Source organism: Chenopodium quinoa, unplaced genomic scaffold (genome assembly GCF_001683475.1).
Source record: "Chenopodium quinoa cultivar QQ74 unplaced genomic scaffold, ASM168347v1, whole genome shotgun sequence".
In the NCBI taxonomy this organism is placed as follows: domain Eukaryota; kingdom Viridiplantae; phylum Streptophyta; class Magnoliopsida; order Caryophyllales; family Amaranthaceae; genus Chenopodium; species Chenopodium quinoa.
The window spans coordinates 5,436-77,524 of record NW_018742329.1 but is presented as its reverse complement, the minus strand read 5'-3'; the positions used below and the strand labels follow the sequence as shown (position 1 = coordinate 77,524).

Sequence of the window (72,089 nt, the reverse complement as noted above, 5' to 3'; positions counted from 1 at the left end):
TATAACCCTAAATAATATGATGGCGATTTCTCATATATATGTTTCTTACCATGTTTTTCTGCCGTGAGGCATAAATATTCCTTTTGACCCACTATCATTGTTTCTAAATGAAAACCATTTTTACGCACATCTTTAAAGCTTCTAAGATTTCTTCGAGATTTACTCGAATATAAAGCTTAATGACTAATTAATTTTGTTCCATTTGGGAGTATTATGAAAGCTTTTCTAGAACCTTCTATTAGGTTGGCTGACCCAGAAATGGTATTAACATTTGCTTGAAACATTTTTAATTTTGAAAAATATTTTTTATCCTTCAGAATAGTGTGTGTTGTTCCACTGTCCAAAAGGCATTGAAATTTGGAACCAACTTTCGGCAGATCCATATCTTCATAAAATAATAAGTATAAGATTAGTTTAAGATAATTAAACTGGACTTACTTTATTAATAATGAAAAATTAAAAGTACATAACTCGAACATGAAAAACATACAAGAAAAGTACATAAAGAAAACATAATGCATATTATAGTAATTGATGAATTATCTAAACATGATTATTCTCTCCAAATATAAATTCACCACCAGCTTCACCATTGTCTATGAGGAAATCAGACACATCAAGGCTAGTTCGAGGGACATTTTCTTCATTAACGTAATTTGCTTCGGCATGTTTTTCTTTCCCTTTAATAGAAGCCTGGTAAAGTTCTACCAACTGTTTGGTCGTACGACAAGTACATCCCCAATGTCTAGTCATGCCACATCTATAATATGTCTTTTCCTTTTGTGGTGGCTTGATTTTTGTTTCCTTGTTGATGCCCCTTTTGAGTGTTGTTTCTAGGGGAAAAATTGTCCTCTACCATGGCCACGGCCACGTCCACGTCCACAGAAATTTGCACTACCTCTGTCGCGGTTATTATATTTTCCGCGTCCACCTCTATGGGCAACATTTGTCTCGTGTGGATTTGAGCTTTCTAGAGCATTTATTTCATTAAATGCTTGAGACCCAGTTGGTCTTAGGTTGTGATTTTTCAACAAGAGATCATTATTCTTTTCAGCAACCAATAATGTAGAAATAAGCTCTGAGTATTTTGCAAAGCCTCTTTCACGGTATTGCTATTGCAATACAATGTTGTTAGCATGGAATGTAGAGAGTGTTTTCTCTATCATTTGAACTTCAGTGACTGGTTGATCATAATATCTCAATATTGATACAATTTTATATAGTGATGAATTATAATCACTGACAGATTTAAAGTCTTGAAATATCAGGTTTGTCCACTCAAACTATGCTGAAGGAAGGAGTACCCTTTTATGGTGTTCATATCTTCCTTTCAGGCTATCCCATAGTTCTTTGGGATTTTCCACCATTAAATACTCAGTTTTTAAACTGTTATGTAAATGATGCCTTAAGAGAACTATAGCTTTTGCTTTCTCTTGATTAGTAGGAACTTTAGCTTGAGTAGGAGCATCTTTTTCGTTTCCTGAAATGGTATTTTCTTTGATTGTATGTTCCAATCCTTGAGCCTTTAAATTCATTTGAGCATCAATTGTCCATTCAAGATAATTATGTCCGGACAAGTCTAATACGTCAAATTGTCTTTTCATCAAGTTTCCCATTTTTAACTACAATAAAATAGATAATTATTATTAAGCCAATTAAGCAAGGTATAATTAAATTTATCAATTTATAATCATAATAATAAGCCATTTGAAACATATTTTATTTCTCCCCCTTGGGTTATTATTATGATTTACATAAAATAAAGCTAAAATAAAGCATGATAATTACGTTAGATAAACAAAAACAACGATAATAACAACAATAAAGATAATATTAAAAAAATAAGTACTACTACTGTAACTACCTCACCGACAACAATAACGACAATAATAATAATAATAATAATAATAATAATAATAATAATAATAATGACAAACATTAATGATAAGACAAAAGGAATATTTATTATAACAAAATGTACTTATAATCTACCTAGAAGACAAAAAAAAAACTTTTTAAGTACTACGGAGATCACATGCATTAATTCCCTTTGTCGAAAAACCGAACTCTACTTATATAAAATGATGAAAATCATCATTGCTATTAATAAAACCATTAGGGCCATAATTAAAACTAAGTATAGCTTTAATTTTCTTAAATCTTCTTCATAGGTAAAGGGGTGTGGTGGTTGCCGGTTGTCAACGAGGAACATGGTGCGTGGCCAGAGTGAATGGAGGAGGAAGAAGAGGAAATAATTTGGGTAAAAGTAAGGAGGGGATCAAGATTTTATGGTAAAATAAGGGGGGTGTAATCCGCTTTTATAAAGGGTGAATTATCCATTTCAGTGTTTCACAACTATAAAAATATCACACAATATTCTAGTAGACTGGTAAAGTAATTGTAATCAAACTATTAATATTTATAAACATAAATAAGTATCACACTGGGATGCAAGTAATAGTGGTCCGGGAACCTTAATCTATTCATGAGGTCAAGGGTTCGAAAATTGAAAGGAACATAAAAACTGTGTAATCTAAAATTAAATAAACATAGGGGGTGCATCCTTTTTTTTATTTTAGTAATTATGCACAAGTAAGTATGAACATAATTTGTGTGACCATGAAATTTACTCTATTCATGCATGCAACAAATATTTCCACATGTAAAAGTAATTATATGTTACTTTCTATAACCATGCATGAGAGTAACCAAACTAAATATCATAAATGTAGTATGTATTGATATCCTCATTTTTATCAACATGGCTAATTATGTAGAGTAATTTTGTGAAGAAATATATTATGAGATTCTGGTATAGAGGATCCCGTAAGGGCAACTATAGAGCATTCTCCTCAAAATATATTTTTGTGAAATCTTTTTAAAATTGGATACTCGGTATAAGTATACCTGATTGAAGATGGTGCTTGATTAGGGGATTTTTCCCCACCAATCACCATCTGACAAGTGGACCAATCAGGTTCCGCCATGTGTCCGTCACATGGGCCAATAGGAGTCTGCCACGTGTCAAGCAATGATCCGTCCACTATGGACCAATTACGACACGACACGTGTCCTTCCCATGACACCTGGGATAACCGGTCACCTAGGCCCAACTTCCGAGGGAAGCCCAATCAGCCCAAGGTTAACCTAAACCTAGATTGGCACGTTTCCCGAGGTTATAAATACCTCCCTTAATCCTCATTAAGGGGGATTACGCAAAAAACGCAGATTACACACATTAAACTCTCTCACCTAGAGAGACCCAATCACTTTAATTTCCGCACTAATTACTCCTTAATCAAGTACTAACTTGACCGTCGGAGGCGGATCTCCAATCATCCGGAGCATCCGTTTGTTTTGCAGGTACAGGCGCCCAGTTCCAGTCTCGGAATTGTAACTCTCCCGCAGGACATCAGAAAACCCCGAAACATCTTGGCGCCGTCTGTGGGGAGAGTACTTCTGAGATGGCATCCACGTTTGTACCGGCTCCTGAAGAGAGGCGTCCCCTAGACGACCCTCAAGTTCAGTCGGACCACGATACCTAGAATGAATTTGAAGTTGAAGCTCACACAGCTTCAGACGGGACCCTAAGGGCCCGACGTACCCGTCATACCAAAAGGAGGGAACGGGAACATCTTCAAACTGGAAGCGAGCCAGCAGGCGCACCGCCTGTTCGGCAGCAGCCGACTGATGGGTCTGCTCCCATCACAAGGAACGAACTCATGACCTTCATGAGGGACTTCAAGGGAGAAATTCAAGAGTTGATCAACAAGAAGCCGCCTGCTCTGGACAAGGAGCAGTCGGCTAAGAAACCCTCCACTTCACGGAAGAGGAAGCCAGTTCAAGGGCGAGAGGCGACCCCTCATCCTAAATCTAGGAAGTGGGAGCCACCTGCCCTTGATTTCTCAAAATAACGTTTTCCTACTCCAGGAAATAGGAAACCTGTTCGTCATATTCAGGCGGACGGGTCGAGAAAAACATACACAGACGCTCGGCTACTGCTAGAGCAGAAGAAGAGTGACCGATTGTCAGAGTCGGCCTCTACTTCAAACTTCCAAGATAGTCTGCGAAATACCTCGATGAGGCATACTCACTCGTATCATGAGAGTCAGTCAGGCGGCACCTCCCGTCAATCCGGTTATCATAGCGACCAGGCGGTACCAAACTTACCGTTTGTACCACAACAACGGTATTTTTACAGCCACCTCCGTTTGGTGGACAAGCAGCAAAAAACGTCCAACCTATGGATTGGCAGTTACGGTTGCTTAGACTTGGCGAACAGCCGTCGGCCTTCTCCAAAGAAATTACTGAAGCCGCTCAGCCGGCCAAAGTGAAAAATGTATTAGTAGGCGCCTATGACGGCACTACTAACCCAGAAGACCATCTGATGACATTCACCAACCTGATGTACCTTCAAGGGTTGGATGATCCCACTTGGTGCAAGTGTTTCCCAGCGACTCTCAAAGGAATCGCACAACAATGGTTCGGCAACCTGCCGACTGGTTGTGTAAATAGCTTCAAGACGCTTGCTTACTTATTCACCTCCAACTTCGCCATGAACATCCCTGTGAAGAAGACGATCCTTGATTTAGGAACAATTCAGCAGGGCGAGAAGGAGGGGCTTCGTTCTTACATCAGGCGGTTTAACCTGATGAGAATACAGATTCAAGGGTTACCGGATGAAGTAGCCTATACTGACTTTTTCATAGGTCTCAAAGACGGGTCAACCTTCAAATTTGATTTGGTCCGAAAGAGGGTGGCGACTCTTCAAGAGGCCTTGATTGAAGCGGAAGCTTATATACAGGCGACTGATCTTTGTAGTACGGTAAAACAGTCAGACGGGAGAAGGTCCGACAAAAGAGACGGACGACAGAAACAGTCGTCAAAGAAAGACGAGAAGAGAAAAGAGGTCTGGGCGGCTGATTCCTCTAAACAGCCGGCCCAGAAAAATAAAAAAGAATTCAAACCATACTCCCCAAAGTATGCGTTTAACAAGGATAGCCAATTTATCCTAAAGGAAATCAAGGGACGGATCTCAATTGAGAAGCCGGTCCCCATGAAGGGTTCTGCAAACAACCGGAACTAAGAAAAATTCTGTGATTATCATGAAGATGTTGGTCATCACACCAATGAATGCATCAGTCTCATGCGGTATCTGGACCGCATGGCTGAGCAAGGTGATCTTGACACTTATGTCAAGAAATCTACGGGGAACACTTCCTCGAAAAAGCAGTCGGCCAAAAAGAATCAGCAGGCCGACAGTTCCGATACAGATGATGCAGTCGTCTACACCATTGCAGGCGGCTTCTCAGGAGGCGGCCCCACTATTAGGGGCAACAAAGACAATATCAGACGGTTAGATGTAAATTCCGTTCACCAAGAACGACCCTCCAAATATTCATTTCCTGAGATTGTCATCACTGAAGAAGATCTAGGAGGGGTAAGAGGGCCGCATGACGACCCTATCGTTATTGAATGTAAAGTGGCCAACCAGAGAGTAGGCCGAATCCTCATAGATACCGGCAGCTCCTCAGATCTCATCAGTAGCAAATGTCTGTCGAACTAAAATATCAGACTGATTGCATACATCCGGCATCCCAACCTTTAGTAGGGTTTGGAGGAGGAGTCGTCCACCCAGTGGGACGAGTGGATTTACCCATCCGCCTGGGCGAAAAAGGGGAAGAACGACACATGGTAGTCCGGTTCCTGGTAGTAGAAGAACTCTCGGCCTACAACATGATTCTGGGACGACCAACCCTGAATAATTCCAAGGCTGTTATAATCCCATCTCTTATGTTGCTCAAGTTTGAGAGGGATAATGGAACAGTCGGGTCCCTAAGGGGAGATCAGAGGATGGCCCGAGAGTGCTATCTCTCGGATATCAAGCCCACTGTTATGGCCACTATGTCGAGCGGTGGAAAAATAGACCTTGACAATATCAAGGAGAGTGCGCCTGTTCAAGAAGCAGGCGGCAAGAAGAGAAAGGCATCCCAGACAGGGGCCGCAAGAAAAGACAGAAAATAGAAATCATTGGCAGAGGAGCGGTCGGATGAATTCCGCCCTCAGCCAGCTGGTGAGCATACGAACCTGATGTTAGATGACTCGCGTCCTGACAGAACAATCAAGGTTGGGACGACTGCTCTAAGGGACCTGGGTGACGATTTTCACAAACTATTGAAAGAATACAAGGACATCTTTGCATTCGAAGTCCATGAAATGCCAGGCATTAGTCCTGATCTGGCGGTACATAAACTGGCCGTGGATACGAAAAAGAAGCCGGTACGGCAGAAGAAGCGGAACCATGGCGAAGAAAGAAGTCAGGCGGCAGCCGCCGAAGTTAAAAAATTACTTGATGCAGGGTTCATTCGGCAATGTTACTTCCCAGACTGGGTTGCAAATGTGGTGCTTGTTAAAAAGCCGAATGGCACCTGGCAAATGTGTGTAGACTACACAGACTTAAACAAGGCGTTCCCCAAAGACAGTTACCCTCTGCCTAAAATTGATAACCTGTTCGACTCAACAACCGGCCATGCTTTGATGAGCTTTATGGACGCCTACTCTGGTTTCCATCAAATTCCTTTATGGGAGAAAGATCAGGAGAAGACAACCTTCGTCACTGATCAGGGGTTATACTGTTACACGGTCATGCCGTTTGGTCTTAAGAATGCCCCGGCCACTTTCCAGCGAATGATAAACACTGTGTTCTTTGGTCAGATTGGGAGAAATGTCGAGGCATATATTGATGATATGATTGTCAAGTCTAAACTTCAGAAAGATCATTTGTTGGACCTCCGAGAAACTTTCGCCACACTCAGGCGGCACCATGTCATGCTCAATCCCAAGAAATGTGTCTTTGGAGTTGAGTCTGGGAAATTTCTTGGATTCCTTATCAATCAGAGAGGAATAGAGGCGAACCCTGAGAAGGTGCAGGCGGTCATCGACATGCAGTCGCCTCGTACCGTCCGAGAGGTTCAGAAGTTAACAGGTTGTCTGGCGGCTTAGGGAAGATTTCTAAGCCAATCAGGCAACAAATGCCTATACTTTTTCCAGGCAATTAAGAAAAAGGCAAGGTTTGAATGGGGGCCGGATGCTGAGGCGGCCTTCCAGAAATTGAAAGTTCACTTGCATTCCTTGCCGAGACTGGTCAGCCCTTTGCCCAGAGAAGTACTCTACATGTACCTGGCCGTCTTTGATCATGTGTTAAGCGCTGTTCTCCTTGCTGAAAGAGACGGCTGTCAGCTCCCGGTCTACTTTGTCAGTCATGTACTGAAAAATGCCGAGTTGAGGTATCCCTTAGTGGAGAAATTTGGTCTTGCACTCTTCATGGATGTTAAAAAATTAAAGCCCTACTTTTTGGCACATGCAGTCGCCGTGTATACAGACCAACCTATCAAGCGGCCACTGACCATCATGGAGTCGTCAGGCCGAATGATCAAATGGGCCATAGAAGTACAGAGCCACGAAGTTACCTTCGAGCCTAGAAAAGCAGTGAAGGGGGCAAGCCTTTGCTGACTTTATTGTTGAGATGACTCGTCCTCCTGACTCTCAAGTTACAGACCAAGTCTGGAGGGTATATGTGGACGGAAGCTCTACTTCAAATGGATGTGGAGCAGGCGTCATATGTCAGTCGCCAGAGGGCGACAGGTACGAGTATGCTCTACGCTTCAGTTTTCAGGCCTCAAACAATGAGGCAGAATATGAAGCTTTACTAGCCGGAATCCGCATGTGCAAGGCGGCAGGGGCAAGAAAAATAGACGCCTGTTCCGATTCACAATTGATAGTGAGTCAGTACAATGGCGAATACGAAGCAACCCATCCGGCCATGATCAAGTATTTACAGGCAGTCCGACAAGCAGTCGGCTCCCTTGAGGATTTCCATCTGACCCAAGTGCAGAGATCAGAAAACAATCAGGTGGATGCACTGTCAAAATTAGCATCATCCGCCTCCTGCGATACTCCTCGAACTGTTTTTCGGGAAGTAATGGAGAAGAGAAGCATCGAGGAAGACCCTATTGGAATCCTAGACAGAAGCTCAACCTGGATGGATCCAATCAGGGCATATCTGACAAACGGTACCCTGCCGGATGATCATCAACAGGCGGTAGCACTGAAAAAACGAGCAACCAGTTATGAAATAATAAAGGGAGAACTTCACAAAAGGGGGTACCTTCAACCCTTCTTAAAGTGTGTTACTCCAGAAAAGGGACGAGAGATACTAGACGATCTTCACTCTGGTTACTGTGCTTCCCATATAGGCGGTAGGACGCTTGCTCAACGGGCAAGGCGGCAGGGCTACTTTTGGCCTACTTTAGAAGCAGATGCAATGGAGATGGTGAAAAAATGTGACAAGTGCCAAATGTTTGGCAAGCTAATTCACCGTCCGGCTACTGACCTCACTACCATTCATAGCCCACTACCGTTTGCTAAGTGGGGAATGGATATTCTGGGTCCATATACGCCTGCTACAGGCGGAAGGAGGTACATACTTGTTGCCGTCGACTACTTCACTAAATGGGTAGAGGCAGAGGCTGTAAAGGGAATCAAGACGAAGGATGTAATTTCATTCATTTGGAAAAATGTCATCACTCGGTTCGAGGTTCCCATGTCTATGGTTTTTTATAATGGTCCCCAGTTTGAGACGCCTGTTCTCAAAAGCTGGTTGGGTGACCAAGGAATTGCACACTACTTTGCATCTGTCGGCCGTCCACAAGCAAACGGCCAGGTAGAAGCCTTTAATAAAATCATCTCAGACGGTCTCAAGAAAAAGGTTGAACGAGCAGGCGGCCTATGGGCGGATGAATTACCACATGTTCTCTGGGCCATTAGGACGACTGAAAAAGGGGCGACTGGAGAAACAACATTCCTCCTAACTTATGGTGCGGAAGCTGTTCTTCCAATAGAATACTACGAGCCGACTCTTCGAGTAATGCTATATGACGAAGAGGCAAACTGGGAAGCCATGCGCCTGGCATTGGACTCACTTCCTGAAAGGAGGGGCAATGCTGTCTTGCGCCATGAAATTTACCGTCTAAGAATGACTAGATCATACAACAAAAAAGTACACAGGCGTCCACTCAAAGTGGGGGACTTTGTACTTAGAAAAATGGAAGTAGTTGGAAGGGCTAATGAGTCTGGCAAACTAACTCCCAACTGGGAAGGACCCTACCGAATCTGTGAAGAGGTCAGGGACCTACCGTCTGGGAACACCAGACGGACAACCGTTGCCTCGAACTTGGAATGTAGATAATCTTAAGAAATATTTATTTTGAATGATGTAAATAGTCAAGGGCTACTTAATAAAGGTTTGCATACTTAATATTCAATTTTGTACTAAGAGGGGCACGCCTACTAACAAACGGTCGGCTACTCTCCATACTCAGTTTTTATTCTTACTTAAGAGGGGCATGCCGTCTATACCTTTACAGTCGGCTACTCTCCATTGAGTATTTTACTCTATCTTCAGAGGGGCATGTCGCCTGTACCTTTACAGTCGGCTACTCTCCATTGAATATTTTACTCTCACCATAGGGGCATGCCGCCTGGACATATAGTCGGCTACTCTCCATAGAAGAGGGCCGACTGGTTCCAAACACACAGCCACCCCCCTTATACTTAGCTAAAAATGATCAGGGTCTAGCCGACCTTGTGCCTAAACAGGCGGCTACCCTCCTTTTACTTAGCACCTACGTTCACTAAGAACTAACCAAGGCCACAGGCCGAATGATCAGACCAGGCGCCAAGCCAACTGATCCAATCTTCAAAACTAATACGACCTGTCCCAACATCATAGCAGGCGTCCTGCGGCATCCCTCCGGATGAAATTCGTCGTAGAGAGCAGCTCCCTTTTGGGTGGAACATTGCTCTATAAACTAATTACACGACACCTATACGACTGACCCCAAGGGCAACCACGTAGCCGTTTTTGAGACAAGGATAACTACTAACCAAACCAGTAGTAGCAGTAGGCATCTGAGTCAGATGACCGCCTGTATTACTTGGGATAAATGCAGGGGGTACCTCTTGAGTTAATAGCCAACAAACATTGGCGAATCAAAAGGTTCAGCCGGCCTCCGCCGCCTGGTACCTTTACTACTCAAGCAGGAGTGACGGCGACTGAGTAACACCAAAGTTAACTCATAGTCACTCTCTCAAACTTAGTATGGAGCCTAAAAGGTATGAGTCGTCCGCCTGTTTTTAGCAAACAGGGGCTCTCAACCACTACTCCTGCTAAGTTAACAACCTATGAGTTATAAGCCAACAAACATTGGCGAATAAAGGGGGACAACCGGTACCCACCGCTTGATACCTCTACTACTCAGTTACTTGGCGACTAGGTAACAATCATGTTTACTTGGTCACTCCCTTAGTTTGAAACTAAAAAGGTGTTCATATAGTCGGCCTAGACGGCCTAAAGTCTCTAGCCTAAAAGCATGAAAAGTAGGAAACAATTTCCCTACTTGGTTAATTTTACAAATGACAGGACCGCCTGCCTAAAGGGGATCCAGTCTTTAAAATGGTTCGAATACCGATTGGATAAATGGTCGACTGATTGTCTAGCCTGGAAACAGACAACCAGTCTTCCAGGGGCATAGGCGGCGTGACTAACTATCCGTACCTGTCTGCAACTATCGGCCATGTAAAACAGTCGGTATAGTGTACAATTGGATATCAGAATAATTCCATACTTGAACAAATTTGAAGCAGAACAAAAAAATTCATTAAAAAGAAGTCGGTCATTAAAGACCGGCAAAATATTCAGAGCCCCGGCCCCCTGGCCGGGTAAATACAAACAAACGACACGCAGGCCGTGGAAAGAAGACATAAAGCTTAAGAAGGGGGCAGATCTTCAATATTAGCAGCTGCCGCCTGGTCAGCACTCTTCCTGCTGGACTCGGCTTCAGCTGCATCCTTCTTTGATGCATTACCCCAAGCGGCACAAGCGCCACTACCGGCTGCTCCTCCTCCTCCAACGCCTCTTCCTCAGCAGCCGCCAGGATCTCTTGATTATATCTATCAAAACACTGGCGGTACGTTTTTTCCCATGAGGTAAAGTTGGCATTGGGGAAGAGGCGGCCCCAAGTCATGCGCTAGATTTGAGCAGAGTCTTCCATCATCTCCCGGACCAGCTCTTTCTTTTCTTGCTCGGCCTTTTCCGAGAGCTCCTGAGTAAGACTCTTCTCCTGGGTCACCAGGCGTACCTTTACGCTCGCCAAGGATTTCTCCAAGGTTTCGTATGAGGACATCTTTTGGCGAAGAGGTCTCACCTCGGCCTTGAGGTTGTTGATGGTCGCCTCCAGCTCGCTATTCCTCTTTTGGGCCGCCTCTAACTGAGCCCGGATAGCGGCGGTAGCCTACGCCTGATAATAAAAAATATCAATGGTCAGAACTTCATTTTGGGCAATTTGAAACATTGCCTTATCACAGTCAGAGGCGGCCATAGCTTTTGCAGCCTTTACCTCTTTGTTCTTCCGGTCAAGCGGCTTGCGAAGGCCGTTCACTCGGAGCAGGGCCTAAGTAAAAAGGGGAACAGGCATCAGTTTCCAAACAAAAAAGAAAACAGGCGTCCTGGAATTCAAATACTAAAAAATATGCTAAGTATACCTCAGCAAGGACCCCTGCAATCCCGTCTAGGTCAAGGGTGCCGACACCCCTGACCGCCTCCCTTTCAGCTGGAGGAACGACCTTGATCATAGACTTGGCCACCTCGACCAAGTCAGGCTCCTGAGGGCCGGCTGCATCAAGCATAAACAAACGGATTAGACCTAGTAAAGAAGGGAGCAAGTCTAAAATTTACAAGAATAATTTCATACTTCTAGGTGGCCCAGCTGGAGTTTTAGAAGAAGTGGTCGGCTGCTTCTCAGCCGCCACATGTTTCCTGGCAGAACCAGGAGAGCTCGCAACAGTCGTCCTCCGGGCCTTGGGGTCCGGCTGTTGGGAAGAAGAAGCTCTTGGAGTGCCCGTCTAAAAAAGAAGAAAAGAGTCAGTATATGCATAAACACAACTCCAAAAAGAGGGTGAAAGGTTCGAAGCCCACCAAGGGTACCCCCCTTGTTGGGGGAGTCGGTTGAAGACTGTTGCATGATGGAGGCCCGCAACATGGTCGCCGCAGTCTTGGAGGCGGTAATTTTGCTCATGGCGTCCGCTGCAAAAACAAAAAGCAAAGTTAATAAAAGTCATAACAAGAAATGCACGGAACAACAGAGTATTCTACAGGCCGGCTACCTCTTGAGCACCGGCTGCTGAGGCCACAGGCGGCCAAAAAGTACTCGCCGTAGAGCCATTTGAAGCTCGGGACGCAGTGCAGGGGTACTTGCTCTCGTACCCCTGAAGTAGAGTTCACCTTAGACTCTACTTTGAAGAGTCCTTTATCTAGGATCTCTTTCTTAGCCTTGGGGGGAACAGGCGGCATGCTGCGGCCGCCTGCAAGAAGGGGCGGATTCCTGTTCCACCTGTTGAAGCGCTTGTTCAGCTCTGTGTCTGAACTCTCAATGATAAGGAAGGTGCTCCGCTAGTCCTTCCATTTGTTTGCTTTACCTCTCGTCATGAGGTAGCCCCTGTGGCTCGTCAATTGATAACAGCCGGTACCGCCTGCCTTAGGGGTCCGGCTGAGGTAGTTCATGTGGGCGAAAGCCTCGAAGTTCGGCTCCACTCCGTGCAGTTTGCACCCGGCCACATAGCCGAGTACGTTGACCCAGGAGTTCGTGGCTAACTGCCATAACCCCAACTCATACCCATCCAAGATCCGCTGAACAGCCGGATGTAGTGGGAAGCGCAACCCAGCCTTGATGGCCGCCTCGTAGCAGCCAAAGCAGGCGCCATCATAACTGGTACCAGCCGGCCAGACGACTGTGTCTTCTAGATCCGGCACGAACACTAAAAAGTCGGGGCCCATTGTGTGGTTTCCGATAAAGCTCTCCACTTTCTCTTGCATGTTTGTGATCCGGCCCCGAGGTACCGTGCAGTAGTAGGGGGTATTTTGCTCTCGGTGAGAGGCGGATGGCTCCGCCGAATCGTCCCCCTTCTCAACTGCGTGAGAAAGCCACGCCTCTTGTAGGCGACTGTTTTTCTCTTCTGTGTCCAGAGAAGCATGGCCAGAAGAGCTAGACTCGGAATCGTCCTCTGACGAGTCCAAAGAGGACGACTCCTCCCCTCTCCCGGAGGGGGCCCGCCTCCTCTCCTTTAAAAGGAGCAGGAGAGAATGTAGAATTGTCAACTGTAAAATGGGAAGGGGTCACTTTGACTCCTCCCTCAGAACTGCCGGCTTTCAAGCCGCTTTGTTTCACTTCCACATCTGGCGCCTCGTCAGATGTTTCACTAATCGGCACCCTGTGGGAGGAGCCGTCTGAGTTTGAGATCCTGGCAGTCTTTTTTGTTCTGGCCATCATGCTCTGCATAGACACAGATACAGTCGGACTTTGTATAAAGGGAAAAGATGGGTCCAAAAAAGGGCAGGCGGCACTCCTAGTCCTAGATTCAGCCGTCCCCGGTGACCGGCTGATCACTAACCTAGGTCGTGTCGAGTGCTTCCGTGGTGCCATTTCAAAAAAGAATAAAATAAAGAGAAAATTAAGAGTAAGAGAACCGACGGTTACCTTAACGAGTGACGATTGATGAAGTTCTGAAAATCCTTTGCAGTCGGCTTGTCAGAGCAGGCGGTAGGCAGAAAGGGTCCAAAATGTCAGAGCAAGTTCAGGGGTCCGAATGTTCTCTCAAAGTTTTCAAGTGTGAAAATGACCGAAGTCAACACTCCTTTATATAGGCGAAGTGAGAAGGCGAAGGGTCACTTCCAGAATTCAAAATTTTGGCGGGAGAATCTCTCGGCCTCTCGCCAAGTGACACCTGTAGCAGGCTGTCGCCTGTCACAGGTAACACGTGACCAGTCACGTGCCACCTGTGAGGGGCAAATGATTAGGGGATTTTTCCCCACCAATCAACATCTGACAAGTGGACCAATCATGTTCCGCCATGTGTCCGTCACATGGGCCAATATGAGCCTGCCACGTGTCAAGCAATGTTCCGTCCACTATGGACCAATTACGACACGACACGTGTCCTTCCCATGACACCTGGGACAACCGGTCATCTAGGCCCAACTTCCGAGGGAAGCCCAATCAGCCCAAGGTTAACCTAAACCTAGATTGGCACGTTTCCCGAGGTTATAAATACCTCCCTTAATCCTCATTAAGGGGGATTACGCAAAAAACGCAGATTACACACATTAAACTCTCTCACCTAGAGAGACCCAATCACTTTAATTTCCGCACTAATTACTCCTTAATCAAGTACTAACTTGACCGTCGAAGGCGGATCTCCAATCATCCGGACCATCCGTTTGTTTTGCAGGTACAGACGCCCGGTTCCAGTCTCGGAATTATAACTCTCCCGCAGGACATCAGAAAACCCCGAAACAGTGCTGATAACGTGTTATGAAATATATAAAGATATTAGAGGATTAAGAGAAGAAGGTAATAAGAGAAGTATTACTACTTGTATGTATTACTCTTGGTAATATTTTTGTGTGTATCATCCAAGTGAATTTGCATGGCTATTTATAGTAGTAAAAATCACTATTACATTGTGGGCTATAAACTTAGAGGGTGGCAACTAGGGATGGCAACGGGTCGGATCTGGACCGGGTCCGGATGGACCCGGATCCAGATCCGTTTTTGTATAAAGGATTCAGATCCGACCCGGATCCGTTAGGTCTAAAAAATGAAGACCCGGATCCGGATCCGTCGGGTCCAACAGATCCGGATCCGTCGGGTCCAACGGATCCGGGTCCGGATCCGGGTCCAATATATTTTGCCTTATTTTTTGCAATAAATGTAATGTTCGGGTTAAAAAATTTATTTCAAACTTACGTTTTTGGTTATTAAGTTCAACCCCAAATTAACCAACTTATGCACTCATATTTTGAATTAAAATTATAAACAAAAAAAATAAATATGATGTTACATATGAGCTAGTGAAAAAACAACGATGATGTATATAATATGAGCATCCAAAATTCATCTCTTGAAAGGGTTAATCTTTATCAATACTAACATTATCAACATTTTTAATAAAGAAACAAACAATTTTAGTTTTTTTAATAGGAAAAATAAAAAAACGGGTCCACGGATCTGGATCCGGGTCTAGGGCCCAGACCCAGATCCAGATCCGTTTTTGTTAGCAGGACCCGGATCCGACCCGGATCCGTCGGGTCCAAAATTTGAAGACCCAGATCCGTGAAAAACGGATCTGGATCCACGGATCCGGGTCGGGTCCAGATCCATTGCCATCCCTAGTGGCAACAAGGTTTGGCTGCTACATTAAATGCAAGAGTGCGGACATTCACACCATAATTAATGACTAAATTAATTAACTTTTAGAATTTTTGTAAAAAAAATAAAGAATTTAAAAGAAAAATTAATCACCCCAACCCCACCACTAGCAGTTCTTTCTTATACCTTTAACCACATGCCCTTTAATTTTTAAAGGACCATTAAGATTTTATTTATTTTATTTATTTTTATTTTTTTGCAAGAATTGTGCACATGAATTTGTTGCACAAAACTTGAAACAAAGGGGGCATTCCTGGAGTGTGTGAAATGAGAGTAGTACCAAAGGAAACACCTTCTGATTTCATAATCTAAAATGAAAAATCGGCTATTACAGTCAGAAATTTATACAATCACACATAAACTCGATGGGAAAGTCATTTCATTCCAATCTATTCTTAACTTTTTTGGGGTCAAATAAAGACAAAGAATATGAGAATTTCTCATCCTCAACTAAGTTGAGTCCATTGGGTAAAATTGGAAATTCACAATCTTGAATAAAGTATGCAGAAGTTGAAGCCAGTTGGTCCACACAATTTGTCAGTTATTCAATTTAAAAAAAAAAAACTGTAAAGGGTTGAAGCTTTCAAAAAAAGAGAATGATGAGAGAGAAAAAATTCATCACATTTCACAAAGAACAAAGAGAGCAAATAAAATCCTAGAGAGAGGGGCAATTTTCAGAAGCATTGTGAAGGAAAATTCGCATCCTGTAGTTGTAATTTAAAGTGTAACAGTTGCACTGAAGTACGGGAGGTCTTTTCCGGATTATTGTTGCCGCCGATTTCGGAAGGAAGCACCGGAATATCGCACTTGACGAGGGATGTAAGTTTGAACCATTATTTTTTAATTTTTTCACAAAATTTGTGTGGTGTTCTATCAGTTGTGGGAATGTCGAAGGAATTTTTAATTTATTTGCTTAATGTCGAATTTACGTGTTTTAGGGTTTTAATCAGTTATGTATGTGTGAAATTAAGGGTTTTTACTTTGAATTTTGTTCTTAATATTTTTTGCACCTCTTCGTTTGAATTATGTGTATATTGTGTAATCCTGGGCACCGTGCCGTGCCGGGCCGCCGCGGGCCGTGCCTGGCGGGCCGCGGGCTGGTTCGTGCCGTGCCGGTCGTGCCGGCGGGCCCAGGATTTCGTGCCGTGCCGTGCCGGCCATTTTCACAGGCCAGCCCACGGCACGGCACGGCCCTCGTGCCTGGCGGGCTCGTGCCGTGCCGGCCACGTGCCGGGCTGCGGGCTGGCCCGCGCGGGCTGGTGCAGTTTCCAATTTTTTTTTTTTTTTTTTTTTTTTTTTTTTTTTTTTTTTTTAATGACAACATTATTAATTAATAAGTTTATAATGTATATAAGTTATAAAATTATAATTATAAGTTTTATAAGGTAACTTATAAGTTTATAACTTATAAGTTATAAGTTATTAAGTTATGAATTTTATAATTATAAGTTGAATATTTATGTTTTATAATTTGTATATTCAATATTTATATTTATATATTTACTTTATACTATTACTTTAAAATTTAATGTTTATGATTTATTAGTAATTGGTATAATTTTATTTTTTTTTAATATGAATTTACAAATTGTAACAAAACGGGGAAAAAAGGCAAATTGGACTTTGGATGTGAATAATGCGTACTTTATATTATTATTACTTGAGTTGAGAAAATTGTACAATGATAACAATGATAAAAATCATACAATGATGGTATTAAACAAAAATTGGAAAATGATAAAATTGATATTTTTAAAATCGTACAATATACAATAATTGTCTATTCTTCTTCTCCTTCTTCTTGCTCGTCTTCGTCTTCGTCTTCGTCTTCGCCTTCGCCTTCAAGGTCATCGGCTAGTTGCATAGATTGGGAACTAGCCGAACCCAAACCGGAAGCGGAGGTTCCTTCTTCGTTGTCGTTGTGGTCGTAAGAACGGTCTTGTGAGCGATTTTCCGCATCCAACCAGTCTTTGAAACACACGCACATTTCTAGTGTTTCGGGTTTTAGACTTGTTCTTCTATCGTCTAAAACCCTTCCGGATGCGCTGAAAGCTCGTTCGGAGGCGACGGAGGAAACTTGGATAGCAAGAATGTCTCGTGCCATTGCCGCCAAAGTTGGATGCTTCGAGCTTTGTTGTTTCCACCATGCAAGGAGGTCGAGGCTGTTTATCTCATCGTCGTCCATGCCTTTGGTGAAGTCGTAACTCAGGTACATCTGCAACTCCGAGACGTCGCTTTGCGTTCTCCTGATTGATGAATCACCTGAAAACCTTGAAATCAAGTTAGTAGCTTGTGAAAATAAATGTTTGGCCTTCTTACTTACGTTTTTAGATGGTTGGGAAGGCCCTGAGCGAGGAACGGTGCCATATTTGGCTTCATAGACTCTATATAAAGCAAAAAACTGATCCTTCACATTAGTCTTATAGTTTTCTACATCATCGTCAAGAAACATGCATTGAAAGTAAATGTCAACTAACATAAATGTGTTTTCATACTTTTGCCTAGGATCTAATATGGAAGCAAAAATATAAATCAAAGGAATCTGACTATAATATTTACGCCACTTTTTTTCCATTGCTGGAAGATACTGATCATAATCACTTTGATCGCGATGATCAGCGAAAAGTTGGGCGAGTAAGCATGCATTAGAAAGAAAGTTTTGAGCACAAGGATTGTAAACAGTAGAAAAACAATACGTCATGTTATATAATAACTGTAAAAATTGCATATATCTTTCACAGTTATTCCAATCATCATCATACAAAGCATTTTGTGGAAATTTTTGGTTGTAAAATAATGTTAACGGGCCCTTGTACTCAATTGCCTTTGTTAACATGTCATAGGTGGAATTCCACCTAGTTGGGCAATCGGTTCTAATTTTTATTACCCTTATCTTTTGTTGTTTTAGAAAACTCTTCCATTCTTGGTATCTCATGTTAGAGCTATTAATAGACATAATAGCATCTCTGATTTTGCTGTAGTATGGGCCAATTGCCCGAACTCCATCCTGTACACATAAGTTAAGTACATGGCAAACACATCTAGTATGAAGAGCTTCACCGTCTAATAGTACATCGGTTAAGTTTTGTTTGATAAGATTAGCTGTGTATGTCATAGAGGTTGCATTATCAAAAGTCATAGACATCATTTTATCTCGAAGGTTGTATTCGTCTATTGCTTGCATTAAATGGTGAGCAATGTTAATGCCGGTGTGTGGGTATTCCAGCATTTTGAAATGTATTATTCTTTTTTGTAACATCCATTGATCATCTACCCAATGGCAAGTCACACATAAATAGTGATATTTATAACCACTATCCCAAGAATCGGCTGTTAAAGATACTCTACAGTTAAGGTTACTCAATTCGGCTTGTAACCGGACTTTGTACTCTAGGAAATTTTTCATTGCTGCGGAACGAACGGTTTTCCTAGAGATTCTTTTATGTTGGGGTTGTAGTGCTTTGTTAATGTAGGTGTTGAATGCGTCACTTTCCGAGAAAAGAAAAGGTTGTTCAGCGTGTACTATCATTTTTCCTAGTTCATCCCTATCCCTCTCATAGTTGTATGTAAAGCCGTATGGATGGAATTGGGAAATTTTGGGCTGGGTTGGATCACTAGCTGGTTTTGCACAAGCTTTCATGTGTCTAGATAAGTGTCCCGTCCCGTTTTTGGTAACTGCCGTGAATACACTATTACATGTTTTACATTTTGCCCATTGTTCACCATCTTTACTTAGGACAAAATAACGCCATACCTCACTCCTTCGGTTTTTCAAAAGTAGCATCTCAGTTTCGGTTAACCATTCATGATGTGTGTATTGGTTAGTAGGGGGACTAGTGGGAGTGGCAGTAGAAGGGGTAGTAGAACCGGAGGGAATTCGGGTACTTTCTTGGCTACCTTGGCTAGAACAATAGTTTTGTTGATTACCGATATAATTAGGTGGAAATTGGTATGGTGGTTGTGGAAATTGGTTTAGTGGTGGTGCTGGAAATCCCGACGTATTATATGGCTCATAGCCCGGGGGGAAGTAAATGGGGTCATTGGTTTGACTCGTAATTTGGGGGCTCGTTGTATTTGGTGGTTCCCTAGAACTACTACTACGGATAAGTCGGCCTTTCCCCCTAGACCTAGATGATGGGTTGTTCGATGCCATAATTAACAATTAATTTTTTAATAAAAAGTGGTTAACTATAATAATAATAATTAATAACAACAATTTTAACAATAAAAATATCAATAATAATAATTAATAACAACAACTATAACAATAACAATAACAACAAAAATAAATAATAACAACAATTGTAACAATAATAATAATTAATAACAACAATTATAACAACAACAATAACAATTAACAACAATAATAATTAAACAAGATTATTCTAATAATAACAATAAAACAATAATAAATTTAAGATTAGTTTAGATCTTACAACCGTGCTTCAACGCTCCACTAATTACGATTACGAACTTTTTAATTTTTTCCGATATTAGGAAAATAATTAGAGAATTTAAGAGAATAATTAGAGAATTTAAGAAAATAAGGATTATTAGAGATTTAGAGAATATAAGAGATAAGAAGAAGAGATTGTGATTTTGTGATTTGGGAATGAAATGGAGGTGAGTATTTATAGAATTTTTGGCAAAAAACTAGCCGTTTAACTAGCCGTTGAACTAGCCGTTGGCCCGCGGGCCGTGCTTGCGGGCCGTGCCTGCGGGCCGTGCCTTCGGGCCGTGCCTGCGGGTCGTGCCTGCGGGCCAGCACGGCGGGCCTTGCTCGTGCTCGTGCCGGGCCGTGCCTGGGAATTCTCCACCGTGTCCGTGGCACGGCCCGTGGCACGGAAGTCGACGTTCGTGCCGTGCCGTGCTTGACTTCGGGCCGTGCCGGGCTGCTCCGAACGGCGGGCCGTGCCGGGCGGCACGCGGGCCAACCCGGCCCGTGCCAGGTTTAATATTGTGTGTGAATTGAATTTAGTTATTATGTGATAATATTTGATGGATGATGAAGAACACTATGTGGTTGTACTGTTGTAAATATGGGTAATTTATGTTAAATTCATTGTAATTTCTAGGTAACAGTCATATAATTTGTTTGGTGGTGCTTTTAATTTGAATGAAAATTTGCTTTGCTAAGTTGATGTCCTCATGTGGTATGATGATGGCCTATTATGAGCGTTAGTTGTTTTGAAATTTATTAATTAATGTTGTTGTGTTAATTCCTGTTGTTAATCTTTGCTTTAAATTGGGTAAATTGTATCTAAAATTAGTTTAATTAATTGATGGGAAATTTGAATGCAAGTTGAAGTGGTGTATTTGTGTATGATTGTGTTGAGTTAATGAGAATTAGGTGATCTGAGACTGTTGTTGGTGTGACCATAATGTTGCATGTTTTTGATACCATAATGTTCCAGTTGGTGATCTCATAATGTTGCATGTTTTTGATACCATAATGTTCCAGTTGGTGATCCCATAATGTTGCATTTGGTGACACCATAATCTTTCCTGTTGGTACTTTCTTCTTTGGTTGGTGGTATTGGTTGGTACCATTCAATTGGTTGGTGGTATTTGATTGGTGTCTCTAGTGGTATATAGGCCAATTGTTTGGGTAGTGGTGTAGGTGTGTGTCCAAATAAATAGTGATATGTTTTCCTTTTTTGCGTGTGTTGGTCTAATATTTTAGTCATGATGTCGGAGCAATTCAATGATTCTTCAATAGGCTGTAGAAGTCATTGGGGGGTATGTGAAGAATAATTTAAAAAAAAAAACACCTATTAAAGAGTTTGAGCACAGTTGTTTTCTAGTAATGATTTGTTATATGTTTATATTGATATTAAACATATAATGAGGACTAGAACCTCTCCAGCTAGTTCATCTAGCAAACAATAGGCCAACAAGAAAACGACAACAAGCAATTGTTGAGGATGGAGAAGATAATAACTATGACGGGCTAATCAGTGGAGCAGACGATTCTAACAATGCTGACTTTGTGGTGGAAGAAGAAGAAGAAGAAGAAGAAGAAGAAGAAGAAGAAGAAGAAGAAGAAGAAGAAGAAGAAGAAGACTATGGTGAAGGTGATATTAATCCTGGTGATTACGAGGTGGAGTCAGAGTACCTTGTCACTCACCACACTGACAAGAAGCGTAAAGTTATTCCCAGGAAGGAGAAGTTGATTCACATGACATGGAATTTGGCTGAGCATAGCTGCTTATTGAGGATCTCCGTTCAGGTTGCAATGAAAGACGGGACGATCTTGATGGCTTAGTTGTGTTGTAGGTAGCTTATGCTTGTATGGGGTGTTGAATTATTTGTTTGAGATATTCATATTTTGAATTACTTTGTGATAAACAGTTATTAGAGCACTCACACTAGTGAGAAAAAAAATGTTCATCCTCTCTCTAGCCACTCTCTCTCTACAAACCCATGAGCATTTTTGGTGAGCAAATTCTATCCCACTAGTGAGCAAAAAAAATGTTCATCATTCTCTCTCATACTTTTTTACATACCCCACCAACATTTTTCTCTCTTTCACATCACCATACTATTATTTAATATATTTTGTTTAATGAAGTTTTAGTGCTACTAATTACAACTATACTATTTTTTATTTTTTTTTCCTTCAAAAAAAAATTAATAATATTGAAAATTAACGATTACATTTAATACGATTACATTTAATACATACTACAAGATAATTAACGATTAGTACAAACCAAGACTACATTCAATCTTTAACATACGATTACATTAGACTAGATTAAATTGATATCATACGATAATTGAATTTTTTAATCATTAGTAGAACCATATTTTTGCCAAAGTGTACCAAAATATGTCAAAATGGATCTCTATTTATAGAGGAAAAAAATTATAGCCGTTTATGAATTGTTTTTTTTTTTAATTTAAAAATTGGCCAAAATAGCCGTTTAACTTAAGTACCATTTTAAAACGGTCAAAGTTTCTCATTGGGTAAGGAGGCTGACAGGGACACGTGTCAGTCTCTTAATGGCTCGACTGACGCGCCCTGTCAGTAAGTGGGAACTAGTTTGTTTTTGCTTCCCAGACTTCACAAAGATGCGTTTTGGGGTATGGTTCCTTTTGTGGGCTTCCCAAAACGAGGCGTATTGTGGGTTTTGAAGCAAAATAACTTTGCCAGTTTGGAGAGTTGTTTGGCCCCACATATTTACTGTTCATCCTCAAATTTGCTCATAGGATGAGCAAAATCAATTATGCTCATGAGCATTTTTCCATTTGCTCATTGATGGGGAAGCTATTATTACAATTTTGCTCACCATTTTTGCTCATGAGCAAAATTCTCCTCACTGATGGGAGTGCTCTTAGGGGCGGGGAAACAGTGGAAACAATAAGGTCGTTGTTTAGGAATTGATTTTTGCATGGACTTACTTGGTATCGGTGTCATACCAAGTTGACTATATGCTATTTTGCAATGTTTAACATGCTTAACATGATTAATATGCTATTTTGCAATGCAATGTACATTTATAGAGCATAATTTAACATGCTTCATATGCTTAGTTGTGTATATATTGACTCTTTAACATGTGAAATGAAACGGATGTTATACCATCCTCTACCATATTGGTATACCACCCTCTACCTTATTGGTATACCATCCTCTACCATATTAGTATACCATTGTGCCTGGTCAGGTGATAGGTATGAAAATTCAGTTGATGGTTTGATAACATATGAAAAATAATTTATGATTTGTTATTTAACTAGTTGGTGCCTCCATCGACTAAATCACAAGGGTTAAAAATGAAAATTCACGTATTTAATTAATTAGATATACTTAAAACCTAAAATGGTATAACAATACTAGTACAATGGTATACCAACAACAGTATAGGGTTTTAAATAAGATGTGTTTGTATAAAGTAAAATCTCATAAAGTAGTGTTTGGAAATTTATTCAACTCCGTCGTCTCAATCTCATGGGTTTATAATGAAAATTCACGTATGTAATTTATTCAACTCAACTGTAGTTGGCCTCCATTGAGTCAAGTGTTGGGAAATTTATTTAACTCAACTGTAGTTTTTTATTTCATGTGTCTTATCAGGGTAACATAAGAAGTACAACAAGTAAAAAAATTATGATTACGACATATATAATCCATATAGTTGTTATTTCATAACCAACCTAATGCCTTGTTATGAAGGAGGTATTGTAATATTCCCTCCGTTTTTAAAAACTTGCTCCATTTCTATTTTTTGCACTATTCATTTATCTTGTTTCGGGTAAAAATACCCCAAATACGTGGTCCAATCCAATTATGACACGTGGCCCAGTAAATGAGCAACACATGTCACCACAAGAAGATGACACATATAAAGAGCAAGGAGAGCACCTGAAATCTACTATGTCATAAAGGACCCTTACATAAGGAGGCCTAAAAGTAGCTAGAAAGCCGCAAAACGGCGCCTCAGGGGACACATGTCCTACGCGTATTGCGCAGCCAATCAATGGCCCTAAATTTTAGGTCACTTATCCTAAAGGACACAAATCCCCACCCCTATAAATACCCTAATCATTGCTGATGGGAGGGGTGGATTATGACATAACATTTAATAGAGCACCAATAGCTCCAACTTCTCTCTACTTTCTCTCTCTATTTATTCCCCTTTTAGTTGCTAACTTGATCGTCGGAGGCGAATCTCCGGCAACCGGAGATTCGTGTTTTACATGTGTCCGCGTCACGTTGCCTGATCAGAGCGTGACCAGTATCCCAAGGGGGTTCCAAAAATCACCCGAAACATGTCCTACTTTAACTAATGTTTGTGATTTATACATAAGAAAAAAATATAGTCTTGTGGTTACTTGTTGGAATCATCTCAATGAATAGATTATTAATTTTCAATTGTTAAAATTTATACTTATTGATAATTAAAGATATTAGTGATCAAATATTAGCATCGACATGCGTGTTCAAGAGAAATGGAGCAAGTATTTAAAAACGGAGAGAGTAGCTCATTATAACAATGCGCATTATTAATTTAGGCATTCAAATTAGTTCATATCAAAAGCGCAACAATTACATTGACAGTAATTACATGAAACAACATGAGCCATTCATGTAAGTAGTAACTCAATCATCCTGTCCATGATATAGTGCTTTATATAGGGCATTTCAAAAAACTATACCATGACTTTCAGTATTGGTATGTATTTTCAGTACCATCTAATTAGAGGATGGTATACCAAGTATACCAATATGGAATAACAACTATTGTAAGTATATTAAGTCGTTGGCAGTGCATTTAATGCTCCTAGTATTGTGTTATTTGAGTATAAATAAGATGTTAGAGGTTATTTGTAGTGTAGAAACCCCTCTCAAACTAAAATAGTAGTTTAATCCTTTCTAATCTTAAATGGCTAATACCTCATTAAATATTTGTTTGAAACTAAAATCAACACAACTCTCACCATCTACACGTATTCCATATCATCCTCCATTTGGTATGTATTTGAAGCCCCTTCGTAGTTATGAGGTAGAGTTGAATGTAAACAGACCTTCCACTACGCTATGACACAAAGACGGGGAATACGATAGAGGTAGATGAATTGCGGGTTGGCTTGCTTTCGTCTGCGTTGTACTCAGACCTCTTTCCAGTTAGGTGCATGCTCATACCACCAGGTGATAAAATACTCCACATCCACCTTCGTCTGTTATACGATTATTATGGTTTGCACAGGGGTATGTGGATATGTCAAGAGAATCTTTATGGATTACACATTATCTTTAGTACAATCTTTTTGGATTGCATATAGATAATGATAAAAGTTACCACATAGTGTGGTACTGGTTACATGTTCTCTACATTCCTTGGTATGCAAATGAACAGGGGTACCATTCTACCTCGTATTATAAATAATAAGAATACTATTGAAACTATTAAATGCAATAAAATATGGTACCATTACTAAGTAATTTGATACTATTGTATTTCTTACTAATATGGAATACTGATACCATTGTAACTCTTACTAGTATGGATTACTGATACCATTATAACCAATCTATTATGCCAATAGGATACCAATTTCATCATCTTGGTATTGACTGAACAATTACAGCAACACACCAAAAAATTGTACTGCATCTGACTTATTTTCTACATATCAATTTATTATTGAATGATTAGAATCTTGTTGCAAATGATGTATGGAAGGGTTTGTCGGAAATTCATTGTTAAACAAATGGGGGAATAGAAAATTTGGGGAAAATAATAAGGTCCTCTTTGATTATGTTTTTCCCAGCTTCCAAAATCAAAAATTGGAAGTCTGCGGTTATTTTTTGGCAACTAATTTGAGGAAAAAAATTGGGGAAAAAAAGGGGAGGGAAAATTTGGGAAAAAATTGAGAAAAAAATTGGGGTCAAAAAATTGGGAATTTCCCCGCCATGGCTACTCTTTCTCCACTTAATAATTGGGGATGAAAGAGGAGGGGGTTAGTTACAGTTACAGGTCCCACACTCACCCCATTTCTTTTTCAATATTTTTTGGATGCTTTATATTTGGTCCCCACACCTTGTCCCCCAGTACATGTACTTAATTCAGGAATTATTTTCCTTTTTTATAACCTTTAGTTTAGTCCTTTTGGACTCAACTTAGTAGAGGATATATAAGCAATCCTCCAAAGAATATGTCAATGATCTAGCACGACAAAACCAGAAATTCTTGGCCTCAAGTAGGTAGAGACCAAGTTGGTCATTAGTAAGGTCATTTTCGTAATTTTAAAAAAAAATCCTTATCTGTAAGTACCAACGAGATACATAGCCAATACCATCCTAAGTAGTATTGAAATACCATCCTACTAAACGTTGGTATCATCATAATATTGCGGTTGGTATCATAATTAATAAATAATATTGTTGATATCAAATCACGTCTAGTTGGTACCCTAACTATAGCTTTGTTGGTATCAAGCTGCGTTCAATTGGTATCAGAGCCATACGGTTAAAAGCTAAATTAAGTAGTTAATAATTAAGTAAAATATGAGAATACTAGGCCCTCTACTGATTGTAAGAAACCTGATTTTAAGCATTATTATCATATTCCTGAAAATACTAGTAATTTGGCCCAGTCCTTAATTATATAGTAGATCAAATTGGCGAATTAAGATCGGAAGTTGATAACATACATGCTCGTTGTATTAATATCGAAAATAAGATAACAATAACCACAACCGATATTAATAAAAAAAAAAAAGTAAGTGATCTAAATGAACAGGTTAAACAAGTTCAACTTGCTTTAACAAACGAAGTTAGGCATCAATTTGGAAAAGAAGTATCACCTAATAAGAGAAAATAGTCCCATGTAAATATAAATATCCTTTTCAAAATCTAGATAAAAATAAAATGTTTACTGTAACACTCCCTAAAAGATCTACTAGTAACCAAGAAAAGAATAAAGAAACTAAACATGCGCCCTCATCTTCAGGAGAAAACACTAAATGAATTACAAGTCCTATTCGATAAAGAAGAAGACCCTAATAAGCTTAACGAAATCATGAACTTAATTTCTAAAAAAGGGATTGCTTCTGAAAATGAAATAGAGGAAAATAATTATGTTACTTTAGAAGAAGATTTATATCAAGAAATGGGATTAATGAAGTTAAATGATCTAGACTTTCTACCATAGAAGTTGTTCAACAAAAGATTGAAAACAGACTAGGTAAATGAGTAATGGATAATAATGATATTGGAGAAGAAATTATTAATGAAAATATTAATGTAAACAATGTTATCCAAAGATCTAGGTACCAAGGAGAAGGAAGTTGCACACGACTGTAGGGAATAATTTCAAGCGTTAAATCTCTAGCTTGAAACCCACTGTGATCATACACTAAAGTACGGTGGCGTCCAAAAGGGAAGAAGATAGAGCAAAAGAGTCGCCAACAAGTTTTAGGAACTTGTAAACCGTTTACAGGGTGAAGGTTACACCCCTTAACGATCCAAGAGATCGTCAACTCCATAAGGTCTTGAACCAAATAAGGGTTCGGGGATGAAGGTACAAATCCAACCTAAAAGAGATTGAACCTGCCCTAATAATAGGCCTCTACTTTATTCTGATCGTATTCATGTGCGCTTTCTGACTAACATGCAATCAATAGGATTAACCTAAACCTGTTTATCTATGTTGGTTGAATTTAATGCACAAATAGATCTATTATTGGCGGTCACTTGAATTATAATCATAATTAACCCTAAAAAGATTATCAATTATCTTATTAAGCGTGATTACAAGTACAAATTCCCTTTAAACATGCATAAAAGGCGTGATCAAGCAATAAATATAAATATCAAACAACATAATAATAATAATAATAAATATCATGATAATAAAATTATAATCATCATCAAGATAATAAAAATAATAATAATAATCATCATAAATTACAATCATAATCATGTTCATGTTAATATTACAGCATAATAATAGCAAGATCCTAGGCATGATACTAACAAGATTAATAACAAACCCTTGCATGTCACTAAGCAATAAAAATCAAATCTTTAACCCTAACATGATACTATCAATCATAAATATTAGGAAGAGAGTAAAAGGCATCGTAACAATCATATTTAATATTAAAATCACCCTAGACATGATACTAGGAATATCATAATAAAAATTTAAACATGATTTCTACATCATAACATCAATAAAAACTATTAAAGCACTTACTTTGATGCCTCGTACCTCTTTCTAATAACAAAATACACACGTTAGTAACTTCAAGGAAAATAATAAAACAAACAATTAAATTAAATAATTGAAAGAGAGTTTTAAAAAAAAAAATAATAATAATTGAAAGAGAGATTTGGGACCAAACCCTCAGAAATTAAACCTTTCACGTCTAGGGCGAAGGCAACTTCAAATATGGCTAGGTGTTTCTAGATCTAATGAATGCGGAATTTTGTATGTAAAAAGACTAGTTTAGAAAAAGAGATAGAAGAATGAATGATTAAGGAAACTTTGATGAGAATTAGCGAATGATTAAGGAAATTTTGATGAGAATTAGCGAATGATTAAGGAGAATGAGAGAGAATTGAAAACTGGATGTAGGTGAATGAAAACGGAGTTTTTAATACGTTATTTATAGACAAAATCAGGCAAAAAGATAAAATTAACAAAACAGAGTCTGGCGCACGCAAAACGAGATTGGCGCCAGGAATTGGCCATTGGCGCCAAGCGCCAATGCCTGGCGTTAGGCGCTAATCCTGTTTTTGACGCGTTTTCTAAAATCAGATAAATTTTGCCAAACAGGAGGACAAAATCGTATCTTTCCTCAAAAAATGCTCTTTGATTTTAATTAAAACTCTGAAAAGTCAACAAAAGTCAATTTATCAATGCTAATTGAATTAGGAATGAAAAGAACCTTCTAGAAGAATCTAGAAGACTAAAACCATTCCTAATTGCATTAGGAATGATAAATCAATGTTAGGCCCTCCCCTAGATTATTGGGCCGCATATAAGGCTCAAACCGGGCCCAGTTTAGTAAATTGGCCATAACTTCCTCAATATTCATCGGAATTGGGCTTATAATATATTGTTGGAAAGCTCTTGTCAAGCCCTATCCAATTACACTATTATTGGACCCATATCATGGACCAACCAAACTGGATTGGCTGTTTTCTTATAATAAGTTTTCAAAAACAGAGAGAAGTGAAAAGAAATAAAACTATCCGCAACACTAGACTTTCCACACTTTCACTTCATTCGATTATGATTCGACGTGAAAGGTACTCATCATTGGGTTTGGTTTTAGGGAGACACAAATAGGTGTCTACAACGACCAAGATACATACCAGGGAAGACTACATGGTTTAGTGTTAAGGTTATGCCTACTCATATACCTAAACAAGAAGAAGTGACTCTTGAACCCATAAGTCAAACTGTTTATAAACTTCAATTAGACAGTGTAAGAGATAGACAAGACGTTTTAGATCAATGGAAGAAGAGTATGAGTAGTGTACTTAATTTAAATACTGAATGGACTTCAGAAAATTTCTTAAATTATATCGAACATAGTCTCTATGGCTGTGTAGAAGACTGGTACGATGGAATAGATGAAGAAGTTAAAACTGCACTAAGAGTTAGTGAATCACTTACTAGAATGTTCATACGGTTATGTCAATACATTGAGTTAGAATTCATTGGTCCTAGAGCCGATCCTAATGAGAAACAAATGGAATATCAAAGAAAGTTAAGTAATTTGTCCATCTGTAATATGAAATATGTTGATGATTACATTATGGAATTTGAAACATGTTATTATAAAATTGGTGAAAATGAAACAAATCTTAGAATGATCTATGACAAATTACCGAGTCCTCTTAATGAAGAAATTAGTGAAAAATATTAAGAATGGAGAGAGAGATTCTTAGCTAGGGATGCTCTAGGTAATAGAATTGCTTTCCTAAGAAAGTGGATTAAAAAGTAGTGTAAAGAGGTTGTAGGAACTCAACAAATGAAAAGATAATTTCTCACTTGTTGGGATTTCCCAAATAACTATGGATGTGAAAGAAAAAACTATAATAAAAGAAGGAACTATAAGAAAAATAAATTTGATCGATCAAGAGGAGAAACTTATAAGAAGAAGTATTATAAACATAAATATAGAAAACCATGTAGGTTTTTCAGAAAGGCAACATATTGTCCTGAGAACAAGAAAACATGCAAGTGTTGGTCTTGTGGAGAACTAGGACATTATGATAATGAATGTAAGAAAGCTAATCATAAACTAATGGAAGCCTTAGGAAGTTGGGATTACATAGAAATACCAGAAGACGAGGCTTTAGAATTGGCTTTAAGTAATAATAAAGGAATAGTATAAATCATATAAGAGGAAAATGAGTATAACGAAGAACCTGAAGTTAGTGATGAGTTTGAAGATGAACATTATGAAGAAATAAATAACATGATGGAAGGAGAAGAATTAGAAAATTCAAAATCAGGTGACAATGAGGAAGATAAAAGCAAAATGACAATAGGCCAACTAAAAAGAGTTGAGTATTCATTTGAAGATAATGACCTAGATCCAGTGAACAAAGAAAGCTAGAATTTTCTCCAGATTACTAAGGATAAAATATTTAAATCTTCTTTCTTTAAACTAGAATTAAATATGTATGTGAAGAAATGGAAGGAAGCATAGTAATCGAAGATTGTGAACAAAAGGCAGCCGAAATTAATATCATAAACTAGAAAAGTATTAAAAACATAAAATAAAATAAAAAAGGAAATTATAGCTATATTTTTATTGGTGCAGTACAAGTATACATAACTCCTTTGCAAGATTTTGGCGAGGATGTTAAATGCTTGAGTTTTATTTGTGATATTAGACATACAGAGTTTTATGATCAAATAATTAGTGGTATCACATGTAACTTAAGTCAAGGAACAGTAAGCTATATATGTGAACCTAGATATTATGTGAGCTTAGAGGATTACTTTGCGTCAAAGTTTTTATCAAGCTACTAACAAAAGGAGTGAAAATGCATAAAGGAGCACGACCCATACAATTAAGATGGAATGTGGTTTATAAGTTGGTAAACACTATAGATTCATCTTTTAAGAAACAAATAGTCGATGCTCAGAAATATGAGCAAGGAGGAGGTCCTAAGAAGAAAATTACACCTATAAAAGTAAAATGAAATTGAAATTGAAAAAACTTGGGAGGAATTCTTTATGAACCTTGCAGTTAGTAATAGATCAAGTAAGATGTTAATTGATGAATCAGGATTACTTCATATTGGAATGAATACAAAACCTAAAATACAGAGAAATTGAGTCTTAGAACACCAAGTCTAAGTAGACAAAATTCAACAATAATAAGAATGAAAAAACAAGGTGATGAAAAGCCAGAAGAGGATGAAGAAGAAATATTAGTCCTACTAAAGAAACTAAATGAAAAATATGAAAGTAAAAAAGCCTTGAAACAACCAGCAAGGCATAGCATTGATATGGGATCATGTTCTAATTTCGAGTTAAATGAAGATCCAAATAATCCTATGGATAAAAAGGAAGGTAACTGGATACAAAACCAAAACTGTGAGTGAACCAGTATATGAGAATGAATTTAGTATGCAAATGGAAGCTTGCAATGAAATATCCAGTACTAATCCTAATAGCATTTATATTCCAATTGATATATGCATTGAGGATTACAATAAATATAAATTATGCGCATATATTGATAGTGGTTGTTCTACATGTTTTGGAAAGAGATCACTATTTCCAGAATTTTTGTGGAAAAAGGCCAAAATTCCTATGCAAGTTAGAATTGCTAATAATAATGTCATGATGCATACGAGATAATTGAAGATTTAAAAATAGAAATTGGAGGAGTTCAATGTGTTATTCTTATTTTATGGGCAACTGATCAGCCTAGTCATGATATGATAATAGGAAATAATTTTCAAAGGTTATACTCTCCATGCACTCAAATTATTGATCAAATAATTTTTACTATTAATGGTCATTCTGCTCCTATACAAAAAATAACAAAGGCTTATACTCATTAGACAATGGAATTTACGCGCAGCCAGCATGGTGATAGGGTTACTCCTACACAACGAGAGGTTGCACTTAGAATTTCTGAGTGCGATTCATTATTAATAAATCAGATAAATAAGCAACAAGAAAAATTATGCGAAAAATTATATTCAACAAATCCTTTAGAACATTGGGAAAAGGATAAAGCATTTGCTAAGATAACTCTAACAAGTCCTAATAAGATTATTAGAGTGAGACAAATGGTTTATACCTATCAAGATATACAGGAGTTTGATGAACAAATAAAAAGAATTTCTTAATAAAAAGCTAATTAGGGATAGCAAAAGTCCTCATAATAGTCCAACATTCATGGTAAGAAATCATGCAGAAGAAAAAAGAGGTAAAGCTAGAATGTTCATTAATTATAAACAGCTAAATGATAATATTGTTTTTTATGGCTATTACGTTCCTAATAAAACTGTGTTATTTAATAGAATACAAGGAGCCACATAGTTTTCTAAAATGGATTGTAAGAGTGGCTACTGGCAAATTAAAATGGAAGAAGAAAGCATTCCATTAACTGCATTTAGTGCCCCTCAAGGGCATTATGAATGACTAGTAATGTCTTTTGGATTAAAAAATGCTCCACAAACATTTCAGAGAAGAATGGATAATATTTTTAGAGAACTTAATCATTGTTGTTTGGTCTATATAGATGATATTCTAATATTCTCAAAAGATTTAGAACAACATAAGGATGACCTTAAAGCAGTAACTCAAAAATGTGCAGAGCATGGTATAATCCTTGGAAAAGATAAATGTGTTTATGCTAAACAAGAAATGTAGTTTCTAGGATTAGAAATTAAAGCAGGACAAATAATACTGCAAAAACATATTCTAGAAAAGATTAAAAAATTTCCCGATAAAATTGAAGATAGAAAACAGCTAGAAAGGTTTCTAGGATGTTTAACCTATGCTTCTGATTTTATAGAAAATCTTGCTTTATTAAGAAAGTCATTACAACAAAAACTCAAGAAAGAAATAACTTGGAACTGGAAGGAAAGTGATTCCAAAATTGTTCAAGATTTAAAAGCTATGTGTAAAGATCTTCCTGTACTAACACTACCTACTAGTGAAGATGATTTAATCCTTGAAACAAATACTAGTAATGAGCACTGGAGTGCTGTGTTAAAAATAAAAGAAGGAGAAAGACTTTGCAGATATATAGCAGTGAAATTTTTAATAAAGCTGAGTTAAACTATCCTACAATGCAAAAGGAAATCCTTGCAGTTATTAAAGGGATCGAGAAGTTCTTAATTTTCTTAGCCCCTAAACAGTTCTTAATAAGAACAGATTGCAAAGGCATAATCGGATTTGTTAAAAAGAATGTGTCTAATATGCAAGCGCAAGAGAGACTCCTGCGTTGGAAATTATGGCTTGATCAATTCCCTTTTACAGTTGAACATATACAGGGAACAAAGAATTATTTGGCAGACAGCTTGACCAGAGAATTAGCTAATGTCGTCCAAAAAGCTCAAGACTACACAAAAACCTCCTGCATACCAACCTCAAAAGATGGATGTAGAGAAGAGAACTCTCATTGATGAGACCGAAAAGGCAATGGAGCGGGTTTCACCCTCCAGTTGGGCCTTAATGCAAGGCTTGATCATATCAGCGAAATAACGTTCTTGAGATGGTTTAATTAAGGGTTGCCATCGGATAGTTGTAGGGAATAATTTCAAGCCTTTAAAATCCCACTAGCTTGAACCCCACTGTGATCATACACTAAAGTACGGTGGCGTCCAAAAGGGAAGAAGATAGAGCAAAAGAGTCGCCAACAAGTTTTTAAGGAACTTGTAAACCGTTCACGAGGTGAAGGTTACACCCCTTAACGATCCAAGAGATCGTCAACTCCATAAGGTCATGAACCAAATAAGGGTTCGGGGATGATGGTACAAAACCAACCTAAAAGAGATTGAACCTGCCCTAATAATAGGCCTCTACTTTATTCTGCTCGTATTCATGTGCGCTTTCTGACTAACATACAATCAATAGGATTAACCCTAAACCTGTTTAATCTATGTTGGTTGAATTTAATGCACAAATAAACTATTATTGGCGATCACTTGAATTATAATCACAATTAACCTAACAAGATTATTAAATTATCTTATTAAGTGTGGTTGCAAATACCAATTCTCTTTAACCTGCAATAAAAGGTGATCAAGCAATAACAATATATAATAATATGCATATCAAGCAACATAACAAATAATCAACATCATTAATAATAATCATAATCAATCAATGATAATTAATATTAGGAAGAGCAAAGGAAACATCATACTTTTAATCATACTTAATATTAAAGATACCCTAGACATGATACTGGGAATCAAAATAGCAATCTAAGCATGATATCTACATCATAAAATCAATTAAACCATCAAAGTACTTACTTGGATGCCTCGTACCTCTTTCGAATTACAAAATACACGCGTTAGTAACTTCAAGGAAAAATAAGAATCAAACAATTAAATTAAATAATTGAAAGAGAGATTTAGGACCAAACCCTCACAAATTAAAACCTTTCACGTCTAGGGAGAAGGCAACTTCGAATATGGCTAAGTGTTTCTAGATCTCGTGAATGCGGAATTTTGTGTGAAAAAGCAAAGTATTAAAGAAAGAATGAATGAATGTTAAGAATTATTGATGAAAGAGATGAAGATGATGAAAAGAATGAACGATTTGATAATGAAAAAAGAAAATGAATAATTTTGTAAATGAAAAGAGTTGATTATTGGTAATTCATAAAGTGGTTGTTAATGAATGATGATGAATGAAAATCGAAAAACTAACTTAGCGCCAGCCCTGGCTCATTGGCGCCAATCCTGATTCCAGGCGCCAAGGCCTAGGGTTGGACGCCAATTTGGATTTCAACGCGTTTTTGAAATTCTGATAAATTTCCCGTACTGGAAGATAAAATAATATAATTTCAGTCGAAAATGCTATTTGATCTAATTAAAACTCTGAAGAGCCCTAATCGAATTAAGAATGATAAGACCTTCTAGAATGTTCTAGAAGACTAAAACCATTCCTGATTACATTAGGAATGATAAATCATATTAGGCCCTCCCCTAGATCATTGGGCCGTATTTAAAACCCAAACCAGGCCCAGTTTAGTAAATTGGCCATAAATTCCTCAATATTCATCGGAATTGGGCTTATAATATATCGTTGGAAAGGTCTTTGCAAACCCCATCCAACTACACCACTATTGGACCCATATCATGGACCAACCAAACTGGATTGGCTGTTTTCTTAAAATAAAGTTTTCAAAAACAGGGAGAAGAGAAAAGAAAAGAAAAGAAATAAAACTTTCCGCAACACTAGACCTTTCCACACTTTCGTTTCATTCGATTATGATTCAACGTGAAAGGCACTCATCACTGGGTTTGGTTTTGGGGAGACACAAATGGGTGTCTACAGAAGCCCCCACTTTGACTGAGTTTGGAGAAACGCAAGTTTCGAAAACAAAAGTCAAAGTATCGATAGGGACGGAGAATGATTCAGAACGTTCTGCGATCCTAAATCAATCTTGTAACGCCGATACCTGCAAAACTAGCATTATTAAACAGATAAAAGAGTTAAGAAACGCGTATCTTGCACCGTCGAGCACACGTCTCTGAAAGTAACCGATTGTTGTTGTTGCTGTGTTTTGACGACCTCCTGCAAGCTAGAGAATGCCATCCCGCTTGAAAACCGCTACGCCTTGTAACTGCTTTCAATTAGAAGATTGCTTCGCCTGAAACTATCCTCCTCCGCAATGATAATATTCCACGTCCAAGGGAATATCATCGAAAATTATTTCTCTTGAAATAATTCTCATCCGCATTATGATCATCTTCCATGCCTCATGAACCATGATCGAAAACAACTTCGCCCGAAATTACCTTTAGTTGTTTGTGACAACTTTCCGCAAGCTAGGGAATGATGTCGAAGACATCTTCTCTTGAAGTCATCCTCATTTGACGCGATAATTTCCAAAAGGAAAATACCGAAGATCCACGCCTGTCGATCCTTAAAAGTTCGCCTGAACTTTTCTTTTGCTATGCATGTACGTCGGCGCTCTTTGCTCTTGAACTTATATGTCGGTGCCCTTTTCTCTTGAACCAGTATGTCGGTGCTTTTTGCTAATGAGCCAATGCTTAGGCGCTTTAAGCTTAGTGAGACGATCTTTTTATCAGGTCGATCACTTTACGTAATCAAGCCGATTACTTAATCATGTCAAATTGCTTAGAGGGGCTAACTGGCGTACCAAGGAACCCAAAATTTCTGCAGAAAGCTAGGACAACCCCAACAGGTGGTTGACTGCTTTGGCGTCGCTGAAAATCAATCAGCGCCAGACTTACGGAATTAGCGCCATGCGCTGGAATTGGCGTCTGGCGCCAAGCACAAAATGTGACGCCAATGCCTAGGGACTGGCGCCAGCACGGATTCTTCTTTAAATTCAGTATTCCGTTTTATTTCTTGCTCTGTTCGTCGCGAAACAGCTCGAGAGAAGTCCGAAAACTTCAATTGATCGTTGCTCACTCATTTCTCAACCGAATTCGCTCAAATTTGTTGCAAATCAAAGATCTTCTCATCCATATTCCCGATCTATGTAAGTTTTCCTCCAACTCACACCGGTTTTTACGAATTATTGGCATGTTCATTCACGAATTTCATGAAAATTCGAAACTTATAATGCTCAATCTGCTTTATTTATCAAGTTTTATGCCATGAAATTGCTTGTTTATGTTTGTATATTGCCTTGGGAGTAATTTGAGACTTATTTGACTCAATTTGGTGAAGAAATGAGCAATCCACCATTGTTGGACCTCCTAAGGTCGTGAAGAACAATGTGGCTCGTTCTTGATATTTTTGCTAGCAATTCTTGTTCAATTTGTCACAATAATCACTATAGTGTTGCAAGAAATTGTTTTATTGCTTGAAAAAATGATGTCATGCTCAATTTGAATTTGTGCTCTATTTTAGTACTACGTACTCTATTTTTGCGAACATAGTATCATGCGGCTAGGCGAACCTTAGATACTATATAACCTTAATTTATGATGATTCTGCACAATGTAGCATGGCTAGATAAAGAGGCTCAGGTTCACGGTCCCGAAACACTAGACGGGAGCATGAGCCCGTGGAGGACGACACAACACCGTCCATTTTGCTTGGTCAGTTCCCAGAGTGGGATGAGCAGACCTTGTTCTTTGCCCTTGTCCACCACATTTCTGAGAGGGTGAGACAAGGAACCAAGCCTGGGAGGACACGGCATCACGGCTCTGATTGTGATGGTCTAGGCGATTTGTATAGGATGCATATCGCCAGACATCGAGAGACGAGACTCCTATGGGAGTCTTGCGGACTGGTTGCCCTGTTCGAGACCTCCGAGTCTATGGTTGCCTCTAGCGGGGGTCACCACGTAGTACGCGCTCTGGTGGAGTTCTTTTGGGACACCACCAACACCTTTCATTTTCCATGGGGTGAGATGATGGTCTCTCCTACAGACTTCAGTCTCATCACAGGACTAGAGTTTACTTCTGTGCCGCTGCCATTCGATGGTGGAATCGACATCTTTTCTCCAGAGGTCGAGGAACTGTTGGGGCCGATTGCTGTTCGGGACCGAGCTGAGGTCGAGACGACTCAGTTCAGTGCTAGGGGGATTCGCCGCTCGACGCTGGCAGCGGCTCTTGATCACGATGCGACCACCCGAGAGCAGCGGGTGCGCATCTTTGTGATGATGTTGTTGTCAGGGACATTCTCTCCTGACAGGGGTAGTAGGGCGTTGCTTTACTACCTCCCTGTTGTTCGCAATCTCCGGCGGATCGGGACTTATGACTGGGCCAGCTTGGCTTATACTGACTTCGTTCGCGCACTGAGGGACTCGTGTCGCCACCAGTCCTTTAGGACGAATGTTGCTTTGTCTGCTTTCTGGAAAGTCGTAGAGGTAAACTTTATTCCCTATAAAGTTTAGCCCTATATGTTAATTAGCATTTACTCACGCTTTAGCTTTTTTGTAGATTTGGTTCTATGAGTACTTTCCTTCCATTGCGCCGGCGAGACCATCGCCGAGGGGGTATCCGGTGAGCGCCTCTTGGGGCGGCCACCATGTGGACCTGTCTATTGCACGTGTCCGGAGTCGGATCATCTCGGTACGACTTTTAGTGTTTATCTTGCTCTTCTGCGACGTTTTAGACATGTTCTTACCCGATTGGTATTTTTATAGGGACCTGAGGTAGTATACCGACCATGGGGTGGTTGGACAGTCCCTGGATTAGCCGCACAGTACTCTTCTGAGCGCCGCTACTTCCTGGGGACCTATGGAGCGGTTGCGTACTTAGGAGAGAGAGTCGCTAGACAACACTCTTCCGATGATTTTGTTGTTCCTGCTCCTCCACCACGTCACATGTTCGACAAGAGAGAGTTGTCGAGCATGGCTGAGGAGCCTGGTTCTCTTTGGCGGTCCCATGTGATCCTTGGGCGGATTTATGCTGAGGAGCTGCTTCCTTTGTTGGCTCCATCCCCTGTATCGGCCGAGGATGTGAGGGTAAGATCCTTAGCTTTTTATTTTTTGCTAAGTAGCCCCCAAGTGATACCTTGCTGATTTCTTTCTGTCTTAGCAGGATGGTCCCACTGAGTTTGTGCCACCTCGTATGTCCATCCACTACCAGGGGATGTACGGGCCGATCGAGGAGATGATTTCTCCGGCTCCTGAGGGCGAGCGCTTCGTGGAGCGGTCGATTCCTCGTCACCAGACCAGGGTAAGCCTAGTTCTAATTCATAATCTTGTATTCAGTTATCATGCATTTTTACTGACTTAACTTTCCTTGACAGTTCTCACGCGAAGTGGTTTCGGCTATGGCACGATGCATAGATGCCTTCTGGATCCAACTCGTCCGGATGAGGAACGCGGCTTCCTGTCGTCGAGACGACACTGTCCGAGAGGTAACTTTTCTTATTATTTCTGCACTATGCTTCAGTTTTTACCCTGCTTCTGATTTAATTCTTTTTGCAGGGTCAGCCGATTGCTTCTCACACCCGTACGAGGCCTGAGGGGCGGAGAGAGCCGGCGAGGTCTAGCTCGAGACGTCGTCGCACTTCGTCAGGAGGTAGAGGTGGTCGTTCTGAGGCTGCTCGAGTCGACGTTGCTGAGGGATCAAGGTCTTCTTATGAGGGTGCTCCTGCTACACCGTTAGGAGAGGCTACCTCGACTTTTAGAGGTGGTGGGATTTACGAGGTTGGCTCGTCATCGCAGCAGCCTCCGCGGTCTCAGCCTCAGGTTGACCTTGGCTGGAGTGGTCCTGTTTTAAGTTTCCCTCCTCCTACGGAGACTGGAGTTGGTGCTGAGGCCGGAGCTGGTGGAGAGGTGACTCCTCGGACGGCGCAGTTTTATGGCATGATGGGCCTACGTCCTCCGGCGCCGTAGTTCATTTATGTATATGCATTTTATTTTGACTTTTTATAGAACTTTGCCTTTGACTTGTTATTTAGACACTCTATACTTTATGTTATTGTGAATTTATCTATTATTATGTTAGTGTATGTTAGTATGTGCAAATGTAATAACAATTTTGCGCAAAAATTCCGTCATTTTTATTATTGATGGAGGGTATTATCCGACTCTCTCCCCCAAAAGAAAAAAATAAAAAGGAAAAATAAAAACGGAGAGAAAGGCTATTTTTTGAATTTTAATATAAAATCCAACAAAAAGAAAATAAAAATTAACTAAAAATAATTGCTATATTTAATTAATTAAGAAAAGGATAGAAAGATATTTAGAAGAAATAAAAACGAGGCCATAAAGTCATTAACCGACTCCAATTTAATATCAAAATGCAAACTGAGCACGCGCGGCTGTCTTGCTGACTTGGCGCCAGGCGCTACACCTAGCGTGTGGCGCCAAAAGCGGATGGGTGACGCCAATTCTGGGTGGGTGACGCCAGTTGACGCTGACTCCGTATTTCATTCATATTGAAAATCCTCGTAATTTGTGCATAAATAGCCCCCTGCTCAGCCGATTCTTCACATAATTCCAGCGAAAAAATTATTCTTCTCTTTAGAAAAAATAATAATCATGTCTTTAGGCGCTAAAACCTTCACCCAATATTCTCATGAATGGTGTCGATCTCTTAATGCTAGAGAAAGAAAAGAATTGGATTTATTTCACTTGGGAGGAATATATGGCATTAAAGGGGTAGATCTAGACATAGACTTCATACATACTGCATTAGAATATTGGAACATTGATACACATTGTTTTAGAATAGGGTATGATGAAATTAGCCCTTTGCCAGAGGAATTTGGTGCTATTTTAGGCTTCCCTGCAATAGACCTGGTAGTAATCCCTAGAGTAGATGCATATTACTATAAGGATTTTGAGCGCTTTTTTAACTTGAAGGAAAAGGAATTTATCAAAAATAGTAGATGGCAATGTAGAGAACTTAAAAGAATTCGCACGCTATTATTTTGATAAACCGCTTCTGAATCTTTTCACATATATAGAAGAAGGGCGTTTTTATTCTGCATGCTTAATCAATATTGTCTTAGTAGTGGTAAAATTAATGAGGGTCAATCAATTATAACCACTGTGCTTGAACAAATTGAATCAGGGAGAAATCCAATGCCATTGATAGTTAGAAAGACTATGATTAGTCTAGATGAGTTGAAAAGGGACCCAAAAGCACCTCTTCGCGGCTCTCCAATTTTATTACAGGTAGAAAAAATAATATTTTTAATTACAGAAATCAAAAAAATATATTTTTGTATTGTAATATTAATTTATTTGTATTAAAATTTTTTTTTCTCAGATGTGGCTAATGGAAAGGCTAGGATTAATTAGCCCTCCGGACGACATTGAAAGTTATACGCTCACTTGCTTTGTGAGAAGAAAGAAGCGCATCCCTAAAATTGGGCGCCATGGGTGGAAGAAAGTCTTTGAATCACGTGATTTCACTATCAAGTGGGTCATCCCATGGTGGAAAATAAAAAGGATGGTTGGTGTTAACAAGCAACCTTTCTGTCGTCTTCCAAGCTTGTCTCGCATGACATATTATTACCCCTGCAGAGTAAAGAGACAATATGGCTGGCTTCAAAATATTCCTTCCGGGGATCTTCGTCCTCCCTATGAGTATCCCATATCTCAAGAAGTAGATAAATTTGACACTTACTGGAGCGCTAGACCTTCATGGGAAGTGATTACCCAAAAGGTTCCCCCTTCTTTACCTAATGATGTAAAGAAGTGGTTGTTGAAGAAGTCTTCAATTGATCAGGGTAGAACCGATGTGAAGAATCGTCTGGGTGACAGGGTGACACTGGCCAAGGAACGCTTAGGTGCAAGAATTGAATTCAAAACACCTACACTGCCTAAGAAGAAGAATACTACTAAAGGCAAGGGGAAAAGGAAAGCTACAGACAAGAAGGCTTGGGTGGAAAAGAAGCATGGGGTGCTAGCTGAAGGAGAAACAATCTATTCTAAGATTGAATGTAGGTCCTCTAAAGGATGCCTACTGGCTAAAGTAATGGATGAAGAGGAGGAGGCGGAAAATAATTGGAAAAGAGCAAAGAAGGAGAAGAAAGACTAGAACCATTGCTTAGCTTTAGATTTATTAGATTCTTAATTTTTATTTAAAGTTAATTTATTTCAGCCTTATTTAAATTCCATTAACAATGCAATTTTATTTTCATTAATGAAATTTCAGCTTTCAATTAAATTGTTACTTTAAATTTGTTTTATTAAAGTAATGAAAAAACCGAAAAAAAATTAATTTTCGGAAACCTTTCGAGTACGGAAGTCGAAAATTTTCCGAAAAACCACCGAAATTTGCCCAGATTTTATGACTGAATTGGTGTCAGTAATTGCAGATTGGCACCAGCTATTGAGGTCTGGCGCCAGGCGCCAATTCCATCGTCTGACACTAATGGCTTTTGGCTGGCGCCAGACTCTGTTCTGTGACGCCAGTTGCTTTTCGACTTTTGTTGACTTTTTGTTGATTCTGGAACACGGAGATGTCGAAAAATAAAGTGGTCGCACCCGTACTGGGTTGCCTACGTATCCTTTCTTAAGGAATCAGGCCGAATGTAGCTCTCTTGAGTGTCTTACTCAAGTAATTATGGGTAGTATTTTTTAAGTTGGTCAAGATTGGTCATGTTTGAGAATTCATTGCCATCCATATCAGTTAACTTTTGCTGCACCACCTGACAGGATTGATTTTGACAATGTAGGGGCCAGACCAATTAGGTCTAAACTTTCCCCTTGGATCTAAAAACATTTTTTCTTAGCGCTTTTAATACCAAATCTCCTACTTTGATATTTCTTGTCTTGACCTTTTTATTAAAATTTCTAGCCATACGAGTTTGATAGCACTGAGTGTGATGTAGAGCTTCCAGTCGTTTTTCGTCGAGTAGGATCAATTCTTCATATCGTGCCCTAATCCATTCGACTTCATTGAGTTTACTCTCTAGCGCAATACGTAGAGATGGTATTTCTAGTTCGACAGGTTGTACGACATCCATTCCATATACCAAAGAAAATGGTGTATTTCCTGTTGACGTACGGATTGACGTGCGATAACCCCACAATGCAAAGTGAAGCTTGTCAGGCCAATCCTTATAATTTTGTGTCATTTTCTCGATGATAGTCTTTAAGTTCTTATTAGCTGCCTCGACTGCTCCGTTTTCGTGAGGTCTATAAGGGGACGAATGATGATGTTGGATACCATATTTATGTAGCAATTCTTCACATTCGGCTTGAGAAGTGAGTTCTATTGTCACTTATCATTTCATGTGGGACTCCTTATCGACAAATGATATTTCTCTCGATAAAGAGTGCTACATGTTTTGCGGTGAGTTTAGCATATGATTGTGCTTCAACCCACTTCGTAAAGTAATCAATTGCTACTAGAATAAATTCATGGCCTCCTGTCCCTGGAGGAACGATCTTGCCAATTATGTCAATTCCCCATGTAGAAAATGGCCATGGTGATGTGTAGGTGTAGAGCAAAGATGGAGGAACGTGCTGTAAATTGGCGTAAATTTGACACTTAGGGCATCTTTTCACATATTGATGGCAGTCCCTATTCATGGTAGTCCAATAATACCCTTCTCGCATTATTTTCTGGACTAACATTTTGCCATTTATATGAGTTCCACATATTCCTTTGTGGACCATTCTCATTATTCTTTGTGCATCCACCTTCCCTACACATAGGAGAGCTCGACCTTTAGGTACCATTTTATGTAGCTCGTTGTCTATGAATACATATTGAGAAGCCAAAAGTCTCAAGGCTCGTTTTGCTCTTTTGTCAACATGAGGAGGGTATTCTCCATTGGTGACATAGTTGAGAATGTCTGTATACCATGGTTCTTCTTCTTGTTCTTCATCTTTGTCTTGGATTGGGTTGTCGTCTTCTATAGTCCTGTATATATGCCGGTTTGTGCCTTTTTTCGATAGTTAGAGGCATTTGCTCGATATCCGTGGGAATCCTAACCATTGAGGCTAATCTTGCCAAGGCATCAGCAAATTGATTTTCTTCTCTAGGTAGATATGTGTATAATACCTTCTCTAACTGATCGGTAAGAGTTTCCAGATAAGTTTGGTAAGGGGCTAGGCTTTCGCTCCTAACTTTCCACCTTTTAGATATTTGATTGATAATTAGACAGGAATCTCCGAATATCCTTAACTTCTTTACTCCCAATGTCAGGGTTGTTTCAAGGCCTACCACACATGCTTCATATTTCAGCAACATTGTTGGTAACGTCGAAGTTAAGCTTTATTGAGATTGGGACGTGTTCTTCTTTAGGTGATACTAGTAGCATTGTTCTTTTTTTGAGGCTCCGTCGAAATACAAGGTCCAAGTATCATCTTCGGTGACCATCAAATCTTCATCTGGAAATTCATTGTCCTTTATTGGTGTCGAGTCTTCTATTGGAAAATCTGCCAGAAAGTCTGACACCACGGATCCTTTAATAGCTTTTTGTGGCATAAACCGCACATTGAACTGGGCTAAGTTGACTATCCATCTTGAAATACGCCCATTGAGCGTTGATTTCTCGAACAAGTATTTGAGTGGATCCAATCGAGATACCACGAAAACGGTATGCACCAACATGTAATGTCTCAACTTAGTTGTGGCCCACACCAAAGCGAGGCACAATTTCTCGAGTGGTGTATAGCGTGTTTCGTATTCGAGCATCTTCTTACTTAAGTAATAGATTGCATTCTCTTTGTTTTCTACCTCTTGTGCTAGCATGGCTCCCATTGTCTCTTTGGTAACCGTCAAATATAACCTAAGAGGTATTCCGGGAAGTGCTGGCGCTAATACGGGAGGATTTGCGAGATAGGCTTTGATCCGGTCAAAGGCTTTTTGACACTCGTCATCCCATATTACTGGTACATTCTTCTTGAGCTTTTTGAAGATTGGTTCACATATCGTTGTTAGTTTTGATATGAACCTACTTATGTATTGCAACCGGCCAATGAATCCTCGAATCTGTTTCTCGGTCTTGGACGGTGGCATTGACATGATTGCTTCAATCTTGGTTGGATCTATCTCTATTCCTCTAGAGCTTATGACGTACCCCAAGAGCTTGCCTAAGGTGACTCCAAAAGCACATTTTGATGGATTTAACCTCATATTGTATTTTCTTAGCCTTTCGAAAAATTTCCTTAAGGCTACTTGATGGCCTGGACGGTCCTTTGATTTCACAATCATGTCGTCGATAATACTTCAACTTCTTTGTGCATCATGTCATGGAGCAAGGCAGTTGCTGCACGTTGGTAAGTAGCACCTGCGTTTTTTCAACCCAAATGGCATTACCGTGTAACAGTAAGTGCCCCATGGTGTGATAAAAGTTGTCTTCTCCATGTCTTCTTCCGCCATGTGAATCTGATTGTACCCTGCGTATCCGTCCATGAATGAGAGAAGCGCGTGATTTGCTGTGTTGTCTACCAGAATATCGATGTGTAGCAAAGGGAAGTCGTCCTTTGGACTTGCCTTATTTAGATCTCGATAATCGACACACATCCTAACCCTTCCGTCTTTCTTTGGAACTGGGACGACGTTGGCGACCCATTCGGGGTATTTGGATACCTTGATGAAACCTGCAGTTATTTGTTTTTGAACTTCTTCTTTTATCTTAAGTGCTACGTCGGGTTTCATTCGACGTAACTTTTGTTTTACAGGTTTCATTCCTCGAATTAATGGTATAGTGTGTTGAGCTATTTCTCTATTAATGCCTGGCATATCTTCATATGACCAAGCAAATACATCGATAAATTCTTTAAGCAAGTTAATTAAATCGGTTCTTTCTTGTTTATTCAATGTTAGTCCGATTTTAACTTCTCTTTTATGAGTTGAATCATTTGAGATGTCAACTGTTTCAGTCTCTTCAATTACTGGTGTTTTTTTTAAGTGTTTCCATTGCTTTAATAAATTCTTTATCTTTTTCATCGTTAGCTAAGCAATGTTCGTCATCTTGGGTTAGGGAAGAACACGAGAATTAAGGAGAATGAGCGATATTATTATACTCTGAGATCATTACATCAAAGAGTGATATGTCCTCAGGGACTGGATCACTAACTATCCTAGGAGAAGAAATAGGAAGGGAAGGCGTTATAGCTAAAGACTTAGAAGATTCTAAAGGGAAAGACTCTGACTCTGACTTTGATGATTCTTCAAACATTGGCCCTTGTCCTGTCGTGATTGATATCTTCCTCCCACTCGGAGTGGTCACCTTGATAGTCTTGCGCCACCCTTGAAATAATCCTTCAGTTGGAGTAATTAGCTTTGAGGGGTCGAAGTTTTCGCTTTGTAGGACCGTTTGAATGAGTGAGGAGTTATCTTCCTCATAAACTGGCTCAATATTTTCTCGCCCAAACAGTAATCCCATGACGTTAAAGTCAAAGCATGGAGGTGCTTTCTCCTTATGGACGGGAGTTGGGATTTCGTCAATGAAGTAGCAATCCAAGAAAATCTCGAATCCTGGTTGTCGTATGCCATTTACAACAAATGGTTCGGGAAATTAATGGCATGGATAGTCCTCTCCTTCTTTTATAAACTGACCATTAAGCGTAAGAGGGTACTCATCCATTGGAATTGCTTTCTTTTGAATGCGAGCGTCCCTACGTGCTTTCAATTTTTCCTGGGCTCGCTTGAGATCTTTCTGAGTCAGTTCGAAACCAAGTCCGAAAGTATCTAGTTTAGGGAGGCCAAGTGACTCTATCGATTTTGCTATCCCTTTCTTCTTTCCTAAGGTCATCCCAGGGAAGTGTCCTTGTTTCTTTAGCATAGTGTTGATAATCATGTTGGAATGGGGGTCGTGGCAAAGAGATGTCCTTTCATCCTCTTGGATTAAGGAGACTTCTTCGTTAAAGCCCCATAGGTCTTCATCATCTTCGTCGTGCTCCACGTTGATGATTGGATTCTCTATTGATTTGATCCTCATTGGCGAAGCATCAATAGTGATGGGGATTCCTCCAACTATAGCTTTCACTTGTTGGTGGAGAGATGAAGGGACGACCTTTAGATCGTGGAGCCAAGGGCGTCCTAACAACAGATTGAATGAGGCTTTGACGTCTACCACTTGAAAAGTAGTAGAATGTTCTATTGCTCCTGCCGTCACATTTAGGGTTATTTTGCCAAGAGCTTGACGTCGAGTATTATCGTAAGCTCTTATTCCTTGTGTGGACGGAGTTAAATCCTCATCCTTTATGCCGAGCATCCTCGCAGTCCTAAGTGGACAGACATTAATAGCCAATCCATTGTCTACAAGAGTCATGGGAACATTCATTCTTTTGCAGACTACCGTAAGGTTTAACGCTTTGTAGTGCTTGTCACCTTCCGGGGTAAATCTTTATCAGAGAAGGTGATTAGATTAATTGGACTAGGGAGATCACTCGTGAGGAAGTTAGCTAGTCCCTCAGGAGTAGTGTCAGAATCTATCCCGATTTTATCCAAAGCATTCATCACAGCCAACCTATGTTCTCGAGACGTTGCTAAAAGCTTCCATACATTCATCTCAACTTTTGTGTTCTTGAATTGTTTAACGATGTCATTGTCTTCGATGATAGGTATGGGAACTTGTTGTACAGTAGGCATGGGTTGTGTTGAAACAAGAGGTTGTATTCTCCCGGATCTTGTGAGGATGTCTATTGATGAATCTTCTTCAGCCCAAACGTCGTCCGTGGTGTATGATACAGAAGGTAAAGGTCCTACTATGTCTTTTAGATAGACATCTTCTTCATCACTGTCCCATACTCCATTAACATTTATATCCTCTTCTTGTTGAACTTGGACTAATTCCTTTCTATCAATCATTTTCTGCACCAAATCCTTGAATTTGAAGCAGTTTTCTATGGTGTGTCCTCTTGACTGATGGTATTGACAGTAATATCTATCTGTTCTTTTTAATGATTCAAATGGTCTCGGTTCGAGAGGTTTGACCTTGCCACTCTCGGAGAGCATTTTAAACATTTGTGCATACGGGATCCCAATTGGAGTATAAACTTTGTTGCTCTTCTTGGGTCTTTCGGTGACTTGTAAGGGAAAGTGTTTTGCCTCATAAGTCGTTTTTACTGGTGTGAATTCTCTCTTAAGTTCTTCATCACATTCCTTGCGAAGTTCATTCAAAATTTTGAGAGTTTCATGTAACAGTTGCGATGTCTCCCTCAGATATAGTGTGAGTATTCGTATCTCTACCTCTTTTACTAGTTCTGGAAGATTATCTTCGACATCAAAAAAGGTCTCTTCTTCTTCCTCTTCGACGTTGGTTACTTTGACAGGTTTAATGAGAGATGAGGGGTCAACTTTGCCTTCTTCATCGGAGATAGCCAATGTGTGAGCTAGAGGTGCATTGTCAATACTCGGTTTCTTACTGGCAGGAGGCAACGACAGCTTATTACTGTCAATTAGGTCTTGTATAGCTTCCTTAAGCTTCCAACAGCTTTCAGTAGAATGGCCCCTACCTTGATGATATTTGCAATGTGCATTGGGGTTCCAATTAGGCGACTTCTTCTCGACTGGTGGATCTCCAAATGGTCCAATGGGAGTTATAAGACCTTTTGCATTTAGCCGATCAAACGCGGTGTCATAACTCATGCCAATAGGAGTGAAGTTTCTCCTAAACGGTTTCTTTTGTCCTTGGTTGTTCATGGCGAGGACTTCTCCCAGATTAAAGGTGCTAACATTATTTGAGTGGGCGGTTTTGGAAGAAGAAGGATTGTCGTTCTTCTTTCCTTTCCAGCCACTGTTGGACTTATTGTTGGCAGCTTTAGATTTAGCTAAGTCATCTTCAATATTAATCCCAATATCATAAACAACCTTAAAGGTATGAAGGTTATTTTGATATTTAAGATGTTTTGAATATTTTTCTTGGATATTTTTAATGAACAATCTCACGGACTCTTTTTCACTTGGTACCTCAATCATTTTAGCTGAGGTTTCTCTCCACTTGTTAAATAAAGATGTGAAGCCTTCATTCTCCTTCTGCTTGAGAATTTCAAGTTCTCTATGGTCAGTTTCGACTTGAACGTTGCACTTGTACCTATCGAAGAAAGAGTTTGCTATGGATTCCCAGGTAGAGGTCTTTTCTTTTTCAAGAGAAAAGAACCATTGTTGGCAAACGGTCTCGAGAGATAGCGAGAACAGAGAAGGGAAAACTTTCTTATCGATACCCTAGATACTCATTATTTTTTCAAATGCCCTTAGATGGAAGTAGGGGTTGTTGATTACCCTAAACTTTGGGATGTCGTTGGCGCTGAACTTCTGCGGAAGAAGATCCTTATCCACCGAGACCCCTTGGGATGTGAGTTCTTGAAACTTGTAGTCGCTGGACAACTTGCTTTGGCTTTCTTGCATGAGGTCCATTTGTTGTTGCTTCGCGGGATCCTCGATCTTAAGTGCGAGAAGCTTCAGTGTCTCAGTTACAGTAGCCAGTTGGTTCTTGAGATCATTAACTTCTTCCTGAGTTGCCATTATAACTCTTGCTTTCCTCTTGCGAGCTATAGGTTTGTCGAAAAGTTGGACTTGTACGAAGAGGTTATCTTTGATTAATCGCCCTTCCTTTCTTGACCATGCGCTGTAAATTAAGCCAGTTTGCGTTTTAAATACTTGACTCGAATCAGTTTGACTTTATGGCTTTTATTTTACAAAAAGTATGCATATTTTTAGGGAGCAATAATGTACATGTGTTTAGGGAACTTAAGTACTATTATTTATTGGAGGATTAATATCCGACTTACCCCCCTAAAAAAAATTGACGAAAAAATAACGCGCGCACACAAGACTCCCTTAATCATGGTCAAGACATGTGTATTGGTGTGTGTATTGAGTGTAAGTGACATGCTTGGACTCTTGTGTAAGACCATGGGACTTAGTGCCTAAACTCGAATATTGATTCAATTAAGCATTATTGCCAGCAAAATTAACCGAATTAAACAGGAAACTGATTAATTAGACATTAGGTGATGACTGGACAAATAAACCGAACTGTCGGCCAAGCGATAGGACTGGCGTCACAATATGGTGGTTGGCGCCAGACTTTTTAGTAAATGTCTGGCGCTACACACCATACAGTGGCGCTACAGCTCAGATTTTGGCACCAATATTGGAGCCTCGGTCTGGGACTGTTTTCGATATTATTAGTCAACTGGGGTATGCCTAAAGTCGTACTAGGTCAATTCCGATTAAAAGAAGAAAAAAAAACTTTATTGACTCGAATTAATTAATTAATTAATTAGGCAAAGTTCTTTAAGTCATTAATTTTAATCTCAACACAAATCAACAAACGGTTAGGAGGAGCATAGGATATATATGCACAACAAATAATGCACAATTAGGAAAGTAAGCACAATATGATGCAATGAATTCGCAACCTAACCATGGCACTAGTTTTCTAAAGTTCGGGATATGGTTTAGTCAAATAGGGTCCATGGTTAATTGTCCAGATGCAGCGCGTAGAAGCCTAACCGTGAAGGGTTAACGCGTGTGGATAGAACACCGCGAGTTTTTAGTAAAAACTCGCTTCCATGGTTTGGTGAATTCAACCTCTCAGATGTACCCTTTGTTGCCAGGAGCGTTCAATCGGGTAGATAGAGCATGAATTCCCAGAGGGTTATGTCCATATGTAGAACACATATGGGTTTCAGAAAAGTGAGAAAAATATTCAATCAGGAAGCAGGATCGAGCAAACAATACAAAAAACCGGCCGAAATTAGAACGCATATTTCTAGCTCGGTATTGGGGGAAATTGGCGCCAGCAAATAGAGACTAGCGCCAACTTTTAACTGTAGCGCCTGGCGCTAATATTGGCGTCTGGCGCTACGGCTAAATGTTTGGCGCCAAGCCCTGACCCCTGACGCTACTTCCCACATGCCTCAGCAGCTTTCTGTGCTCAATAAAATCATCCAGTTTCGCGCGGTGTTATTTCGGTCCTAGTTGTGAAAGACATTTCTCAAGTTTCCTACGTGTAAAATCCTATGTTTTTGACTCATTACGGATGGTCTTTCTAATGAGAACCTTTTTATGCATATGACAATAATGTTAATCAAAATTACGCACATGAAATACTTAGAACTTTTCGAGTCTCATCCACTCATTCTAAATCATTGCCGAAACAAATTCAGGAATTAAAATAGAAATCCTCCACTAGCTTGAACCCCACTGTACGGTGGCGTCCAAAAGGGAAGAAGATAGAGCAAAAGAGTCGCCAACAAGTTTTTAAGGAACTTGTAAACCGTTCACGAGGTGAAGGTTACACCCCTTAACGATCCAAGAGATCGTCAACTCCATAAGGTCATGAACCAAATAAGGGTTCGGGGATGAAGGTACAAATCCAACCTAAAAGAGATTGAACCTGCCCTAATAATAGGCCTCTACTTTATTCTGCTCGTATTCATGTGCGCTTTATGACTAACATACAATCAATAGGATTAACCCTAAACTTGTTTAATCTATGTTGGTTGACTTTTAATGCACAAATAAACTATTATTGGCGATCACTTGAATTATAATCACAATTAACCTAACAATATTATTAAATTATCTTATTAAGCGTGGTTGCAAATACCAATTCCCTTTAAACATGCAATAAAAGGTGATCAAGCAATAACAATATAAAATATATATGCATATCAAGCAACATAATAAATAATCAATATCATTAATAATAATCATAAATATAATAATGTTCATCATAATCATGTTAAATCATAGCAAGATCCTAGGCATGATACTAACAAGATTAATAACAAACCCTAGCATGTCACTAAGCAATAAAAATCAAATCTTTAGCCCTAACATGATACTAACATGAATAAATATTAGGAAAAGAATAAAAGGCATCATAGCAATCATATTTAATATGAAAATTACCCTAGACATGATACTAGGAATATCATAATAAAAATATAAACATGATGTCTACATCATAAATCAATTAATCAATTAATTTACTTACTTGGATGCCTCGTACCTCTTTCTAATTACAAAATACACGCGTTAGTAACTTCAAGGAAAAATAATAATCAAAACAATTAAATTAAATAATTGAAAGAGAGATTTGGGACCAAACCCTCAGAAATTAAAACCTTTCATGTCTAGGGCGAAGGCAACTTCGAATATGGCTAAGTGTTTCTAGATCTTGTGAATGCGGAATTTTGTGTGAAAAAGTAAGGTTTAGAAAAGAATGCTAAAAGATTAATGTTATTGAAAATTGATGAATGAATGATGTAGATGAATGAAGAGAGTTGATGAATAATTTTGTGAATGAAGAGAGTTGATTATTGGTAATTCATAAAGTGATTGTTGATGATTGAAACCGGAGTTTTTGATACGATATTTATAGAGAAAATCATCCAAAAAAGATAATTTATCAAAACAGAGTCTGAAGATCGAAAAACTAACTTGGCGCCAGCCCTGGCTCATTGGCGCCAGGACCAGTGACTAGCGCCAGGCGCCAATGGCTGGCGTCTGGCGCCAATCCTGATTCCAGGCGCCAAGGCCTGGGGTTGGACACCAATTTGGATTTCAACGCGTTTTCGAAATTCTGATAAATATCCCGTACTGGAAGATAAAATAATATAATTTCAGTCGAAAATGCTATTTGATCTAATTAAAACTCTGAAGAATCCTAACTGAATTAAGAATGATAAAACCTTCTAGAATGTTCTAGAAGACTAAAACCATTCCTAATTACATTAGGAATGATAAATCATATTAGGCCCTCCCCTAGATCATTGGGCCGTACTTAAAGCTCAAACCAGGCCCAGTTTAGTGAATTGGCCATAAATTCCTCAATATTCATCGGAATTGAGCTTATAATATATCGTTGGAAAGGTCTTTGCAAACCCCATCCAACTACACCACTATTGGACCCATATCATGGACCAACCAAACTGGATTGGCTGTTTTCTTAAAATAAAGTTTTCAAAAACAGAGAGAAGAGAAAAGAAAAGAAAACTTTCCGCAACACTAGACCTTTCAACACTTTCGTTTCATTCGATTATGATTCGACGTGAAAGGTACTCATCACTGGGTTTGGTTTTGGGGAGACACAAATGGGTGTCTACACCGCCGAACGCTGATCGGCGTCACTGGCACAGGGAAATCCTGTACTTTATTAAAATGTCCCTGACGAAGGGATCTAAGGGGAACCGAAGCCCGTATTGCAATTGCCGAGTATATACCCCCACGTACCCAGGGGGAGGACGATGAATTCTATCCGTCGGCGCGGGCATTCGACACCAATACCCGTCTTCTTAAAAAATGCCGTAGTGCAACTCTATCTGTTCGGCAAACCGATAAGCTTCGGCATGCCTAACCCACCAATAGTAAGGAGTGTTTTTCCTCATGGCTCTCTGGGCTTCGACATTCTGCCACTCAACGTGCCCAAGCTGTGATCCAGCTACTAACTGGATGATATGATCCAGCTATTCGTTTATTTAATTCAACACAATACAGCAATAAAAGAAAAATATATTACAATAAGAACACACATAATAAACACAGTGAAATTACGACAACACTGGAACGCCTTGTACTAGTTGGGCTTAACATGCCCATATATAAATATATATTTATATTTAAATATATATTTATATATGGGCATGTTAAGCCCAACTAGTACAAGGCGTTCCAGTGTTGTCGTAATTTCACTGTGTTTATTATGTGTGTTCTTATTGTAATATATTTTTCTTTTATTGCTGTATTGTGTTGAATTAAATAAACGAATAGCTGGATCATATCATCCAGTTAGTAGTGACTAGTGAGCATCACTTTATGTATAAGAAGAGCTGTGATATGTACGTTGTTCTTGATTGTATTGCTTTCGTTTGAAATTGGAGTTTGTTTATAAAAATTACAAAAATGTCTTTGTGACAAATTTTCTTCTTTGTCATCTTAGTAAGTTTATATACTTGTATTTTTTTTTTCTATAAAATACTTTATTTAGTGGCGGATTCAGGATTTTATAGGCGCTGGGTAACCGTCTCCCATCGACCGCATACAAATCAATAATTAATACATAAATATTCTAAAAGGCAAAGTTGTTATAAAATCGAGATTCTACTTTGAATCGGGGAGGGCTCTCGGAATCGAATCGTAATATCAAATCGTAGAATAGTAAGATTCTACCAACATGCTTAATCAAGACGCTATATTTAAATTTAATTAAATATATTTACATAATGAGTTTGAAATTACTTCGTATATTATTAACAAAATATAGTTGTTTATCCATCATACAACCAATAACTGACAATATATTTATAAATAACTATATATGCATATCTTAAACTTGTAAGGGTTTCGCTAGTTAAGAGAAATATGTAAAATCGGTTAGAATCGTAAATCGAATCGTGTGATATACATGAATCGTAAAATCGTAAGATTCTAATATTTAAATCGGGATTTTAATAACAACTAATAAAAAAAGTCACCCCAAAAATAGTAAATATCTTGTGGGAGAGGAGAAGGAGGATTTGAGACGGATAATGACAAATAACCAATTAAATTACCAAAAAGATTTAGAACGATGAGATTAACAAATTATCTAGTGAGAACTAAGAATGTAGGATTTGAGAGATGGAGTTAATAAATAAAAAATAAATTTCAACAAGTTGCCTAGTAAGAACTAAGAAGGTAAAAAAAAAGAGCAAAAAAAAAAAGAAACTTAATAAGGTAGGATTTGAGTGGGATGAAGTTAATTAATTAATTTTAGAAATAAATAATAAATTAAAGAAACAAACCTGTGACAAAAAAAAACCCAAAGGAAATGCTGCTCGTGGGAATCGAAACCATGTTCTTTCTCTTTTATTGTTTGCATAAGTCTTTCATCCTTTTTCTTCTTGCATTTATTTTACTCAAGGACGAGCAAAAGTCTAGCTTGGAGGAGTGTCATTTATGGAACTCATTTAGCTTCTTTTAGGATGATTTTTCATTGCTTTTATATCTCTTTTATCTCTTTTTAATTGTATTTTCTCTATTTTGCATTTTCCTTAGTTGTTTTCTTATTTTCTTGCATTTTTTAGTTTATTTTACATTTTCTTCTTCACTTGTTTGCTTTTATTTGATTTTAGGAGAATGGTGATGTTCGAGAAGCTCATTGGCGTTCTCTCGGGGTATACAAAGTCAAGGATATAACCCGGTTCCTCCTCTTGAAGCTCAAAAGTGAAGGAGTGCATAAGCCAAGTCTTCAAGGCCGCGCTCTCATGCCGCATGGACATCAAAGTCAGTGTTGAACCCACCGTGAAGGCCTTTAGTGAATGCCTCCCCCAACATGCATCATATGGAACGCACGGGAGCATCAACGAGCGCATGGAAGACCTCTCCTCTACTACTAGGAGCGGTCGCACGCGAGGGAAGAAAGGTCACGCAGGTGGATGGCGCGGCTGCACAGTTTCCTCCTCCCTATTCCGTACCCATTTTGTTGCGGCCGCGCAATGGGATGAGAGGCCACACCATTTGAGGTTCTTTTTGGACGTCTAACTAACTTCTCTTTAGTTATTTTTACTATATATAGAATTTCTTCATTTTTTAGAGAGAGAATCATTAGAGAAGGATTAGAATTGAACTAGAGTTAGATTTTGATTAGAATTTTAGAGGGAGAAGCTCAAGATTTTGAAGACTTTGTTCTTAGATTTTAGAGAGATAAGCTTGGTATTTGATGATTGTTACATTGTGATCTTCATTCCTCTTTGATATTCATAAAAGTTTTGTAAGAATTCTTTCCTTTTTAATGCAATTTTATGTTTGATTTTTGATACATTGTGGAATTTCATTAGTTTTGTTGGATTTGATTGTTGATATTTGGATTACAATGTTGATGATGGAATTGATGATAAGTTTTGTTTTAATTTTGAAAATTACTATGTGTAGTGAGTAGTTCTTTGCTAGGGAAGTGGTGAAGCATGTCTTAGTGATAATCTATAGCTAATTTAGGGTTTTTGATTGATTTGATGATGTGATTAAATTGGTTGATGAAATTTGTGCATGTGTTTGATTTGAAGAGGAGTAGCTAACCTTGATTTTCAAGCTAGATTGCACAGTTTCCTTTTAGCCTAAACAGTAAGCTCATGTGGAGCTTGGTAATATTGTCTGGCATAACTTGTAGACATGATATCAAGGCAATGACTCATACTGAAGTTGACCCTCACAAATATGTCAGTTCTTGGAATTATGCACAAACCTACAAAAAAGTGTATAATCATTGTATCACACCTATCCCTGATCTTAGTCAATAGCTTGAATCTTCTAAGAACCATCATCATGTTCACCCACCAAAGATGAAAAGGGGGGTTGGTAGACCTAGAAAAAACAAGAAAATGAAAGAAGGAGAGGACCAGCCAGACAAAAGATCAAGAACTATGAGATGCTCTAATTGTAGTTGTTTTGGACACAACAAAAAAACTTACAAAGGAGGGCTGACTGAAAAGAGCTAAGGGCTTGATAAGAACTTGTGATACAAAACCCAAGAGTGAGATATAAAACAAATGTTGCAAATTAAAAGAAGCAAGAGCAAAATCAAAGGGTGAAGGGTCTGGTGCAACAAAGCTCACAACTGTCAAGTCAGCCTCAAAATCTGTCACAATCCCAGAGCTGAGACAAAGATGTAATTTTGATAAATGTGGAAGCTTTTTAGTCATTTTTTAACAACATATTCCTAAGTTTAGTGTTGTTAATACAGTAAACTTTTTAAGATTTGCTTTGTTGAAATAATAACACTCGCTGGGAAATTGGTTCAGGTTTTTGACTAGGTTTGTCTTACTTTTGATGTAACCCTATGATAAAATATGCTTGGGTTGCACAGATATGCTATATATGCATTTTGTCTATGTTACTTCATCTTATCCTTATTTTTTGTTAGCGCACCATTAAGTGTTCATAATTAAAGAAACAAGGGAGTATAACATATAGCAAACACTTTAATTTATATCATTTCAAACTACATCTGAAGACTGAGTTCTCATTGCCACAATCCCACACTTGAACTGCATCTACATCAAAACTACAACCAATAACACCAAATAAATAACAACAACAATCTTAACAACCATATGAACAAAATCAGCAAAGTCATATGTCTTCTTCATGAACTCAGTGAATTCTGCCCTTAATAGTTGAACATATGCTGCTTCTGACATCATGTCACCAGCTCTGCCACCAACCTCCCTTACAATGTGCTCATCAGTCAGCCACAAGAACAAGTCACGGAGCATGCACTTGTAATAGGGCCTTCCAGGATTAACTACTGAGTCTGAGAACCTGATGTCTGCAGATCTTGGAGGATTACAGTTGTAGGTAATGGTTTTAACCCACACACGTCTTATATTTCTGTTGCTTGAAATAAATCTTGTGCCAGAAGAGGAAGCCATTGCAGATTTGAACTTAAAAGTGAGAAAGCGAAAAAAAAAAAACAAAAGAGAAAGAGATTTTAAAACAAAGTATGGAGAAGATTATGTATTTATAAGGTTTAATGTGGTGGGAATTGAATTTTTTCAAAAATAAGGAGGGAAATACTGGAGGGAAAGGTTGGAGGGAGATTAAATGAGAGGGCATTGAAGTCTTTTCCTCTTTATTCAATTAAAATGTTTTACATTAACTAACTAAACTGTAGTAATTAGGTGCTAATTATGAGTGTACCAGTGATAATGAAAATTTAATGAGGTGTATCAAAGATAAAAGCCAGATTTTGGAGTGTACCAGTGATAATTACCCTTCTTTTTTATATAAAGTGAAGTGAATAGGGCCTAAAATTGCAATGCTCAACTGCTTAAGTGTGTTCTTTTTCTCAACTGAAAACCAAGTTTATTTATTAGAAAGATAGGTAGTTACGTTTTTTGTTGCTAGCTCAAGCTCCACTATGTCACAATTCCCTTAATTTTAGGAAGTGCAACAAGTAGAAGCAACTTCACTAATTTTACTGAAAGTGTTTGACCACTTAGGCCTTGTTCTCTTCACCTTATAAAAATAATATTAAGTAAAAATAATTTCAGTTCAGTAAAATTAATTTCAGTTCAATAAAAATAATTTCAGTTCAGTAAAAATAAGTTCAGTTTAGCAAAATTCAGTTTTCTTAAAGAAGAATTATAATAGAAAATCAGTGAAAAATAATTTCAGCTCAGCAAAAATAATTTTAGTTCAGTAAAGTTAATTTAAGTTCATTAAAAATAATTTAAGTTCAGCAAATATAATTTTGTTTCAGTAAAACAGTTCAGCAAAAATAAGGTGAAGAGAACAGGGCCTTACTTACTTATCTCCACGGATTTTGACTAAGTAAACACACGTTAAAAAGATATTTTCCAAACTGATTTTCTAAAAGACAAGTGAAATAATTAAACATAAAATCTTTAACTTTAAAAAGATATTTGCCAAAACTGATTTATCAAAAAGATAAGTGAAATAATAAGCCCCACCCTAATTTGAGATGGAGGTGTTACAAATGGTATCAAAGCAACCCTGCGACCTCATGATGATTGTGGATACTTAATTCAATGTCAGTCGCCCAGCGGAGGAGAATTCTAAGGCTATATGGCCATATCTAGACTAGATGTAACACTTTGGCTACCTAAAGGCCATTAGTCGTAATACTAGGGTCCTTAGGGATCCAGGCACAACGAAGGTGTTCAATTCTCAAGTGGGGGTGTATGTAATACCCCTCAAGATTGCATTTAAGGAGCTTAATATATTACTCACCTCATACCAACAAGATGGGATGGGTAATATATTACTCTGGGTATGAGTAATATATTAAGGACTTGTGAGAGGTTCTGGCTCACAAACAGAGGGAGGACAAATGTGCTTGATATATTACTCGTGCACACGAAAATTTGAATTAGGTTGCAATTTACAATTTATAACAATTTTCGAGTTGCAATTTGCAATTAAATGGATACAATTTGTAAATTTTCCTTCAAAAATAGAGAAAATTTTGTATAAATCGTGCAACACACTTAGATAATTTACAAAAAAGAGTACAGTACAAAAATGTCTTTCTTAGGTATCACAAGAGTCAGAAGACAATTAATAACGAGTATTTGTTTTTGTTTTTGTTTTTTATTTTAGAACAAAACAACGAATATGTGTGCACATAAAGTCTTGCTTAAAAAAAACAAAGACAAATGTAACTAATTAAGATGTAACTTATCATAAACGTGAGTTACGTTTTGTAGATATTCTTTTTTATTTTTTTGTTTTTTGTAAGAAAAGAAGGGCTCAACCAAGCCAAAACCTCTCACAAGTTCTTAATATATTACTCATACCCATAGTATACTCAGAGTAAGGAACTTAGGGCATGTTCTCATTTACTTAATTTTAGTTCAATTCAGTTCACTTCAGCTCCAATCAGTTCAGTTCAGTTCGATTTAGTTCAGTTCAGCTCAGCTCCAATCAGTTCAGTTCAGCTCAGCTCCTAATTTTCCTTTCTTATAAAATATTCAGTTCAGCTCCAATCAGTTCAATTCAGTTCAGTAAATGCGAACAGACACTTAATATATTACTCATACCCAGAGTGCACACGAGTGAGGACAAAATGTGCTTGATGGCATTTCGTGACAATAGACCTCCCTCTAATTTGGGGTCGGGGTGTTACACTAGCGGTAAGGTTTGCATATTCTAATCATGAGGTTGTGGAACCAACTCCTACTAGAGCCATTTTGGGATACAGATTCCCTTCCCCTTCCCCCTGCTCTTCCAAAGTGCTTAATCCGCTAGATTGGACCGAAAGAACTTGTGAGAGGTTCTTGCTCGGTTGAGCCCTTCACCTTACCAAAAAAAAAAAAAAAAAAAAAAAAAAACAAAACGTAACTCACGTTTATGACAAGTTACATCTTAAATTAATTATTTTATTTTATTTTATTTTTTTTGAAACAGTCTTTGTTTTTTTTAAGGAAGACTTTATGAACACAAATATTCGTTGTTTTGATCTAAAATAAAACAAAAACAAAAACTCGTTATTAAGTGTCTTCTGACTCTTGTGATTCTAAAGAAGGCATTTTTGTACTGTACTTTTTTTTGTAAATTATTTAAGTGTGTTGCACGATTTTATGTGCTATACCCAGTTAATTCACTAGATAAACAAATTTTAGGGGTATAATCGTCTTTTCAAGTAGCAGTAGAGAGGTACATATGTCATTTTATGTACTAGTTGAGGGGTACATGTGTAATTTCCTTATCAAACAATAAATGTAAGTTGCAAACAGTAATTTGACAACTCACAAAAAATATTGAATAAATGACCACGCTTTTTCAATATATTTATAGAAATGTCACAAGATTAACACAAATTCGTTTATCTGGCAAATAAACTTGTATTTGCCTCGATTTTATACAAAAACTTTCTTTAATTATAAAGGAAAATTTGCAAATTGTAGCCATTTAATGTTAGTATTTTGCAAATTGCAGTCATTTTAAAAAAATTGCAACTTGCAGCACAAAAGTTGTTATAAATTGTAAATTGCAACCTATTTCAATTTTTTCATCGGTTTGCGTGTCAAAAAATGTTCGTTTAAGGTTTTAACTTGCATTGGGACGCTTGTTAACAAGATTTTTTTTGGTGTAAAACGAGTAATTTTTTTAAAGGTGTGTAATTAAAAAATGGAAATTTTGCCAATTGCAGTCATTTAAAGTTTATATTTTGTAAATTGCAGCCATTTAAATAAAATTACAAATTGCAGCCTAGAAGTTCTTATTTGCAACCCAATTCAACTTTTTCATTGGTTTGCGTGTCAAAAAATATACGATTAAAGTTTTAGGGGTCATTTCAAAGTCGACAATGCGTTTTGCTCAATATGAATTTCTAACCCGAACCAACATTTTGCTCAATATGACCCTTGCACCATCTAAATTTATCACAAACATCACACTTTGTAATACAATCTTTGTGATTTTTTTGCCGAATTGGAGCTCCTAATTGCAAATTTTCCAAGAGGATGACAAATTAGAGTGTGTGGTCATCTTTACAAATTAACCAAGGTGTGGCTGTACTTTACACAACTATAGGAAGCTGTTTTTATACACAAACTAGCCGTTATAAATGGCAACGACTAGGTTTTTTTTTTTTTTTTTTTTTTTTTTAAGTAGCCGTTATTAGATTTGAGTATATGGTGAATTAAATTTTATCAAAGCGGTATATGGTGAATTAGTAAACTAACACAAACTGCAGGCTAACGTCTGTTAAGAAAATAGGCATTTTGTGCTAATTTGTAAAAAGTGAGTGGTATTTGGTGAATTCGAAAAAAGTTGGTGGTATTTGGTAAATTTTTTTTAAGCTAAATGGTATTTGGTGAAAAATGCGTTCATTTTATAGATTAACGGATGAACAAGGGAATATAAAAGATTTTTTTAATCTTAATATATAATTAAAAAAAAATAGTATTGTGAATATGATTTTCTATTTGGAACAGCAATGCAAATTTAAGTTGAATTTAGATTTAGAAATTTAAAAGGTTAAGAATCACTAATTTACTATGACAATATGTTGTTCGTTACTTTTTTAATCTTTTCTTATTTATTTATAAAGCAAAGAAAAAATATTTTATTTATTTAAATTTGTTTTTATTGTTCATCTTTTTTGGGTTGTTTAGACTATAGATTCTTTTTTATTTAAAATAAATTATCTTATCTATAAATCTATTAATTAATACTAAAACAAAATATTGCTGACATCATCAACCCTTAAATTAACATTAAAAAAATTTCCGCCATTATTTATTTTATAAAAGAACAGAGTAATCCATACAAAACTTGTTAGATTTCGGGAAACTCCTCAATCTGGAGTGTGTACCATTAATCAATATACATAGAGTTTTTCAAGGCTCATAAACCTAGTACGATAAAGATACATACAAATATTATTATAATATACGACAAATATTATCATAATTATAATATCTATCACACCCTCGCAGCCATAGCGCAAGGAGGTTGTATGCTAAGACTGGATCTAAAATCCAAAATTAAGTCTCGTGGTAGGCCTTTTGTGAAAATGTTCTCAAACTGATATCTAGAAAAACATGGAGAACCCGAACTTTTTCCAAAGCAACCTTTTCTCCGAACAAAATGAATATTCATCTCCACATGCTTGGTGCGTTAGTTGCTATTGTACCGGGTTGCTAGAAAGGTAGATAGTACTGACATGATCACATATATAGAGTTTTACAAGACTCATAAACCTAATACGATAAGGATACATAGTATATACAAATATATTATCTTAATATGCAACAAATATTATCAATTTATTATAACTATAATATCCATCAAAACTAAGTAACACCAGTAATAATCAGGGGCGGAGCCATCGGGGGGAGGAGCTGGTGGAGGCCCGACCCCCGTGGCCCAAACACCAATTTCAGTAATTGTTAGTGGCCCCCCCTTATAATACTACTATATAAATTAAATGTCAGTGGTTATGTTTATGTGGGTCGTCTTAGTTCAGTGGTTGAAGACTTGTGAGGGTGGAATTTCGCTACAACGGTCCTTATTCGATCCCCACTTACTTCTTTTTGCACATTTTTTTATACCTTTCTTTGATTCATTAATTTTCCCTATATTTCGTTTTATCCTTGCATCTTTCATTTAATTAGTTTTTCTAATACTCCATTTTTTTTTTAATTATTATTAACTCTTCTTATTTTTATGTACTTTTGCACTTATCATTATATGTTGTACAAATCTTGGCCAATGATACCTTTAGTAAACAACGTTATAAAAATTACTATTTATGTAGTAGTTTATTTGACTAATATATTGATTTCAATCACTAACATTCTACTTAATTGATGAATTGAATCATTAACATATTATTTAATCACTAACATTCTACTCATGGGCGCCATGAAGGAACAAGGGGGGACCATTGTCCCCCCACTTTCGAAAAAAAAAAAAAAACTGAGGAAAAAAAAAATTTAGGAAAAAAAATAAAACTGGGAAAATAGTTATAAAAAATTGAGTGTAAAAATAAACAAGAAGTTTGCTTTAGCTAAGTTGGTAGTGGGCACAAAACAATATGTCAAGGGGCCTAATTTCAGGTTTACCTAGATCAGGGTTCGAATCCCCTTATAACATCATTTTTTTAATTTTTTTTTTGTGAGTGTTTTATTTTAGGTTATTTTGACTTTTACCACCCGCAAAAAACGAAAAAATTTGCTATTACCACATCCATAAAAAAAAAAGTTTATTTTACGACCACATAAAAAAAAAAAATCCCCACTTACTTCTTTTTGCACATTTTTTTTATACCTTTCTTTGATTCATTAATTTTCCCTATATTTCGTTTTATCCTTGCATCTTTCATTTGATTAGTTTTTCTAATACTCCATTTTTTTTAATTATTATTAACTCTTCTTATTTTTATGTACTTTTGCACTTATCATTATATGTTGTACAAAACTTGGCCAATGATACCTTTAGTAAACAACGTTATAAAAATTACTATTTATGTAGTAGTTTATTTGACTAATATATTGATTTCAATCACAAACATTCTACTTAATTGATGAATTGAATCATTAACATATTATTTAATCACTAACATTCTACTCATGGGCGGACCCATGAAGGAACAAGGGGGGACCATTGTCTCCCCACTTTCGAAAAAAAAAATTGAGGAAAAAAAAATTTAGGAAAAAAAATAAAACTGGGAAAATAGTTATATAAAATTGAGTGTAAAAATAAACAAGAAGTTTGCTTTAGCTAAGTTGGTAGTGGGCACGAAACAATATGTCAAGGGGCCTAAAAAAAAAAGTTTATTTTACGACCGCATAAACAAAAAATCCCCACTTACTTCTTTTTGCACATTTTTTTTATACCTTTCTTTGATTCATTAATTTTCCCTATATTTCGTTTTATCCTTGCATCTTTCATTTAATTAGTTTTTCTAATACTCCATTTTTTTTAATTATTATTAACTCTTCTTATTTTTATGTACTTTTGCACTTATCATTATATGTTGTACAAAACTTGGCCAATGATACCTTTAGTAAACAACGTTATAAAAATTACTATTTATGTAGTAGTTTATTTGACTAATATATTGATTTCAATCACTAACATTCTACTTAATTGATGAATTGAATCATTAACATATTATTTAATCACTAACATTCTACTCATGGGCGGACCCATGAAGGAACAAGGGGGGACCATTGTCTCCCCACTTTCGAAAAAAAAAAAACTGAGGAAAAAAAAATTTAGGAAAAAAAATAAAACTGGGAAAATAGTTATATAAAATTGAATGTAAAAATAAACAAGAAGTTTGCTTTAGCTAAGTTGGTAGTGGGCACGAAACAATATGTCAAGGGGCCTAATTTTAGGTTTACCTAGATTAGGGTTCGAATCTCCCTTGTAACATCATTTTTTTTATTTTTTTATTTTTTTTTGTGAGTGTTTTATTTTAGGTTATTTTGACTTTTACCACCCGCAAAAAACGAAAAAATTTGGTATTACCACATCCATAAAAAAAAAAGTTTTATTTTACGATCACATAAAAAAAAAAATTGGCTTTTACCAGCAATCACCTCCAACTAACGGATTCCATCCATAAATCTGTTAGGGGCGTACTATGTCCACGCGCCAACATATTATTGGGTTTTGTTTTTTTATTTGTAAATTTATTTATTTTTTTACCCAATAATATGGTGACACATGGACATGATAGGCCCCACTAACGAATTTATGGGCATAATCCGTTAGTTGGTGGTGATTGGTGGTAAAAGTCAATTTTCATTTTTTTATGTAGTGATAAAATAAATTTTTTTTAATGGAGGTGGTAAAAGCAATTAAGTTGTTTTTTGGAGGTGGTAAAAATAAAAAATTCCTTTATTTTTATTTTAACCAAACCACTCGACTACTCCCTTATTCCTATTTCCCAACCACGAGGCACGAACCACCACCCACGCGGCCACGAGTCACGGACTGCAGCGAGCATTTTCGGCAAATGTTTGCTAAGAAATCAACATCACAAGATAATATGGCATTCGAATCCCCTTTGTAACATCACTCCTTTTTTTTTTTTGAGGAGTGTTTTTATTTCAACCATACCACTCGACTACTCCCTTATTCCTATTTCCCAACTAAACCCAAATTACTTGTATTGTGTACCCGTTTTTTTTTTTTTTAAATAGGTTGATGTTAGTTGAATTATCGAAATTGTCCCCCATTGTCAAATTTCTAGGTCCGCCACTGATTCTACTAATATATTGATTTTAATTGCTAACATTCTACTTAATTGATGAATTGAATTATTAACATATTATTTAGTAACTTTTTTGTTACAAACTTCTCCCTTTATCTCTTTTTGATAGTTATACTTTGACTTTTACAGTATGTATTCAATATAAAGTTAGTAAAACTTCTTGTTTAAAAAAAAACAAGGTTAGTAAAACTTCTTGTTTAAATAAAAACAAGGTTAGTAAAACTTATAAGAAAAAAGATATTTTGAAAATTCATTATTTCATGTTTAATCCAACAACAACTCACATACATGATATGGTTTAGAGGTTTACATTTGTGTCTTTCTACAGTCAAAAGGTTTTGAATATTGACCACCAAACTCAAACAAAATGTAATTATATGTATAAAAAAAAGACGGATTAATAAAAATACAATCAAAGCTAAGGTAACTCATAATACTGCACAACCATAAAATTTTGCAATGAAATAATTAATAATACAATACAATTTAATAATATAAAGTATATATATTTCGGTCCCCTCAAGTTTAAAAACTTGGCTTCGCCCCTGCCAGTAATAATGACTGAGTAGCCCCTAGAACACCAAACGAGTAACCCTATAACACCGACGAAGTAATCCCTTTAACACTGACCAAGTAACCCCTACTATACTAACGAAGTAACCCCTGCCACACGATATGGCCAGTCACATATTAACTTAATTTCATTGTAGGAAGTCTAGGTTATAGCCTTGTAGAGTTATAGGCTTCTACGCATATCATTACTTTTTATTTAAATGAGGGAAAAAAAAAAGAATAATTGTGGACAATAACGTTGTTAGCAACTTTTGTTGAGATAAGTATAGTTTGTTATGCTCCACATTTTATGGTTCCATAGTTAAATAAGTACAAAATCTTACAATGTGAAAAAACACAAAGGATTCACACTACTTAAATTAATTAAAATGAGTGGTAGCAACGAACTAGCAATATTAGGTTTCAATAAATAAATAAATAAATAAATAAATCAATATCAGTCTTACGATCAAATTACAAACCAGGCCAATAGGCCATGTCATCTTATCTTGACTAATTGTTCTTTTGTGTATGAATAGGGCATTGCGCTACCAATTCAGGCCATACCATCATATTTCAATGATTGTGGTTTTGCCTATAAATATGGCATCGTGCTACCAATTCAGGCAACAAAAAATCTCAAAATAAAAACAATAAGCTAAGGGCTTGTTTGACATTGTTTTTTGTTTTTAGTTTTCAGTTTTTTTGAAAACCAAAAACCAAAAACAGGAAACAAGAAAAAAGTGTTTTCACTTTTCTGTTGTCAGTTTTCAAAATTATCATGATTTTAATAAGTTTGACTAATTTTTTATTCATTATATGATATGTATCATATGATTTTAAAAAATAAAAAACCAAAAAACAGAAAACCAATGTGATGCCAAACGAACCCTAAGAAAAAGAAATGGGGATTTTGCCTCTGTCATTTGCTATTCGAACCGCACTACCTGAAGGTTGTTACGTAGTGATTGAGACGACAGAAGGTAACCGGCAAGGTTGTCTTGTGTTGTCTGAAACGGCTAGTGTTTTCGACTCATTTGCAAGGTTCGCTGTTGAGCCGGCGAGCGATGGTCTTGTGCACATAAAATCTCGCTACAACAATATGTACCTATGCAGGTCATTATTCCTTAACAATTTTACATACTCCCTCCGTGTTTTTCTAAGTGTTACAGTTTGACCGGCACATAGTTTTAGGCAATTTAATTGACTTTAAATAAAATAAGAGGTAAGTGGGGTATTTGGAGTATTAAAAAATTGTAAAAGAAAGATATTAGAGTTAATAGTTTATTGAAAAGTAATGAATGTGAGAGGAAAAATATAATATATACTACGTAAAAAAAGTAGTAGTGGCCTAGTGGGTTTGAGTGGAGACCATGAGAGGAGAGAGATATAATATTTTAATGTAATTTTATGCCAAAAAAGAAAGTGTAACACTAATTAAAATACGGCCGAATTTGATAAGTGTAACACTTATTAAAACACGGAGGGAAACTTCATTCCATGCATTTTATTTTACGTACTATTTATTTATTTATTTATTTATTTATTCCTACTTTTCATTTAGACTACATGAATATTATTGTGTCTAGTTTGGGTAAATATATTTAAAGGCAGCAAAATAATCTCCTTGTAGTCTGTTAAATATATTTAAAGTGTTACAGTTTGACCGGCACATAGTTTTAGGCAATTTAATTGACTTTAAATAAAATAAGAGGTAAATGGGGTATTTGGAGTATTATTTCCGATTTAATATAGTACTTCCTCCATTTCTTTTTTAGTTGACACGTTTCTTTAGTCATGTTTGTCAATGCACAAATTCAACCATTCATATCTTATGGCCGCTAGGTTGATGGGTGGTGGTGTCCGCGACTGAGGGGTGGTTCTAGTGGCGGCTAGGGTTGGCTAAGATGTGGTTGTGGTGGTTGTGAGGAGAGAGTAATGGGGTATTCTAAGCACGTGACACTCACGTGAGGGGGTCAATGTCGTTAAAAGTCAACCGGGGTAAGGTGTGTTTTTGCAAAAAAAAAAAAAAAAAAAAACTGATTTTAGGTGTGTTTTAACAAAAAAAAAATTATAAGGTAAAGGTTATTAAAGGTGTTATTTGACAAATTTTCCTAATATTATAAATAAAATAAATTTCGTTTATAAAATATTCAAAAATACAGGTGATTACAGGTCGGGGTACCGACAATAGGCGAGGTGGGATGGGGAGGAGGCTTTTAGTGGAGGGGGCGGAGGTTAGATTGTCGGTGGTGGGATGGTGGCTGGGTTAGGGTTTGTGTATTTATTTTTAGTTTTTTTAAACGAGTGGAGTAGTGACACGTGTAACGAGTGGATCCCACTAACGGATTCCATCCAAAAAACCGTTAGATGGTGGTGAAATCCTATTTTTTTTTTTTTTGTGGTGTTATAATAAAAGTTTGAAAATTTGTGGTGTTATAATCAAATTTTAGAGAAATTTATGGTGTTATTTTAAAATTTTTCCTATATATAATACCCGAGCTATGCTCGATAATTTAAATTATTGATTCTTATGATATAAAAGTTTTAGAGAAATATAACATATAGTCAATTATAATAGTAGGTATTTAAAAAAAATATAACTATAAATACCTATAATAAAATTTTTAATGCTTTTTTTTTTAAAAAAAATTGAGTTTAGGAGGGAAAATTCCCTCCAAAAATAATCCTACTTTAGAATAGAGTAAGAAGAAGTCTCTATATAATTAAATATAAGTCAATGTTCAACCAAAAATTCTACAATAATGCCATTCTTTAAAAATGACACAACAATTTGTTGATGTTGCTAACTTTAATTGGCCTGTATTTAGTATTTTTATTATCATTTTGAATTATTTTTAATGTCCATAATGTATTAAAATTTTATTTTTGTATGTATTCTTTTTAATACATGTATTTTTTTTTTAAGAAATACATAGTTTTAAATTATGAAAGTCTATTTTTATAATATTAATTAATTTTCAAATTTATAATTATAGTTAAACTAGAAATCAAAAAATTAAAATTGTTCATCATGGTTCATATTATTCCTCAATCACGTCATATATTAGCTCCCCATTTCCAAAATCAATGTTAGTTGTTGATAAATTTGTAAATCCAAACTAAATTCAGGATAAAAATTGGGAAACAAATTGTGTTTTTGCTTTATTGTTTTTTTAATTTTTGATTGGATATTTAGTGAAAAAACTACCTAATAAAGCCTAAAATTTGTGAGAAACTACCTAATAAAAAAAATGTTGTAATAAACTACCTAATAAAAGATAAAATGTTGTAATATACTACATTTGACCGAAATTCTACCGCTGACTTAATTTTAGGATGTTAATCCACCTTAGAATACCCCCAAAACCACCGTGAGGGTTGGTTTTCAAGGTGGTAAGGTTAATTTCGGAATGGTTGGAGGATGTTCCGAGTTGGTGAGGGTAGATTAGTGCTTTATGATGGTGGTTTTTAAGGTTAGAGGTGGTGGTTTAAGGGTTAAAAGGTAGTTTTGTGAATGAAAGTGGTGATTTTGGAAGTGTTTTGAGGTCGATCGTCGGTGGAAATTCGGTGTAGGTAGTATTTTACAACATTTTACCTTTTCTTAGGTAGTTTTTTACAACATTTTACATTTATTTGGTAGTTTACTACAACGTTTTTTTATTAAGTAGTTTCTTGCAAAATATGGCCTGGGTTTTAGTAGATGTTTCTCACAAAAAGCCCTTTTTTTATTTTAGGTTTCTGTTCATTAAAAAAATCTCTACAACAATCTCATTTATAAGTATTTGCAAAGGACGAATTCCACTTTGAATGGTTTGAAATTATAATTTAGGAAAATTTGATAAATACCACCATCTATTGTTGCCAAAATTGAAAATAACACCTCAATTTTTTATTTTTTTTTTTTAATTTTACCACCTATTTTTTTCCTAAACTTTTGAAAATCCCATCTCTTTCTCAGATGACGTCATTGTGGGTCCCACATATTCGTTTTCCCTCTCTTTCCCACTTTAAAATATTACGATGAAAACGTAATTACTAGTATGTAATAACACGAGAAGCATGTCGTTTGATTAAATTGACCTAAGGTCCTAGATAATTAATTCCTAATTCTGATTATAGCCTTGGTTGTCATTGTAACATATAATATTATGGATGCAGAAAATCTGAAGAGAGTGAGCTAATTGCTGCTGCAGCGAGTGAACGCAAGGAAAACATCGCAAAATGGAGCTGTACGTTGTTTAGAGTTGAACCGAGAGAGCGTGAGCTTCTTGATTTTTATCATACTGGGACTGGGAAGCTAGTTTCTTTTGACTGGAACGGAGATATTCATGGCCCTTTGATTTTACCTGGTCCTGGTGATGTAGCAGTCGGCTCAGTTCTAACAGTTGATGTTGAGGCGATAGTAAGACTGCCTAAACGTGTTTCATTCAAAGGCGATAATGGTAAGTATTTGAGTTATCATATGGCTGGTGAGGTACCGTACAACTCGTTTACTCGTGATGATAACATCGATCAAGTGTCACATTATGAGATCATTGAAAATAGACACGCAGAAATTCGTATCAAATCGTCACATACTAAGAAGTTTCTGAGATATGGTGATAACGGTTGGATTGTGGCTGATGTTGCCTCAATAGAACCGGAGAAGTACAACCGAAACGAAATATTTAAGGTTGTTAAGGTTGGTGACAATGTCATTGCGTTGCGAAATGAAGCCGGTCAGTTCTGCAAGAGAGTGGAGGATGAAAATGGGATCAGCTGGTTAAGAGCTTGTAACGAAAGCTATGTAGAACACCAAGGTCGGTTTGTAGTGGGAGAGCCTGTGTTTGCTAGGAGAATGGATGTCCAATTTCAATTTAAAGATGCAAAGATTTACGGCAAAGAGGTATGCCAAACTGCAGCTATATCAGTTGTTAACGGAACTGATGAAAAACATGAGCTTTCACAAGGATTTTCTTATACTAAAACTCATTCCGGTACTTGGGGTTCAAGTGATCAGCTTGAAATAGGAACCGAGGCAACTCTGACTGCCGGCGTCCCTTTCTTTTCTGAGGCAACATTCAAGCTTAGTGCTGCGTACACCAGAACTTGGACTCGAGGAATATCTGAAGACCATTCCAAGCAACTTACGTCGACTTATACAGTCCCTGTGCCTGCTAAGACTAAGGTAACGGTCAAAATAAATGAAACAAAGTGTTAATTTTATTAATATGATAATATTGGGTACAATCTGTAATTTGCTCATCTGATTCGATCTCCACTTTTATCTTTGACTTGTTTCACGGGCTGAGTTGACTCTTGATTGAGGGCCGACGAGGCTTGATCTCTATCAAAGATATCTGATGTAGACCTTTGACTTGGGTTTTTGATTGAGGGTCGACGAGGCTTGATCTCGATCAATGACTTCTTGATGTATAGGCTGAACCGGTGATCTTGTAGAGTAGAACGGCACGTCTTGAGAGGTTTTTCCTGTATTTGATTCTCCTTGTTTTTTCTAGGTTTTTCTCTGTAGATTTTTCTCTCTTTTAGGTTTTTCCTTCTGTTTCCTTTTTTCTCTCCAAAATGAAATAGAGATAGCTCTATTTATAGAGTGAGTGACTCTTAGGGTTAGGGTTTGATGTGCATGGAGGTGGGCCTGCTTGATTATCATAACCCATTTTTAGTGGGTTTTAACTATTATATAAACAATTTAATTAAAATAACTAAAATGGGCCAATTAAATTTATTCACCCAATTTAATTAATTTTAATTAATAGTCAAATTAGCATCAAGTCAATAAATTGACTTTTGACCCATATATTATCCAATGTGGCACTTATATAAATTTTTTGTGCCTACAGTAAGTTTATATATTTGTATTTTATTTATTTTTTTCAACGGAATACTTTATTTAATAAAGCGTAAATAAACATAGAGAAACAAAACTAACTATGTACTACGGTGTATAGCTATGTTTTGAAATTGTAACTCACTTATTGCATAAATTTAAATCATTAATCCAGACTTAGGGATTAAGATGAATCATACCAATTTAAGCAAGCTTAACATTTGCAGTAAGTTACAATGATTATTCATCATCAAAAGAAATTAAATTGATGAAATTCTTTACAAAGTATTTGCCTCACTAATGAAGTTAAATACTAGTACTTAAGTAGTCAAGTTTGTAGCGGATTTCCTCTCTATATTTTAAGTTTCACCAACCTAGCTACTAATTGAACATGTATGGACAAACATAAATTAACACTTTAACGACAAATTATTTTAGCAGCCGTTACTTTTTTGATCCAATTAACTTTGAATCCTTTATTTGCTCTTTTTTCTTGTTCGTTATCTGATCTTTTGTTTCTTTATAAATTTGTTTACTAAAGAACGGCAGAGAATCAATACTTTATACTCCTACTTCGTATATAACTAGATGAAGCCCGTACGATGCACGGTTTGTTTGATTTTTTTTTAAATAATTTTTTTTTTATGAGCCTAAAATTTGTTATATATTTAGATAAAATTCCTAATATTAAAAGATAATATATAATTAATTTAAACTTAAAAATCTCATTCGCCAATTTTGCTTACATTGCATTTAAATTATTTAATTCTAAAAGAAATTAATAATCTCTTATTTAATTGGCTACTACTAAGATTTATAATCCTACATGACGCGCTGAGAAAATTAGATCCTACGTGACTCTCTAAAAACTCGGGAAAAATCTTCCCTTTATATATATATATATATATATATGTATATATATATATATATATATATATATATATATATATATATATATATATATATATATATATATATATTAGATTAGTCTTTAATCCCAATAATAAATCTTATTGATCTACTCAGTAGAGATTACTAGAAACTTATTGTTCGGGCGAGCGAGGTTGGCTGGGTCAGCGAGTAATATGAGGAGTAATTTTATCTAGTAGACTGAAATTATTATAAATG

General features: G+C 37.4%; 1 protein-coding gene across 1 annotated transcript; it reads left to right on the top strand.

The window, feature by feature from the left end:
* Positions 1-66,035: 66,035 nt before the first annotated feature.
* LOC110692268 lies at positions 66,036-70,334 on the top strand. Its single transcript, XM_021869269.1, has 2 exons — positions 66,036-66,247; positions 69,293-70,334. The coding sequence occupies exons 1-2, from the start codon at positions 66,036-66,038 to the stop codon at positions 70,332-70,334; spliced, it is 1,254 nt and encodes a 417-aa protein (XP_021724961.1).
* The last annotated feature ends 1,755 nt before the right edge of the window (positions 70,335-72,089 follow it).

Bases quoted from the DNA above. Each gene is read 5' to 3' on its own strand.
- LOC110692268 (XM_021869269.1), top strand. From the start codon at position 66,036: ATGGGGATTTTGCCTCTGTCATTTGCTATTCGAACCGCACTACCTGAA. The intron at 66,248-69,292 runs GTCATTATTCCT...TTATGGATGCAG, and splicing joins AACAATATGTACCTATGCAG to AAAATCTGAAGAGAGTGAGC.